Source organism: Scomber scombrus, chromosome 10, assembly GCF_963691925.1.
Source record: "Scomber scombrus chromosome 10, fScoSco1.1, whole genome shotgun sequence".
Classification (NCBI taxonomy): Eukaryota; Metazoa; Chordata; class Actinopteri; order Scombriformes; family Scombridae; genus Scomber; species Scomber scombrus.
Genome location: NC_084979.1, coordinates 29,425,896 through 29,497,984, shown reverse-complemented (window position 1 = coordinate 29,497,984; position 72,089 = coordinate 29,425,896). Strand labels below are relative to the sequence as shown.

Sequence of the window (72,089 nt, the reverse complement as noted above, 5' to 3'; positions counted from 1 at the left end):
TATTGTAAATTTATGGTGAAGTGTAAAGTACTTAAAATGCCCAAGGTTGAAACTGTTTGGTAAACTTGTGTGTCAATCATGCAGCAGAAAGTAATTAATGTCTCCTACCCAGCTGTAGAATAATTAAGTTAAGCTGTTATTTGAAAGCTGTTCAATTATTTGTCAAATATTTTGATTATCGATGAATGATTTAGTAATTTTTTAAGAAAAAAATGTCCAAATTATCTGATTGCAGCTTCTTAAATGTTAATTTTTTTTAGTTTTCTTTAGTCTTTTATGACATTAAACTGAAAAGGTTTGGGTTGTGGACAAAATAAGATATTTGAAAACGTCATCCTGAGCATTGGGAAATTGATCGATAATTTACCATTTTCTGATATTTCATTGACCAAACAACTTAAAGATTAATTAGGAAAATATATTTTAAGTTGCTGTACTTATGAAAAGTGTATTCATAATTAATCCCTTAAAGGAAATCAGTAACAAAACTAGGTAAGTTAAATGTTATTTAATTAAAATGAACTCTTCATTCGGCTCACACTTTTGATAAGGTGTTGGAAGCATCCATCAGTCCAAACTGACTTTTTTCAAAGTCAAACACTGCATAGATGTGCAGAAATCTCTCTCCATCACCTTTATAGGAGTTAAAGTGCTGATTAATCTTTGCCCAAACTGTAAAGACATAAGGTTCTGCTGCTACACAGGTACTGAACCTGGGGGGGAGACAAACTGATAAAACAAACCACAGATACTTGTGGCAGGGACTGCACACTCAACCATAAAGATATGTGATCAACAAGCTTTCATATTCTGCTTTTTACATGGTGACATGCTTAATGAAGGATCCATTACATGTCATTTTGCTGTCTTAGTTAGAGCTGCAACTGATAATTATTTTCGTTTTCAATAAATCTGTTAATTATTTTCTCAATTAATCAATTAGATCCTTAAAATGTCAGAATATGGTGTAAAAACATCATCACTGTTTCCCATGGGGGCGTGTGTATGTTCCCACAGCTCTATGTTCCCACGGCACCTATGTTCCCACAGCCCTATGTTCCCACAGCTCTATGTTCCCACAGCCCTATGTTCCCACAGCTCTATGTTCCCACAGCACCTATGTTCCCACAGCCCTATGTTCCCACAGCACCTATGTTTCCACAGCTCTATGTTCCCACATTTCTAAGAGATTTTTCAAATTTAGACCCTATGTTCCCACAGCCCTCCGTCTCACAGACATGTGGGGTGTCCTGGTACCTCTGTGAGGCTACGAGTGCGAGTCCCTCTTGAAACTGATTTCCCTCAAGCTAGAATTGGTGGTCGTTACTTTCATTTCAACCAATCCTAGAGCCCTTGATATTCTCAGAGTTTTGACAGTCCCATTAACTGCCGTGTACAAAAAAATGGCAGTGCACTTCTGGGGTTTAGAGAGGACAAGAGGGGACAGACAGGACGACAGACAGAATCCGGCCTAATTTTGAAAAAAAAGTTAGAAATGTGGGAACATCGGGCTGTGGGAACATAGGGCCTAATTTTGGAAGAAAGAAAAAAAAAAAGTCTAAGTCATGTGGGAACATAGAGCTGTGGGAACATAGAGCTGACCCCATTTCGCAGAGTCCAAGGAGACATCTTCAAATGTTTTGTCCACAACACAAGATGTTCAGTTTACTGTGTTTAATGTGTTTATGTTTTAACAGAAAAATAAGTCAAAGAATCAAGACCAGACAAAAACATGCTTTCAATGAAAGATAAGTTTTATGTACTGATTGGTTAGTTGATTACATGAAGTTAAAATGATTCAAACAAGAAAGAAAATAGAGCTGTGTGGGACATTTTGGAAGAGAAACAATCCAGTCAGTTGTTACACAAAGCACACATTTCAAATACATACATGTAATCTACCATGTACAGGAAGGCTACTGTAATATTACATTTGTGTTCAAACTCATGTCATCTGTTCTTTTTTTCTCTTTTTTTTTTGAGTTGTGATTTTTAATGAATACTGAACTTTATGGTCCATCTCCTTTAGTTTCTCTCTGCTGATGGAAACTTTAACCCCTCATGTCCGCTTGCTGTTTTTTTAATATTAACTTGAGTAAAATGAGAAAGATTTTGACAGTTTTATTTTATTTTTTGCAATATTAGTTTGTATGACAGGCGCAAATGGTTACAGAGTAGAAATATTTAAACCATTGCAGCAGTTTTTCTAAATTCATTAATTCAAAGTTACCAGATAATCAAAAATCAGAATTAATAATCATAAGAGTTCTACCATTATAGAGGAAGTGGCGTTCTCATTGTGGCATGCATGGTGAAGTATGATGGGCTGCATCCTTGCCACAAACAAAAAATCTTCCATGGTGACAAGGGATATCATTCCAGTACAATCCTGCAGGGAGAGATTGACAAACAAGCAAAGCCACAATAAATGTTTTAGAGGAGGTTTTATTTATTTATACAACTAAATTAATGGATAAGATGTATTTAAATGTCTGTAATAGTACATTTTGTAAAGCTTCAAGAATAATGTGAATATACCTGCTGATGTACCTACAGAGAGGCAACACATAACCATACAGCAAACTGTACTGGTACAAAAACTGATTTTAAGGCAGTAGTATTTCTACAAATCAACATCAGGAAGCCAAGAAATGATATTTGTACCTCCAAGGTTCATCTCTATGCAGTGTTCTTTTCCTCCACCGTTGTCAGGCTGCCTGATGGACCAGCGGAAGTAGCTAAACTTTGAGCCATCACTCCACAACCATGTCCCCTCCTGGAATAGTGAATGTAATGTAATATAATGTAACACACACAACACAAAAGTAATAAGAGCGCTTGACAATAATGCAACAGATTACAACAAAGCAGCAACCTGCAACCAGATTTGAAGCATTAGTTCTCTGATCAAAGGTTAAAAACAACCAAAAAGATACAAAATAGAACCTAAACTATCTTGTAGGGCTGCAACTTATGATTATTTTCCATTATCAATCTGTTTGTTATTTTCTGGATTCACTGACTAATTGTTTGGTTGATGAAAATATCGGTGGTGTCCTGTTTTGTGCAGACCAAGAGTGCGAGGTAGGCTTGTGCTGATTCACGATCAGATTGACTATCGATTAATTAAAGAGACAATTGTTGATTTTTTCCTGCAGATATCAACAAATGAAATCTAAAATTTGCTACGCAACAACCAGTCAATTAATCAATTAGAGAATCAGTATCAGAGTAGTCTTTATTGTCATTGTACATGTACAACCAAATTGAAATTAAAAAAATAATAAACTGCTTGTAAAGGAATAAAATAAATGAGTAATTAGTACTAAAACTAACTAAATACTAAACTAACTAAACTAACCCTGACCCTAGGCCTTATTGATACTATTAAATTAATATAAAAATGTGATAATTGTAATTTGAGTAATTGAATTAACTTCGTTTTGTGTCATTTTTTAAAGAGAAAAAAGTCCAAATTCCAGCTTCTTAAATGTGGATATTTTCTGGTTTCTTTAGTCCTCTTTTGACAGTAAACTGAATGTCTTTGGGCTTTGAAAAAAAGGGGGTGACACTTTTCTGACGTTTTATAAAACAAATAAATCAATAATGAGATATATTATTGTATTAATAAATGAATCAATAATGAGAATAATCGTTAGTTGCAGCTCTAATGGCAGAGAAAGCTGCATCAGATCCTGTGTTTGTATGTCTCACCTTCACTGCATCATAGCCACCAATCCAGGTACGGTGGTGAACACCAGACACTCTTAAAATCAGGTCACTGAGGAAGGTGTTTTCATCAGCACTGTGGATGGAGGCCAGATTCCCACCAATAGAGACGCAGAAATGCTAGAGAAACAGAGCGAGACACAGTGACACAAAAATAAAATTTTGGGTTGGGAGTACAGAGAAAAAGAGTAAGAAAGAGAGTGGAATACAAAAGGGTCTTTTTGCAAACATCATATATGATGATATAGTCAAAACACTAATTACAACATGGTTCCAATATATTAAAAGACAAAGAAACATAAAGATACACAAAACATTCAACATAAAAGTAAATCCTGCAATGCAATAACATCCACCCACATCAAATTACCTCAGTTAAGCAACAACAGTTTGGTGGTTAAAGTAAAATTGTCATTTGAAGATTTAATTTTGAATCTGTGACCATGTTCCATAAACAAGTCCTGGCCAGACTGTTGTAAGCACTTTTCATTTTTTAACAACTGGATATTTAGTGGAAAGCTGTTCCTTAACATAGCACCAGTGTTAATAAAGGAATAATAGTTTTTGTTGAATCAAATACCTCTGCATCGGCCCATGCCCTTACTGTGTGGTAGAAAATGAAGCAGCGAGAGCCAAACTGAGTCCAACCAGCGGGACAACCAGACACTGCAAAACACTTATCATGTTAGAAATAAGCTGCACATGTGGACATTACAGTCATTAGTGATTATTGAACATTAATCCAATGCCAATTAAAATGTACAGGTCAAGTGAGGTTGCATCTTATACTTTAGGAAAGTGAATAACATTCATCACCATTATCTGACATCGTATGGACCAAACAATCAATTCAGCAAGAAAATCATCAACAGACAGTCAGCGGTGGTTAGTGGAATAGTCTCATATTTTTTCATATACCAGTGCATGCCTTCACTCACAACACTTTCATATGATTAAATGGAATTAGTCCTGGGCGATATGACCAAAATGTAATGTCCTGATAACGATACCTATCCCGATATAGCATATCTTAAATAGTTGGTACTCTCAGACTAAGAGTAACTTTCACTCATTTTAACTTATTTCAGCCATGCATATGTTTATGCAGCTATTGTAGTTTGGTAACTTGCAGCATGGTGAACAATATGCATGCGCAGTTAAGTCATCAAAGCAATGATTTTATTAGTGTTGATGGCTTATAGAACATTTCATTTCAGACAAGCGGCAGTGAATGCATAGATGCTCAAGGTGAGGGACATACATGATAAAGTCAGCCTGCACATCATTAAAACAACAATTACGATATCATAGACGAGATATATCGCACACCTTTAATTGGAATTATAACAACCAAATAAAGCCAAACACAGTTACCAACCTTGCTCGTCTGAGTTATCTGTGGCCGACTGTGTGATCTGTGAACATGAACACATCGTTTAATAAGCTGGTAATAATTTCAGTGTTTAACTAAGCAGCTCCACAGAATTTTATGTAGAAAATATAGTGATAAAACAAACATGTATAGACCATGGTGTATGTGGAATATGAACATGTGAACTTTGGTCTCTGGTGACAGTCTCTCAGTTTTCAGACCCACCTCCCCATGGTTTCAATAGGCTATGAAGATGTGGTGCCTCATTCATTTGAAAATTTGCTTGTGATTGTAATTATGGTGATGATCACTTGTAATGGGAAAACAATGTAATTGTGTATGACAGTAATTAATAAGATTTTTTTTCTCCTACAACAAAAAAGAGAGACAAGGACACTTTGGAAGTTTAACTTACAGTTCCTGCAATGAACAGTCCACTGGTCAAACACAGGAAGAAAACGAAGTGACAACCTGATGCCATCTGTGTTAAACATAACAAATTAAACTTTAAACAAATGTGCTCGTTTTATCCAAAACATCAAAACATATTTGAATTAACCTTTTACTATCAAAATTTGATCCATTCAGGGAATGTCAAAGCCGACACCAGATTAAAAAGCTTCAGTATTGGTGAAATATAGAGATTTATCTGACAGTGACAGGTTTAATCAGCATTGTGTGAACTTGATTTGCAGAGCGTTGATTTATATGTCCTGCACTATAGCTTTAAACCAATTGCCAACTATTTGGACAATCAATCATTTATTTATTTTTTTAAACCTCTTTTTATTGAGAAATATAGGTTACAAACAGAGACACATCAGTACAGTTACATGAGTTTTTATTTTTTTCTTACACACAAAAAACACCCCCCTCCCATCCCACCCCGACTGGACTAAAAAAAAAAAGAAAACAACCCAAACAATACAGACAGTTATAATGGAAAAACATACTTGAAATTGCAACATGAATGCACAAGTATGATTTCTGTGAAGGATGGCACACTTTCAAAACATGACAACCATTATGGATTACTGTAGTCAGGTTTTTATAGTGTAGCTTGAATATAGAGGGGGGCAGTAATTACTCTAGAGTCAGCCAGGATGTCCACTTACTACATTGGTAGGGCTTGGAGGTTACTAAAATATGACATTAGTGATCCCCACACTGAGAGGAATTTGTTAGAACCTCTAATTGTGAATTTAATCTTCTCTAGATGTAAAAACATCATTACATCTTTAAGCCACTGTGCTGCAGTGGGTGGTGCGCTTGATTTCCAAAGCAGTAAGATTTGCCTACGCGCCAATAAAGATACAAATGCTATGATGTTGAGTTGTTTTCGTGTCAAGTTTGTTTCTTCATCTGGTACACCAAATATGGCAATCATAGCGCATGGTTCTAAAGTCATCCCAAGAACTTCAGATAATACATCAAATATAGTTGACCAGTATCCTACTAGTGTGTGGCATGACCAAAACATATGTGTCAAGTCAGCTACATTAACATGACATCTTACACATTTGCTATCTACATTAGGATAGAATGAGGATATCTTAGCTCTACACCAGTGTAGACGATGTACAACCTTGAACTGGATCAAACCCAGTCTTGCAAAGGAAGTGCTGTTGTTCACTCTTGTTAGAGCATTAGTCCATACCTCTTCTGAAATGTCAGTTCCAAGTTCCTTTTCCCATGCATTTTTGATCTTGCCTATCTTAACATGATCAAGTAACATAATCAATGAATAAGAATGTGCTGTAAAACCTTTCAACCAGGAAGGAACTTCCAAAAGTGAGTCCACTAGGGACTTTGTTGGGAGAGCCGGGAAGTTTGAGCTGTGGCTTTTAGCAAATTGGCGAGCTTGAAAGTAACGAAATAAGTCAGTTTGTGGAAGGTCATACTTGGAAATCAAATCATTAAAGCTAGAAAATATCCCATTCCCATAAAGATCACTAAATCTTTGGATCCCTTGCCTATGTCATCTTGCAAAGGCCTGGTCTAATTTGGCTGGTAGAAATGTGTGATTGTTACACAGCGGGCTCTGAATCAAAAGTGTTCCCCTTGTGTTAGTATGCAATCTAAACTGAGTCCATATTCTAAGAGTGGAGATGACCACTGGGTTAGATGTAAACTGTAAAATCTTGATAGGAAGGCTAGATGAAGCTAGAGCATGTAGAGAGGTCGACATGCATGACCTGCACTCCAACTCGCACCAATCTGTATCTGGAGATTGCACCCAATATGTTATTTTGTGGATGTTTGCTGCCCAATAATAGTTCCTAAAATTAGGGAGTGCCAACCCACCTACTGCTCTTGGTCGCTGGAGTAAGTCTTTACCTATCCTAGGAATCTTACCATTCCATATGAATTTTAAAATAAATTTATCTATCTGATGGAAAAAAGATTTTGATAAGAAAATAGGGAGACATTGAAACAGAAACAGAAACCTTGGTAATACATTCATTTTGACACAATTCACTCTGCCGGCTAAGGTCAAATGTAAGCTATCCCACCTGAGGTCTGATTTCAGTTTAACAATAAGTGGGGCAAAATTCTCATCAAAAAGATCTTTGAAGGCAGGAGTTATTTTAATGCCCAAATATTTAAAACCTGACCTTGATATATGAAATGGTAGAGCCTGATTTGGGATTTTCATCGCTGATTTATTAACAGGTAAGCATTCGCTTTTTGATAAATTAAGTTTGTAGCCAGAAATCTGCCCAAAAGTGTGCAGTAGTTAAAGTATGTAATTGATACCTGACAGTGGGTCTGAGATGTAAAGCAGCATGTCATCTGCATAGAGGGACAGCTTATTTTCCACTCCCCATCTGGGAATACCCTTTATTGAGGGTGTAGATTTTAGGGCAAGGGATAGTGGTTCTATTGCTATTGTAAATAAAAGTGGACTAAGTGGGCAACCTTGTCTAGTACCTCTAGATAAAGTAAAACTTTGTGAGCCCTGCTGGTTTGTGACCACTGATGCTTGTGGAGAGAAATAAACAAGTTGGATCCACTGGCTAAACGTTTTACCAAAACCAAATTGCTTCAAAGTAAAAAAAAAAGAAAATCCCATTCCACGCGGTCGAATGCTTTTTCCGCATCTAAGGAAACCACAACTTCTGGTACGTTGTCAGGTGAAGGGCTGTAAAGTATATTTAAAAGACGTCGCACATTAGAAAACAAATACCGCCCTCTAATAAAGCCCGTCTGGTCAGTTGAAATCAGGTATGGCAAGGGTGCCTCCAATCTCCTAGCTAACAGTTTAGAGAGTATTTTAACATCAGAATTTAACAGCGACACTGGTCTGTATGATCCGCATTTAGATGCATCCCTACCAGGTTTCAGCAAAAGTGTAATTGATGCTTCAGTAAGGGATCCTGGTAATTTACCTTGGGACAAGGAGTGGTTAAACATATCTAACAGCAGGGGGGCTAGCTGACCAGAAAATTTCTTGTAAAAATCAATGGGGAAGCCATCAGGCCCTGGGGCCTTCCCATTTTGCATGGCAGAATGCAAAGGTAACCTCTTCATGGCTCAGTGGCTGGTCTAATTGCTCTTTGTGGCCATCAGAGAGGGTGGGAACTTGTATTTTCTCAAAAAACTTGTAAAAAAGTGACGTGTCTTTAAATGACTCTGAATTATATAAATCAAAATAGTAGTTTTTAAAGATGGAATTTATTTCTAAAGGGTCTGTGGTCAGCTGTCCTGTAGTATCTTCAATTTGAGAAATGTGTTGTGATGCAGATTTAGATTTTAGTTGATGAGCCACAAGCCGGCCTGCTTTTTCACCGTGTTCATAAAACATCCCACGTGATCGCATAAGAAGTTGTTCTGTTTCTGAAGTAGAGAGTAAATTATACTGAGTCTGAAGATCTATTCTCCCTTTGTAGAGCAATGGACTTGGAGATGTGGAACATTGCCTATCTAGCTCAAATATTGAATCCATTAACTGCTGTTTTTTCCTCTTTCTCTCTCTATTCTGACAGGCTGAATATGCTATTATCTCCCCTCTAACAACAACTTTAAGTGTTTCCCAAAGTAATGATGGAGAAACTGAGTCTGTTCTATTTGTTTCTAAAAAGCTATTGATGGCTATAGAGATTAAACTGCAGAACTTCTCATCTGATAATAATGTAGTATTAAAGCGCCACTGAGGACGACTAGTGCAAATGTGGTTTAAAGAAAGATCCATAAGTACGGGGGCGTGGTCTGATTCTACGATGGCACCATATTCAACCTTCTCTAAGGAGCTCATACATTTTTGATCAATGAAAAAGTAATCAATTCTCGAGTATGAATGATGGACATTAGAAAAAAATGAAAAAGTTTTTCCCTGAGGATTCAAAATACGCCAAGGATCTACACATGCTGCATGCCCAAACAATTCTAAAAATTTACTGGCCATTTTCGATAGGGTATGTACTTTAGGGTTGGATCTGTCTAAGTTTGGGTCCATGACACAGTTAAAGTCACCCCCTAAAATCAAAAAATGAGAATTTAGATCTGGCAGTTTACAGACAAGTTGTTGCACAAACCCTGCATCATCCCAGTTAGGAGCGTACAGGTTCACTAGTACAACAGGGGTATGGAAAAGCCGTCCAGAGACAATAACATAGCGGCCTTGTGAATCAGACACAACACCAGAACAGGTGAACTGAATTTTCTTGTGTAGTATTATTGCTGTTCCCCTTGCTTTAGAATTAAAACCAGAGTGAAAGATTTGTCCTACCCATTGTTTTTTTAAACGTAGTTGGTCAGAATTACGTAGGTGAGTTTCTTGAAGAAAAATAATATCAGCTTTTAAATTCTTAAGGTGAGTAAATATTTTAGATCTCTTTACTGGACTGTTGAGCCCTTTAACGTTCCATGATGCGAAACTGATAGTTGACCCCCCACCCTGGGTGCCCTGTAAACTGTTAGTCATAGCCACACAATAAAGTTATAAATGTAGTGTACATGACTCCTTTTGTCCATATATAACCATGTAGACGTCATGTCTCCCTCCCTCAACAGAAACAAACATAATACAATCCCAAATATGTACAGTATATATAAAAGAAAAAAAAGGTCCAGTCATTAGCCCCAGATCCCCTAGAACATTCCCTTTCTCTGCCAAACTGGCAGCGCGCAGGATTCGTCCCCCTTCTGAACACTTCCAACAAAACACCTTGAGTATCTAAACTTTGCTTTGGAGAGCTCCTGAATATTAATGAAACAAATAAACTCCAACCATAAATCGAAGTTCAGTTTTCAGTTATATGAAATAACACTTAAACATGCCGTAATAAAACAACAGTTAAACGGTTAAAATATATAGCGTGGCTAAGAATTATGCTACACTGAGTTAGCCGTGGCTGTTACTTTACCCGACGTCATTGATAGCCAGTGTTCAATTAATCCTCTTGTTCCGGACCATCAGAAATGTCGGCCTTCCTCTCAATCCTCCGAGCGTAAAACGCCTCCGCATCCAATGGTGTCTCGAACATCAGCGTCTCCCCTCCATAAGACACTCGTAGGCGCGCCAGGTAGAGAAGCCTGAATTGAATCCCTTTCTTATACAGAGCTGATTTGACGGTCTTGTAAGCTGCACGTTTCCTAGAGAGGTTAGCACTCAGATCAGGATACAGCCTCAATGCATGCCCCTTATACAGCATCTCGTTCTGCCTAGCCCAGCGTAATGCCCTCTCCCGGTTTCGATATCTGTGGAAAGCAACAATGATTGCTCGAGGTGGCTGGCCATCTTTGGGTTTTTGCATAAGAGTACGATGTGCCCGGTCCAGTTCAGGCGGTGTGGCAAACACCTGGTTCACCATCGTGTCTTTCAATAGGGTGGAGATGAAAGTCCCCATATCGCCGTTGGGCTCACTACCCTCCGGCACGTTTATTATGCGGAGGTTTGCTCTTCTAGAACGGTTCTCCAAGTCATCGATGCGTTCCACTAGTGTAGCATTCACAGCCTGTAATTCCGATATGGTTTTCTCCACATTAGAGAGTGCTTCAAAGTTCTCGCCTGCAGTGATCTCTACAGATGTAACTCTTTGTCCCAGGGTATCCACCATTTCTCGAAAACTAGCTATAGATGACTGGATAGGCGCAAGAGAGGCTTGAATGAGTGCAGCCATGTCTTCTTTGAGATTTTCACGCTGCTTTTCCATTTCTGCTGTTAGCATCACCGCAAGTTCATTACTAGCTGTAGCCGTCGCCATATTAGCCACTCTGCTACTAAGCGTTGATTTCTTCGACTCTGTATCCCCTTTGGTTTTCTGAGGACCAGGCATGTTCCAAACTTGTGATTTTGGCAACAAATGAAATAAAATACTGAAAATATTAACTCGACGTCCGTATGTATAACAGGGAGTTTTAAGGTAATTAAATTCAAGGTATCAGGAGACACTCGTTCACACGTCCGACCACTACATGTTCCAAACCGGAAGCCTCTCAATTAAACATTTTGAGTCAACATTTCCAAACCCTCTGATTTCAGCTTCTCAAAATGTAATAGTGTCAGGTTTATTTAGTCCTCTATGATAATAAACACAATATATTTTAGGGGTGGGGGGAAAAAATGATTGCGATTGCGTTACAGACATGGACAATTCTGCATCGATTTTTAGTCAAAAGCTGATTTGATGCATGTGATTCTGATGAAAAGAAAAAGCTGAAATGCGAGGATAGTGCAGCATGCACACACCTGAGTTATCTTGTAATTCATCTTCACAAAAGGCAGAGGTTGCTAGCATCTTTTTATTTAATTACTAAATAATCACCTTTGTGAGATGATCATGAGGTATACTGTGACCTTTGTATGCTGTCACTCAGTTAGCCGAGTGGAGCAGCAAACAGCAGTAACAAACAAGACACACAACACACTGCAGCAGTAAACATGTAATTTAAACTGATTCTGAGGTGAAGAAAATAAGTCAGTCTGTTTCACATCAACAACCCTGCCCATGCTCAGCATGTTGGACAGTGATGGTGCAGCAGAGAGGCTGCTCTCCCCTGCTGGAGACATGACGTTAATAACGCAGTGGGGCACTCTGCCTCCACCTCATTTTCTTATTCTCATCCGGGCAAGAGACTGTAAGATGCTTTTAATTCATTCATTTTAATTAATGCAGTCACCTTTTAAAGTAAAAAGGCTGCAGAATGTTTTATCTGCCTGTTATGAACCGTATTGTATTTTATTGGACGATAAACTGAAATAAAATTACGTATAGCATAAAAAAAATGTATGTATCAATATGCACCAATAATAATCTTATCAGCGCATCACAGCCCACTGAATCAGAATAGAATATAAATTCCCACCCCAAATATCTTTGTGTTGTGGATTGTTGGTCACAAAACAAAACATTTGAAGAATTGGCTTTGGAAAATATTGATAAACATTTTCCACAATTTTTTGACATTTTACAGATCAAACAATTAATCAATTTATAAATTAATACATTTGAATCAAAAAATAATGGACAGATTAATCAATAATGAAAATGATTGTTAGTTTCAGCCGTAATAGGTACGTAGTAAATATCTGAAATATTACCTTTTGCTTCAGAGATGACCGGCAGAGCTGAGGAGAGGACAGATGTGATGGAGAAAGAGCAGTCAGTCATTTATACCTGGTCAGATATCTTTGGCTGTGGAATGTAAAACATTCCTTCTCCGTATCAGATGACAGGGGGGCCTCCCCACATGGGACAACAAGGAAACAGAAAGAGAATGCAGTACATCCGTGAGTTTGATTTAACATATCTGTTCATTATTCCCCGTTCTTGTTTACTAAACTGCTCAAGCTCTATGAAATGTGAATGTGGGTATATGGGTTTAGGAGGATGGCCAAAGGTGCCAATTTAATCTAGTCAGACCCTAAAACATTCTCGTTGTCTATGGAAGATGGAAGTGAAGACTAGAGTGAAACCTCCATGCTTATACGTATGCACACCAAACTTGTTGGTGCGTTACAACACAGATACACATGGAGCATTTATTACTGGATTATTAACAGGATCATGTTTATGTTGGAATATGAAGAACAAATTGTGTTATAGTTTTCCCTTTTTCAGCAGCGGGGGCTAAGCTTTTTGCACCTGGGCGGTGTAGTATGCTCATTCTCAGAGTAAGCAACAATATGTAATTAAAAAATTAGAAATAAAGTGCACTTTATTACAAAACAAAACATATTTATATACATTTATTCATACACAGTAGACCCACAATTTATAGGGGTAAATTGTAAAAGCAAAAATTATCATATTTAATAATACATTAGAAAAGAGAAGAAAAAATGTGTCCAAAAGTGTGGAACAGTGTAATAAATTTTGTTTGCCCTGCAAATGTGGAAAAGTGCAATGAATGTGTCTCGTCCTTCTAAAATTAAGGTATTTTGCAAAGTAGGGTGCATATACCTTGTCAGATATCTTTGGCTGTAGAATGTGAAACATGCCTTCCTCGCGTCAATTGACATGGAGCCTCCCCATATTGGACAACAAGGAAACAAAAAGAGCATACAGTACATCCGTGAGTTTGATTTAACATGTATATCTGTTCATTGTTCCCCATTCTTCTTTGCTAAACATCTCAAGCTCTGTTAAATGTGAATGTGGTTGTGTGAGATTAGGAGGATGGCCAAAGGTGATTTTGCAGGGTTGGGTGAAAGCCTCCTGCAATTCTCTTTCTCCACCAATGAAGTTTATATCTTCATCTGAGATCAGTTCATAAGGGCAACCTTGGCAGCTCAAGAAACAGCTGAATGCTGTAAGGAAACTGTCAAAGTCTATACGAGCCAAGATCTTAAGATAAACACAGTTACGAAGATGCCAAATAAAGGTTACTAAATTGCGTGTGCAGTGCAACAGATTGCCTGTTTGGTTAGCATGCGTTTTGCAGGTGATCTACTAAGATTAACTGCGCAAATGACAACAGGTGGAGACAGCAGTATTTAAATGAGAGTTTTGCATGTCTTAATGGAGAGTTTGGATGAGCAGAAAGCCTGCAAGTGCAAAATGAAATCTGATCCCATGGAATTAAAGGTTCTAGTGGAAGTGGTTAACAAACGTATTGCATAAAAAAAATTACCAAAAAAACCCTATATGGGAGAGTATTTGTGACAAAGTCAATGCTGTTAGTAAAACCAAACGTATTCTACTCTTCAGGTTTGGTAAATCACATGCATGTGCTAAATAACATATTTGCATTTTCTCCTCCCTATATTTTGCACACTGGGGTAAAAACGCCCCATATTGGATATTGATTATGGCAAACGTACTAAATGGACAGCGCGTATTATATTGCACGTTTGAAAGATGCAAGCCTCAGTGCGCAACGTTAGTTGATCAGCTTGCACATTTTTTTGCGGGTGATGTCAAGTTTGCACACGTTTTTACACACGTATGATTTAGTGAATCAGGCCCAGTGAGTGGTCTGCCACCAAGCGGTGAGTTCCAGTCCTCTGAAATGATGCCAACACGGAAGTAAATTAAAACTGCATTCTATCAAAAGGCCACCAGGGGATGACCATTTTGGTGTCAAAAGGACTTCCGTCTCTATACAAGTCAATGGAGAATTCACCAACTTCTCACTTGATTTCTAACCTCAGTAAACGTTTTCAAAATGTGTTTATGGTCTCAATCGCTAGTTTAAAGCCTTCTTCAATGCAGTATGATGTTCATTTGGGACATTTTGGCCTCCCTGATTTTATATTTGACGATAAAGCAGGGTATGCATTAGGGCGTGGCTACGTCGTGATTGACAGGTTGATTGGTTCACAGGTTCAGGAGGGCTCTTCATGCTCTTCCTGATGCCCATATAAGTAGAATCCGTGTTTTTATTTTTCCCAGCATGCACCGGAAATTTTCAAGATGGCACTGCTCAGATCCGATACTATTGGCTTCTGAGCATCAGTCCACAAACCAATGGGTGACGTCACGGATGTTAAGTCCATTTCTTATATAGAGTCTATGTCTGCCACTTAAAGAGGATTCCCCTCTTCTCAGTACAGCAGCCAACTTTGACAGTAAAGGGCCCAGGTGCTGAACCAGGGGGAGAGACAAACTTTGTCATATGTCAGATCAAATAAAACAGATATTTGTGGCAGTGACTGCACACTCAGCAATAAAGGTATGTGATCAACAAGCTTTCATATTCTATTTTTTACATGGTGACATGTTTGCTAAATGACAATACATGCGAGAAGGATCCATTACATGTCATTTTGCTATCTTAGTTAGAGCTGTAACTGATAATTATTTTTATTTTCAATAAATCTGTTAATTGTTTTCTCAATTAATCAATTACATCCTTAAAATGTCAGAATATGGTGTTTTGTCCACAACACAAGATGTTCAGTTTACTGTGTTTACTGTGTTTATGTTTTAACAGAAAAATAAGTCAAAGAATCAAGACCAGACAAAAACATGTTTTCAATGAAAGATAAGTTTTATGTACTGATTGGTTAGTTGATTACATGAAGTTAAAATGATTCAAACAAGAAAGAAAATAGAGCTGTGTGGGACATTTTGGAAGAGAAACAATCCAGTCAGTTGTTATACAAAGCACACAATTCAAAGACATACATGTAATCTACCATGTACAGCAAGGCTACTGTAATATTACATTTGTGTTCAAACTCATGTCATCTGTTCTTTTTTTTCCCATTTTTGAGTTGTGAGTTTTAATGAATACTGAACTTTATGGTCCATCTCCTTTAGTTTCTCTCTGCTGATGGAAGCTTTAACCTCATGTCCGCTTGCTGTTTTTTAAAATATAAAGTTGAGTTTAAAATGAGACAGATTTTGACAGTTTTCTTTTATATTTGCAATATTAGTTTGTATGACAGGCGCAAATGGTTACAGAGTATACATATTTAAACCATCGCAGCAGTTTTTCTAAATTCATTAATTCAACGTTACCAGATAATCAAAAATCAGGATTAATAATCATAAGAGTTCTACCATTACAGAGGAAGTGGCGTTCTCATTGTGGCATGCATGGTGAAGTACGATGGGCTGCATCACAGATCCTTGCCACAAACAAAAGGTTTTCCATGGTGACAAGGGATATCATTCCAGTACAATCCTGCAGGGAAAGATTGACAAACAAGCAAAGCCACAATAAATGTTTTAGAGGAGGTTTTATTTATTTATACAACTAAATTAATGGATAAGATGTATTTAAATGTCTGTAAGTGCACATTTTCTAAAGCTTCAAGAATGATGCGAGTATACCTGCTGATGTACCTACAGAGAGGCAACACATGACCATACAGCAAACTGTACTGGTACAAAAGTATTTCTCCACAATAAAAATCAACATCAGGAAGCCAAGAAATTATATTTGTACCTCCAAAGTTCATCTCTATGCAGTTTTCATTTCCTCCATGGTTGTTAGGCTCCCTGATGTACCAGCGGAAGTAGCGAAAATTTGAGCCATCACTCCACAACCATGTCCCCTCCTGGAATAGTGAATGTAATGTGACACATATAAAACAAAAATAATATTAACGCTTGACACTAATGCAACAGATTACAACAAAGCAGCAACCTGCAACCAGATTTGAAGCATTAGTTCTCTGATCAAAGGTTAAAAACAACCAAAAAGATACAAAATAGAACCTAAACTATCTTGTAGGGCTGCAACTTATGATTATTCTCCATTATCAATCAATCTGTTTGTTATTTTCTGGATTCACTGATTAATTGTTTGGTTGATGAAAATATCGGTGACTTCCTGTTTTGTGCAGACTAAGAGTGCGAGGTAGGCTTGTGCTGATTCACGATCAGATTGACTATCGATTAATGAAGAGACGATTGTTGATTTTTTTCCTGCAGATATCAACAAATGAAATTTAAAATCTGCTACGCAACAACCAGTCAATTAATCAATTAGAGAGTCAGTATCAGAGTAGTCTTTATTGTCATTGTATATGTACAACCAAATTGAAATTAAAAAATAATAAACTGCTTGTAAAGGAATACAATAAATGAGTAATTAGTACTAAAACTAACTAAATACTAAACTAACTAAAACAAAATACACACACAAGGCATTCCTCTTGCTGCCATCAGTATTGCACAATTCTCCTTAATATTAAACTAAGAAATTGCTGTTGCAGTTAATACAGGATCAGATTTTTGGAGCATTTAGAGCATTTACTGCTCTAGGATTAAAAAAACAACGTTTTTTAACCTGCTTGTCCGTGTTTTGTCCTGTAACATCTGCCTCAGTGTGAGCCAGGTGGGATGGGTCTTTAAGGATGGTGTAGGCCTTATTGATACTATTAAATTAATATAAAATGTAATAATTGCAATTTGATTAATTTGAATTAACCTCGTTTTGTGTCATTTTTTAAAGAGAAAAAAGTCCAAATTCCATCTTCTTAAATGTGGATATTTTCTGGTTTCTTTAGTCCTCTTTTGACAGTAAACTGAATGTATTTGGTTTGCTGTTGGTCGGGACAACATTTGTGGATGTAATCTTGGGCTTTGGAAAAAAGTGAGTGACACTTTTCTGACGTTTTATAAAACAAACAATAAATCAATAATGAGATATATTATTGTATTAATAAATTAATCAATAATGAGAATAATGTATTAGTTGCAGCTCTAATGGCAGAGAAAGTTGCATCAGATCCTATGTTTGTATATCTCACCCTCACTGCATCATAGCCACCAATCCAGGTACGGTGGCGAGCACTAGACACTCTTAAAATCAGGTCACTGAGGAAGGTGTTTTCATCAGCACTGTGGATGGAGGCCAGATTCCCACCAATAGAGACGCATATATGCTAGAGAAACAGAGCGAGACACAGTGACATAAAAATAACATTTTAGGTTGTGAGTACAGAGAAAAAGAGTAAGAAAGAGAGTGGAATACAAAAGGGTCTTTTTGCAAACATCATATGTGATGATAAAGTCAAAACACTGATTACAACCAATATATTAAAAGACAAAGAAACATAAATATACACAAAACATTCAACATAAAAGTAAATCCTGCAATGCAATAACATCCACCCACATCAAATTACCTCAGTAAAGCAACGACAGTTTGGTGGTTAAAGTAAAATTGTCATTTGAAAATTTAATTTTGAATCTGTGACCATGTTCCATAAACAAGTCCTGGCCAGACTGCTGTAAGCACTTTTCATTTTTTAACAACTGGATATTTAGTTGAAAGGTGTTCCTCAACATAGCACCAGTGTAAATAAAAGAATAATAGTTTTTGCATTAAATACCTCGGCATCGGCCCATACCCTTGCCTGGCGATAGAAAATGAAGCAGCGAGAGCCAAACTGAGTCCAACCAGCGGGACAACCAGACACTGCAAAACACTTATCATGTTAGAAATAAGCTGCACATGTGGACATTACAGTCATTAGTGATTATTGAACATTAATCCAATGCCAATTAAAATGTACAGGTCAAGGGAGGTTGCATCTTATACTTTAGGAAAGTGAATAACATTCATCACCATTATCTGACATTTTATGGACCAAACAATCAATTCAGCAAGAAAATCATCAACAGACAGTCAGCGGTGGTTAGTGGAATAGTCTCATATTTTTTCATATACCAGTGCATGCCTCTCACTCACAACACTTTCATATGATTAAATGGAATTAGTCCTGGGCGATATGACCAAAATGTAATGTCCTGATAACGATACCTATCCCGATATAGCACATCTTAAATAGTTGGTACTCTCAGACTTAGAGTAACGTTCACTCACTTTAACTATTTTCAGGCATGCATATATTTATGCAGCTATTCTGGTTTGGTAACTTGCAGCATGGTGAACAATATGCATGCGCATTTAAGTCATCAAAGCAATGATTTTATTAGTGTTGATGGCTTATAGAACATTTCATTTCAGACAAGCGGCAGTGAATGCATAGATGCTCAAAGTGAGGGACATACATGATGAAGTCAGCCTGCACATCATTAAAACAACAATTAAGATATCATAGACGAGATAAATCGCACACCTCTAATTGGAATTATTACAACCAAATAAAGCCAAACAGAGTTACCAACCTTGCTCGTCTGAGTTATCTGTGGCCGACTCTGTGATCTGTGAACATAAACACATCGTTTAATAAGCTGGTAATAATTTCAGTGTTTAACTCTCCACAGAATTTTATGTAGCAAATATAGTGACAATATTAACATTATGTATAGACCATGGTGTATGTGGAATATGAACATGTGAATTTTGGTCTCTGGTGACAGTCTCTCAGTTTTCAGACCCACTTCCCCATGGTTTCAATAGGCTATGAATATGTGGTGCCTCATTCATTTGAAAATTTGCTTGTGATTGTAATTATGGTGATGATCACTTGTAAAGCCACAGTGTAATGGGAAAACAATGTAATTGTGTATGAAAGTAATTACTAAGATTTTGTTTCTCCTACAACAAAAAAGAGAGACAAGGACACTTTGGAAGTTTAACTTACAGTTCCTGCAATGAACAGTCCACTGGTCAAACACAGGAAGAAAACGAAGTGACAACCTGATGCCATCTGTGTTAAACATAACAAATTAAAGTAATTAAACTTTAAAAAAATGTGCTCATTTTATCCAAATATCAAAACATATTTTAATTAACCTTTTACTATCAAAATTTGATCCATTCAGGGAATGTCAAAGCCGACACCAGATTAAAAAGCTTCTGTATTGGTGAAATATAGAGATTTATCTGACAGTGACAGGTTTAATCAGCATTGTGTGAACTTGATTTGCAGAGCGTTGATTTATATGTCCTGCACTATAGCTTTAAACCAATTGCCAACTATTTGGACAATCAATTAATCATTTTGAGTCAAAATTTCCAAACCCTCTGATTTCAGCTTCTCAAAATGTAATAGTGTCAGGTTTATTTAGTCCTCTATGATAATAAACACAATATATTTTAGGGGTGGGGGAAAAAATGATTGTGATTGCGTTACAGACATGGACAATTCTGCATCGATTTTTAGTCAAAAGCTGATTTGATGCATGTGATTCTGACGAAAAGAAAAAGTTGGAGCTGAAATGCGAGGATAGTGCAGCATGCACATACCTGAGTTATCTTGTTATTCATCTTCACAAAAGGCAGAGGTTGCTAGCATCTTTTGATTTAATTACTAAATAATCACCTTTGTGAGATGATCATGAGGTATACTGTGAACTTTGTATGCTGTCACTCAGTTAGCCGAGTGGAGCAGCAAACAGCAGTAACAAACAAGACACACAACACACTGCAGCAGTAAACATGTAATTTAAACTGATTCTGAGGTGAAGAAAATAAGTCAGTCTGTTTCACATCAACAACCCTGCCCATGCTCAGCATGTTGGACAGTGATGGTGCAGCAGAGAGGCTGCTCTCCACTGCTGGAGACATGACGTTAATAACGCAGTGGGGCACTCTGCCTCCACCTCATTTTCTTATTCTCATCCGGGCAAGAGACTGTAAGATGCTTTTAATTCATTCATTTTAATTAATGCAGTCACCTTTTAAAGTAAAAAGGCTGCAGAATATATTTATCTGCCTGTTATGAACCGTATTGTATTTTATTGGACGATAAACTGAAATAAAATTACGTATAGCATTAAAAAAAATGTATGTATCAATATGCACCAATAATAATCTTATCAGCGCATCACAGCCCACTGAATCAGAATAGAATATAAATTCCCACCCCAAATATCTTTGTGTTGTGGATTGTTGGTCACAAAACAAAACATTTGAAGAATTGGCTTTGGAAAATATTGATAAACATTTTCCACAATTTTTTGACATTTTACAGATCAAACAATTAATCAATTTATAAATTAATACATTTGAATCAAAAAATAATGGACAGATTAATCAATAATGAAAATGATTGTTAGTTTCAGCCGTAATAGATACGTAGTAAATATCTGAAATATTACCTTTTGCTTCAGAGATGACCGGCAGGGCTGAGGAGAGGACAGATGTGATGGAGAAAGAGCAGTCAGTCATTTATACCTTTTCACCCATCTTCAGCTCCGTATCAGATGACAGGGGGGCCTCCCCACATGGGACAACAAGGAAACAAAAAGAGAATGCAGTACATCCGTGAGTTTGATTTAACATATCTGTTCATTATTCCCCGTTCTTGTTTACTAAACTGCTCAAGCTCTATGAAATGTGAATTTGGGTATATGGGTTTAGGAGGATGGCCAAAGGTGCCAATTTAATCTAGCCAGACCCTAAAACATTCTCGTTGTCTATGGAAGATGGAAGTGAAGACTAGAGTGAAACCTCCATGCTTATACGTATGCACACCAAACTTGTTGGTGCGTTACAACACAGATACACATGGAGCATTTATTACTGGATTATTAACAGGATCATGTTTATGTTGGAATATGAAGAACAAATTGTGTTATAGTTTTCCCTTTTTCAGCAGCGGGGGCTAAGCTTTTTGCACCTGGGCGGTGTAGTATGCTCATTCTCAGAGTAAGCAACAATATGTAATTAAAAAATTAGAAATAAAGTGCACTTTATTACAAAACAAAACATATTTATATACATTTATTCATACATAGTAGACCCACAATTTATAGGGGTAAATTGTAAATGCAAAAATTATCATATTTAATAATACATTAGAAAAGAGAAGAAAAAATGTGTCCAAAAGTGTGGAACAGTGTAATAAATTTTGTTTGCCCTGCAAATGTGGAAAAGTGCAATGAATGTGTCTCGTCCTTCTAAAATTAAGGTATTTTGCAAAGTAAGGTGCATATACCTTGTCAGATATCTTTGGCTGTAGAATGTGAAACATGCCTTCCTTGCGTCAATTGACATGGAGCCTCCCCACATTGGACAACAAGGAAACAAAAAGAGCATACAGTACATCCGTGAGTTTGATTTAACATGTATATCTGTTCATTGTTCCCCATTCTTCTTTGCTAAACATCTCAAGCTCTGTTAAATGTGAATGTGGTTGTGTGAGATTAGGAGGATGGCCAAAGGTGATTTTGCAGGGTTGGGTGAAAGCCTCCTGCAATTCTCTTTCTCCACCAATGAAGTTTATATCTTCATCTGAGATCAGTTCATAAGGGCAACCTTGGCAGCTCAAGAAACAGCTGAATGCTGTAAGGAAACTGTCAAAGTCTATACGGGCCAAGATCTTAAGATAAACACAGTTACGAAGATGCCAAATAAAGGTTACTAAATTGCGTGTGCAGTGCAACAGATTGCCTGTTTGGTTAGCATGCGTTTTGCAGGTGATCTACTAAGAATAACTGCGCAAATGACAACGGGTGGAGACAGCAGTATTTAAATGAGAGTTTTGCATGTCTTAATGGAGAGTTTGGATGAGCAGAAAGCCTGCAAGCGCAAAATGAAATCTGATCCCATGGAATTAAAGGTTCTAGTGGAAGTGGTTAACAAACGTATTGCATAAAAAAAATTACCAAAAAAACCCTATATGGGAGAGTATTTGTGACAAAGTCAATGCTGTTAGTAAAACCAAACGTATTCTACTCTTCAGGTTTGGTAAATCACATGCATGTGCTAAATAACATATTTGCATTTTCTGCTCCCTATGTTTTGCACACTGGGGTAAAAACGCCCCATATTGGATATTCATTATGGCAAACATACTAAATGGACAGCGCGTATTATATTGCACGTTTGAAAGATGCAATCCTCAGTGCGCAACGTTAGTTGATCAGCTTGCACATTTTTTTGCGGGTGATGTCAAGTTTGCACACGTTTTTACACACGCACGATTTAGTGGATCAGGCCCAGTGAGTGGTCTGCCACCAAGCGGGGAGTTCCGGTCCTCTGAAATGATGCCAACGCGGAAGTAACTTAAAACTGCATTCTATCAAATGGCCACCAGGGGGCGACCGTTTTGGTGTCAAAAGGACTTCCGTCTCTATACAAGTCAATGGAGAATTCACCAACTTCTCACTTGATTTATAACCTCAGTAAACGTTTTCAAAATGTGTTTAGGGTCTCAATCGCTAGTTTAAAGCCTTCTTCAATGCAGTATGATGTTCATTTGTGAAATTTTGGCTTCCCTGATTTTATATTTGACGATAAAGCAGGGTATGCATTAGGGCGTGGCTACGTCGTGATTGACAGGTTGATTGGTTCACAGGTTCAGGAGGGCGCCTCATGCACCTCCTGATGCCCATATAAGTAGAATCCGTGTTTTTATTTTTCCCGGCATCCACTGGAAATTTTCAAGATGGCGCTGCCCAGATCCAATACTATTGGCTTCTGAGCAGCAGTCCACAAACCAATGGGTGACGTCACGGATGTTACGTCCATTTCTTATATAGAGTCTATGTCTGCCACTTAAAGAGGATTCCCCACCTCTTCTCAGTACAACAGCCAACTTTGACAGTAAAGGGCCCAGGTGCTGAACCAGGGGGAGAGACAAACTTTGTCATATGTCAGATAAAATAAAACAGATATTTGTGGCAGTGACTGCACACTCAGCAATAAAGGTATGTGATCAACAAGCTTTAATATTCTATTTTTTACATGGTGACATGTTTGCTAAATGACAATACATGCGAGAAGGATCCATTACATGTCATTTTGCTATCTTAGTTAGAGCTGCAACTGATAATTATTTTTATTTTCAATAAATCTGTTAATTGTTTTCTCAATTAATCAATTAGTTCCTTAAAATGTCAGAATATGGTGTTTTGTCCACAACACAAGATGTTCAGTTTACTGTGTTTAATGTGTTTATGTTTTAACAGAAAAATAAGTCAAAGAATCAAGACCAGACAAAAACATGTTTTCCATGAAAGATAAGTTTTATGTACTGATTGGTTAGTTGATTACATGAAGTTAAAATGATTCAAACAAGAAAGAAAATAGAGCTGTGTGGGACATTTTGGAAGAGAAACAATCCAGTCAGTTGTTATACAAAGCACACAATTCAAAGACATACATGTAATCTACCATGTACAGGAAGGCTACTGTAATATTACATTTGTGTTCAAACTCATGTCATCTGTTCTTTTTTCCCCATTTTTTTTTTAGTTGTGACTTTTAATGAATACTGAACTTTATGGTCCATCTCCTTTAGTTTCTCTCTGCTGATGGAAACTTTAACCCCTCATGTCCGCTTACTGTTTTTTAAAATATTAACTTGAGTTTAAAATGAGACAGATTTTGACAGTTTTCTTTTATATTTGCAATATTAGTTTGTATGACAGGCGCAAATGGTTACAGAGTATACATATTTAAACCATCGCAGCAGTTTTTCTAAATTCATTAATTCAACGTTACCAGATAATCAAAAATCAGGATTAATAATCATAAGAGTTCTACCATTACAGAGGAAGTGGCGTTCTCATTGTGGCATGCATGGTGAAGTATGATGGGCTGCATCACAGATCCTTGCCACAAACAAAAGGTCTTCCATGGTGACAAGGGAGATCATTCCAGTACAATCCTGCAGGGAGAGATTGACAAACAAGCAAAGCCACATTAAATGTTTTAGAGGAGGTTTTATTTATTTATACAACTAAATTAATGGTTAGGATGTATTCAAATGTCTGTAAGTGCACATTTTCTAAAGCTTCAAGAATGATGTGAGTATACCCATACTGTATCTACAGAGAGGCAACACATGACCATACAGCAAACTGTACTGGTACAAAAGTATTTCTCCACAATAAAAATCAACATCAGGAAGCCAAGAAATTATATTTGTACCTCCAAAGTTCATCTCTATGCAGTTTTCATTTCCTCCATGGTTGTTAGGCTCCCTGATGTACCAGCGGAAGTAGCGAAAATTTGAGCCATCACTCCACAACCATGTCCCCTCCTGGAATAGTGAATGTAATGTGACACATATAAAACAAAAATAATATTAACGCTTGACACTAATGCAACAGATTACAACAAAGCAGCAACCTGCAACCAGATTTGAAGCATTAGTTCTCTGATCAAAGGTTAAAAACAACCAAAAAGATACAAAATAGAACCTAAACTATCTTGTAGGGCTGCAACTTATGATTATTCTCCATTATCAATCAATCTGTTTGTTATTTTCTGGATTCACTGATTAATTGTTTGGTTGATGAAAATATCGGTGACTTCCTGTTTTGTGCAGACCAAGAGTGCGAGGTAGGCTTGTGCTGATTCACGATCAGATTGACTATCGATTAATTAAAGAGACAATTGTTGATTTTTTCCTGCAGATATCAACAAATGAAATTTAAAATCTGCTACGCAACAACCAGTCAATTAATCAATTAGAGAATCAGTATCAGAGTAGTCTTTATTGTCATTGTACATGTACAACCAAATTGAAATAAAAATAATAATAAACTGCTTGTAAAGGAATAAAATAAATGAGTAATTACTACTAAAACTAACTAAATACTAAACTAACTAAAACAAAATACACACACATGGCATTCCTCTTGCTGCCATCAGTATTGCACAATTCTCCTTAATATTAAACTAAGAAATTGCTGTTGCAGTTAATACAGGATCAGATTTTTGGAGCATTTAGAGCATTTATTGCTCTAGGATAAAAAAAAAAGTTTTTTAACCAGCTTGTCCGTGTTTTGTCCTGTAACATCTGCCTCAGTGTGAGCCAGGTGGGATGGGTCTTTGAGGATGGTGTAGGCCTTATTGATACTATTAAATTAATATAAGATGTAATAATTGCAATTTGATTAAAATTGAATTAACTTCGTTTTGTGTCATTTAAAAAAAAAAAATAAAAAAAAAAAAAGTCAAAATTCCATCTTCTTAAATGTGGATATTTTCTGGTTTCTTTAGTCCTCTTTTGACAGTAAACTGAATGTCTTTGGTTTGCTGTTGGTCGGGACAACATTTGAGGATGTAATCTTGGGCTTTGTAAAAAAGTGAGTGACACTTTTCTGACGTTTTATAAAACAAATAAATCAATAATGAGATATATTATTGTATTAATAAATTAATCAATAATGAGAATAATGTATTAGTTGCAGCTCTAATGGCAGAGAAAGTTGCATCAGATCCTATGTTTGTATGTCTCACCCTCACTGCATCATAGCCACCAATCCAGGTACGGTGGCGAGCACTAGACACTCTTAAAATCAGGTCACTGAGGAAGGTGTTTTCATCAGCACTGTGGATGGAGGCCAGATTCCCACCAATAGAGACGCAGATATGCTAGAGAAACAGAGCGAGACACAGTGACACAAAAATAACATTTTAGGTCGTGAGTACAGAGAAAAAGAGGAATACAAAAGGGTCTTTTTGCAAACATCATATATGATGATATAGTCAAAACACTGATTACAACATGGTTCCAATATATCAAAAGACAAAGAAACATAAAGATACACAAAACATTCAACATAAAAGTAAATCCTGCAATGCAATAACATCCACCCACATCAAAATACCTCAGTAAAGCAACGACAGTTTGGTGGTTAAAGTAAAATTGTCATTTGAAGATTTAATTTTGAATCTGTGACCATGTTTCATAAACAAGTCCTGGCCAGACTGCTGTAAGCACTTTTCATTTTTTAACAACTGGATATTTAGTGGAAAGGTGTTCCTCAACATAGCACCAGTGTTAATAAAAGAATAATAGTTTTTGCATTAAATACCTCGGCATCGGCCCATACCCTTGCCTGGCGATAGAAAATGAAGCAGCGAGAGCCAAACTGAGTCCAACCAGCGGGACAACCAGACACTGCAAAACACTTATCATGTTAGAAATAAGCTGCACATGTGGACATTACAGTCATTAGTGATTATTGAACATTAATCCAATGCCAATTAAAATGTACAGGTCAAGTGAGGTTGCATCTTATACTTTAGGAAAGTGAATAACATTTATCACCATTATCTGACATTTTATGGACCAAACAATCAATTCAGCAAGAAAATCATCAACAGACAGTCAGCGGTGGTGAGTGGAATAGTCTTATATTTTTTCATATACCAGTGCATGCCTTTCACTCACAACACTTTCATATGATTAAATGGAATTAGTCCTGGGCGATATGACCAAAATGTAATGTCCTGATAACGATACCTATCCCGATATAGCACATCTTAAATAGTTGGTACTCTCAGAGTAACGTTCACTCACTTTAACTTATTTCAGCCATGCATATGTTTATGCAGCTATTCTGGTTTGGTAACTTGCAGCATGGTGAACAATATGCATGCGCAGTTAAGTCATCAAAGCAATGATTTTATTAGTGTTGATGGCTTATAGAACATTTCATTTCAGACAAGCGGCAATGAATGTATAGACGCTCAAGGTGAGGGACATACATGATAAAGTCAGCCTGCACATCATTAAAACAACAATTAAAATATCATAGAAGAGATATATCGCACAACTCCAATTGGAATTATTACAACCAAATAAAGCCAAACACAGTTACCAACCTTGCTCGTCTGAGTTATCTGTGGCCGACTGTGTGATCTGTGAACATGAACACATCGTTTAATAAGCTGGTAATAATTTCAGTGTTTAACTCAGCAGCTCCACAGAATTTTATGTAGCAAATATAGTGACAAAACAAATATGTATAGACCATGGTGTATGTGGAATATGAACATGTGAACTTTGGTCTCTGGTGACAGTCTCTCAGTTTTCAGACCCACCTCCCCATGGTTTCAATAGGCTATGAAGATGTGGTGCCTCATGCATTTGAAAATGTGCTTGTGATTGTAATTATGGTGATGATCACTTGTAATTGGAAAACAGTGTAATTGTGTATGAAAGTAATTACTAAGATTTTTTTCTCCTACAACAAAAAATAGAGACAAGGACACTTTGGAAGTTTAACTTACAGTTCCTGCAATGAACAGTCCACTGGTCAAACACAGGAAGAAAACGAAGTGACAACCTGATGCCATCTGTGTTAAACATAACAAATTAAACATTAAACCCAACAAATGTGCTCGTATTATCCAAAACATCAGAATATGATTAAATGAACCTTTCACTATCAGAATTCGATCCAATTGGGGAATGTCAAACCTGACACCAGATTAAAAGCTTCAGTATTGGTGAAACACAGATATTTATGTGGCATAATCAACATTGTGTGAACTAATTTTGCAGGGATTCAATGTAAAAGATGTTCATTTGTATTTAAAAGTCCTGCACTAGCTTTAAATTAATCACCAACCATTTTGATAATCAAATAATAATTTTGAGTACATTTTTAATGATAACATTTCCAAAATGGAATATTGTCAGGCTTATTTAGTACTCTATGATAATAAAAGTTTTTTTTATGGGTGGGTGAAAAATCTATTCTTAGATTGATTCTCTGATTTGATGCTTGTGATGCTGACAGAAAGAAAAAGGCAGAACTCAACCACAAGGAAATTGGCAGGAAATTTTTGAAGAATTGGCTTTGGAAAATATTTATCGATTAAGAAATTCATACATTTGAATCAAAAAATAATGGACAGATTAATCAATAATGAAAATGATTGTTAGTTTCAGCCGTAATAGGTACGTAGTAAATATCTGAAATATTACCTTTTGCTTCAGAGATGATCGGCAGAGCTGAGGAAAGGACAGATGTGATGGAGAAAGAGCAGTCAGTCATTTATACCTTTTCACCCATCTTCAGCTCCGTATCAGATGACAGGGGGACACCAAGGGACAACAAGGAAACAAAAAGCATACAGTACATCCGTGAGTCTGATTTAACATGTCTGTTCATTGTTCTTCATTCTTCTTTGCTAAACTGCTTAAGCTCTATGAAATGTGAATGTGGGTTTAGGAAGATGGCCAAAAGCTCCAATTTCATAAAACATTTTTCTTTTCTGTGGAAGATGTTCAGATGTCACAAGAGTTTTTTTATTATTACTTTTTCTCTGCCGTTCTGGAATTAAGCTGTGATTGTCAACAGTTGTCCTGTATGTTCAGTTTCTATCATCTCAGCCATGGACCCCTGTAGTTCCTCTCCATACTATAACTACTGTACTGTATTGGCTAGATTATAAGAAAACCCCCTCCTCCTTTTCCATCGCATGTTTTTGGGAAAAGACTGAAGATACAACACACTTACATGAAAGGACAGTTTACCTGAGATGCTATTGATCTGAAGAGAAGAGAGTCCTGGAAGCTTTTCTCTCTCAAAAAAGTGAGCACAACAAAGCAGTATTTTGACTTTGATTCACACGCTAAAACTCCTGTCAGACTCTTGGAAGCATCAAAATGATTTACTATGGCAATTTTCACTTTCAGACAGCAGTAAACCTGTTGCTTGACAGACGGTTCAGTTTTCTGTAAGTTTCTGCAGTAAAGATGTTGGAAGTTGCATTAGCCTTTTAAATGGAAGGAAATAAATATAATAGGTGCCCTTAAGGAAACTTGGAAAGAATTTTATTGAAAACATGCCAAGAGAACAACAATGACATGATCTGATGAGGTCCGAGAAAGTACATACTCATGGTAACTTCATACTTTAAAGAAATTCAAATATGCAAACTTTGGCTTAGTGTGGTTGTCTCTGATCCAATTTAATGTGCTCAAAGCAGGTGCATGTTTTTTTTTGCCAGTGGTGGAATGTTATTAAGTATATTTTTATACATTTTATACTTTATACTTCCACTCCAATATATTTCATAGGGAAATAATGCTCTTTTTTTATTTCACAGCTACAGTTACTAGTTAATTTTCCGATTAATAGATAATGCATAAAACATTTACTCTACCTTGATAGCATTGATGATCATGAGAAGCATACACCTTTAAGAAATGACTATTGTGAAAAGATTGTGTTTATTCAAAACCAAATCTTCTAACATGCTAGTACTGCAGATGTCATAGTAACAACTAGCAAAACCTCCTAGTGCGGCCTCCATGGTCAACTGCTTCCTTTTCCCTCACTTCATCAAGGACAAGCACTTCTCAGACAATTTCTTGTGTTGAAACGGTGCAGAGCCAAATGTCTTCTCAGAATTTATTATCTATGTCGGCCAAGATGTTTTCACCGTGTTAATCTGTACAGTGAAGCTCCTCAATATCTCGCAAAGGTCAACATTCAAGAAAAAACTGAGAAAAAAAGCACATTTATACAGTATATTTCACATTACAGGCGGATGGCATAGAGCGCAATTTAAAAATACCAAATCTTGAATGTGGTTCAAAGTAATAAGGGGTCAATAATAAAATCATAAATACTCAGTACATGGATTGGCTAAATTATCACTTGTGTAAGTGAAACTATGCAATAAATTATGACAGCAAGCATTTGTACAGTTATACATTTTCTTCTTCTGGCTTTGTGCTTCAGAAAATTCAATTTTAAATGAAACTACTACTACTATTAAAGCTGCAACAATAAGTTAATGAATTGATTAGTTCTCAACTAATTCCTCTTCATCTTAAATGTGAATATTTTCTGGGTTTTTTTGTCCTGTATGACAGTAAACTGAATATATTTGGGTTGTGGACAAAACAAGACATTTGAGGACGTCGTCTTTGTCTTTAAGGAATGGTCATTTACATTTTTTGCTATTTTTTTTATCCGTTTTCCTTGTAAAATAGCATCACTAAGAAAGCTCTGCTGATTAATGTATAAACACATTTCATTTCTTATAGCCTCTTCATTATGAAAGTCTCTTGTTATTTTGTCCTGTAAAAGCTTTCAGTATGAAGAAGCAAAAGAAGGAAATGTTGGGTTTTTATGTTTGAGGCATGGTTGTCACAGGTTAGAGAATTGTTTTTTTCAGCCTATATCTGATCAGGCACATCAGAAGAGGAAGCAAACACAATTATTGTAGAAAAACAAATATGTAGCTCATGAAAAAACTCAGCTGACAGACAAGCTATGGGGAAAAGGCAGAATGTTGTTCTTTCACAAGGAAATGTTCTTTTAAATTCACTACCATGCCATGAGCCTGTCTTACAACAATAGGCTGTAATGTGAGATGTTAAAGAAGACCTGAAGTTACCTTTTAATGAGAGATGCCATCTAGTTGCCGTAGTAAGTTTATCACATGTTCTCTGATTTACTTAACTTGTTCAGTACATTACAGAATATATTAATACTGTGCTGTGTATATAGAATGACTCTTATGATCTGTCTATCTATGTAATCTGATCTAATTTTATGCCAAATCTTCATCTGAAAAGAAACTAATAACTATTGGTATTGTTTCCCACTGAAATGTAGTAGAGTAGAACTATAAAGTAGCATAAAATGGAAATATTTAAGTGCAATCACGAGGTACTTTTAGTACAGTTTTAAAACAGTAGATCGCTTATTCTCCTGCTCCTCTCACTGTCAGAGTGTCTTCTGTATAAAAAATCTCCTCCCACTTTAACCTGAAAAAACCTCTGGGAACAAGGCAGCTGACTTGCCTCATGTGGATAACTCCTACTTCAGTAGTTTGATCTGTGTAAGTGATATGCAAGCTTACTCTGCTTTATAATGCAGTGATTGCTTTAGTAGATTTATTTGCTGTACTGACTAAATTTCAGTATTGGTTGAGTTATTGTTTCAATAGTTTGTAGTTTCAATAGACAATAACTGTGTTTGAAGCAAAACTATCTTTGTTGTATTGTCAATTTATTGGAATTATGTATGTAATGATGTATACATTCATATTTTATATTATAAACCAGTTTAAACTATTCCTTAATAAAGGAATGAACTGAAACTACTTGGCCTCAACCATTGAGTTGTTTGGCCAAATGAAAATGTCACAGTTCAATTCTCATGTGACTTGGCATCTATGTAAACAACTCTCTTTTCACATTTCACTTTCTGTTCTGCATTTATTTTACTATCCTCGGACTGCCTGTGTCTTTTTTTCAAGTCCTCTGGATGGTTTTGCCGGATCAGGCTACTTACCAGCTGCTAACTGTAAGAACATTACCACAGTAAAACTGCTCTGCCTGGCAGCCTGTTTGTTAACCTTATTTCACTCCCAACCATCTGTGTTACAGCCACAGCAAAGACTTAGTTTGGAGAACACAGTCTTAACATGAAAGCAATTTAGAGAAGTCATGTTTCTCTTGTGTTTAACCACCATTTACGTTGTTTTCTCTCATCTAATTTGGAAGAAATTTATATATATGACCTATGACCCCACTATGTGTGCATCATAATAAAAAAGAACAGAAAATATATTTACGTATATCAGTACTTCAGTACTTCCAGGCATCTTGTGTTAAGAACTGATCCACTATCAAATGCATCTGGACTTTGTATCAGCATATTACAAATTCATGTCAAAATGAGGAAGAACAGAAGGCCGTAATGTGAATAAAAACTACTTTTGCTTATTAGATAAGTAAGAAATATGTTATAAGAAATCAGGGAACAAAGAAACAAAGGTCTATAAAATCTGGTCTGGTCATATAGAAACTTGTAAGTAAAACTGAAAGATAAGCAGCAAGCTCATTACTCTCTACCAGCACTATTTTATCACAGGTCTGTTAATAAAACCTCTGAGGACAGAAATTAGTTTTACTTTAAGCTTTTGGGCTTAAAATCAGCTTTCCCTCAGATCCATGAACACATAAAAAAGAGGTGAGTTGAAGTTACACACGTTTGCTGACATACAGCATCAGGGAAAGAAATACTGACTGAACTTTAATTTTCTTACATTCGTTCTCAAACACATGACATGTCTTTTCTTTGTCATCAGGTGACAGCATGATAAAGAATAATAAAAAATAAGATGGTCTGTACAGTCAGAGGGTTACATTAAGATAATGTGATTTTTCTGCTGTAGATTGAAAGGAACCTGTTCACTTTTACAATTCCTCATTTGGCTTACAATGGAGGTAAGGAAAGACAGTAACTCATAAAGAGCCATGATATAAACTCTCACTGTTGATTCAGTTGTTTGCAATCTACAACCTCACTGCTAGATGCCAATAATTCCTACACACTGTCCTTTAAATCCAGTTTGAAATATATGAAAGTGAGAAAGTGCAAGGAACACATGTGGGATGAAAATGTAAAGTCCAGTTAGATGACAGTAGGGCTACAGTTCAGCTAGATAGTGCAAGCTATTGCTGTGTCTGCTAGAGCAACAGCCTCTGGAAGGAAGCTAGATAAAAAAGCTTAATAGGCTGACAATACGTGGATCAGTTTATTGGTAGACAGCGCCTCTATTAAAAGATACTGGGAGTAGAGGTGCTGCAGTGCCCCCTGCTGGTCGTGTTGCAGAAAATAAGTTTACTAGGTTTACTAAACGAATCAATACAACTAAGATCATTTTAGTTAAATAGTCTATGTAACATGTTTGTTTTTAAATGTTTGAAGTCCACCCTCTGTTATATTTATTATATTTTATTTAATTGTATACTATTGACTGTATTTCCTGTGTATCAGATGCACAGACGCAGCAGCGGTAATGGTGGTTTATGTGTCACCACCGCATGTTAACGTCTCAGCCGAAATGTGTCTTCATCATGTTTCCTTCGGGATCACTACGGTCGAGGTTACCATATTGATAATATCTACAAGTTCACCTTAAGTTTCTGATGCTCTGTGTTCATTGTTTTTGAACGTGGGTGTTGGACTCTCCCTGTTTCCTGTTTCTGCAGTTAAATTATTTATACTGATTATATCATTTAAATCGATCTTGTTTCTGTTCCCTCTGTGAACTATAGTGCTACTCTACTCTGACATGCAGCTCCTTAGTGTTTACGTTTTTTGTGGTGTAGAATGTTGTTATATGGCCATGAATACTACTACTAAAGAAAACACACACACACACACACACTCATTTTGCGGTTGCGCAGTTTGAATCTGCGGGGGACTTTCCTTATAACCGACTTCCTGCATTGACCTCAAGACTGAAAAAACTCATCAGCATGTGATATGTTTTCCACGTTGTTTGTCTTTGGTAAGTGAACAGTAGCTGACCTGGACCTGAGACAGAATCTGCTACTCACTCTTAAGTACAGCTGCGCTATAAAATCTATAGATCAATTACAACTACATGAGACGAGTCAATTCCCAGATGTATACACGCTGAAAATGTCTGTGTTTCTTCTTATTCTTACAATATATATTTATTTTCTTCAGAGATTGTTGCTGTCTTCACGGTACGAACATTGTGCTGCAGAGTTGATGAGTACATCACACGGGACGGGCAATGCTGTCCAATGTGTCATGAAGGTACCAAACACTTAAATCTTTACTGTTGTAACATGTATTGTTCTCACGCCCACGATTCACTTTTGATAACACTCGACGGTCACATCATAGGTGCCTTATTAAGCGCACAGTCCACGATGTACTTCAGCTTTATGTTTGTTTTAAAGAGGACTTGACGTTTCTATGAATAACGTCGCCAAAACATGAAACTAAAAGAAGTGCGTCTAACATCCGTGAGTGTATAACGTTGAGCATATGAAATTTCAAAACGTTTTTGTATGGTTGTTGTGTGTCTTATTTCGTTTGTTTTTCACTTATTGTTATCATCATATTAGTCCATAATGAAACTGGAATTAATAGAGTTGCAGAGTGGGATGTTTTGCATGTTTCGTTTCGCAAATTTCATTAAATGAAGAGTCTCAGGGTATTAAACAGTAACAAGTCTATTTACTGACATAAATGGATGCTGTTTGTTACTAGTGGCAACAGTGGAGAGACTGAGAGGGAGTCAATATTTTGTTGTTTTAGTTTTTACATCTACCACAGTCTGACTTCCTTTTCTTTTTTTTAAATTAAAATTGTAAGCGCCAAGGTTACTGTGTTGGCATATGTAACGTGTGGCCATGTGGGGGCGCTGTTGCATACTGCTTGGGTTGTGGTGTGTGGCCATGTGGGGGCGCTGTTGCATACTGCTTGGGTTGTGGTGTGTGGCCATGTGGGGGCGCTGTTGCACACTGCTTGGGTTGTGGTGTGTGGCCATGTGGGGGCGCTGTTGCATACTGCTTGGGTTGTGGTGTGTGGCCATGTGGGGGCGCTGTTTCATACTGCTTGGGTTGTGGTGTGTGGCCATGTGGGGGCGCTGTTTCATACTGCTTGGGTTGTGGTGTGTGGCCATGTGGGGGCGCTGTTTCATACTGCTTGGGTTGTGGTGTGTATGCCCCTCTCTCTCCCTCCACCTCTATCTATTTTTGTAGTAAGGGAGCACCTGAAAGCAATTTAATCAGAGCATTTGAGGAGGAGTGGGTGAAGACTCACTCTTTTTGAGTGATGAGCTTTTGTTATGTTAGTTTGGGATGGAGATCACTGGTAGTCTAGTTATTGGGTTTTCATTGAGTTAAGTTAGATTTTTTTTTTTTTGTTTTTTTTTTAGGGGGATAAGCTGAGTGTGACAGCCACCTGCATGGCTGGCTCAGTGATGTCCCCATCTTTTCTTTCTTTCAGCTGGGATCTCCATCTTCTTTTGTTTGCTTACTTTGCATTTGAGTATTGTTTTCAAAATAAAGTTATGTTTTTGTGGCGTACTTTTCACATGTTTAGGTCTCTAGCTGAGCCTGTGCTTAGACGGACCTGTCATTGAGACAAACAGGATAATTAATTGACACATTGTTAACACCAACATAAAATCCACTCAGAATAACATTTTTAGCATTCTCATGCAAGACTGGCCTGAAACAACTTCATATTTATCATTTTAACTGCATCTATCATCTGCTCTAACAGTTATTCACCTGTTTTGTTCTCTGGACAGGAACAGTTGTTCGAAGAGACTGCACACTACAGTCAGGCACACGCTGCGTCCCCTGTGAGAGAGGAACTTTTATGAACCAAGCCAATGGTCTGAACAAGTGTTTTACCTGCACTTCCTGTGATCCAGGTATCTAAAACCTCTGTCTTTTGAAAAGGGTTTAGTCAAATACAAATATTTAACCAATTAAAAAGTATAGTCTTGTTTATACAATTATAGTATATTTTAAGAAGAATAATAATAATAATCCATGTCTACTAATAAAACATTGACTATATTCCTGTTTTGTTTTGTTTTTTAGCTCACGGTCTTTCTGCCCTGCAGACCTGCACAGCAGTAAACAATACTGTTTGTGAAGTTATAAATGGGCATTTCTGCAAAAGTTTGACCGATACAGGATGCAGTTTGGCAGAGAAACACACACACTGCATACCTGGTCAGGGGATAAAAGAACCTGGTAAGAAAAGTTAAAGTCAGACTGTTCTGTCAGTGAACAATCAGTGAATGAGAGGAATCTTACGTGTGTCTTTTTCTCCAAAGGAACCAGCAGAAATGATACAGTGTGTGAAGACTGTCAGCCGGGTTATTTTTCACCAGATGGCGTGAACTGCACAGCTTGGACAATGTAAAGCACTTTTTTTCTATTGATTTATTATATTTATTTACTTATTGACTAAAAGCACAAAAAGCAAATCAAAAGAAGTTTTTTCCCTGCTATATATCATACTGTGATTTTTAGTGTGCACAGGGGTTTTTTTTTTTGCACCAGTGGAACAAATCCCCATCATGCATGGGAATTTCAAGACATTGCAAATCCCCCAGTATCATACTTTTTTTCATCTGGTTATCTGGATGCCTGTCAGTTATTCAGCAACTTAATATTGCAACTTAACTTAAAAAAACAATGACCCACTACATCATTGTAAGAGTTGTTTATTTTTTTAAAAATTCATATCGGTTCATTATTGCATCAGTGCGACATTATTTTGTATCTTCTCCTTTATAAGACACTTAAAATGAGTTTCCATTTGAGTCCATTAACAAAGAACTAAAACAGTCGTTTTGCTTTTCTTACCCAACAGCTGCTCAGAAACTCAAGTACAGGTCAAAGAAGGAAGCCAGACGATTGACATCGTCTGCGGTGCACCAGGTGCATTAAGTGCATCAAGACATCATTACTTGTTAATTCCACCTTTTTTATTGTTTTTCTCACTGGTCTGCCTTATGAGTAAACATAAGTGCTTGTTTTGCATTTCTGCCTAATTTGTCTGATGTTCTCCAATTTTGTCCTCCTTGGCTTGACTGGAGTTAACTAAAAGTTACTAACTGTTGTTGCCGGAAATGCCCACCAACATGTCTCAGAACTATCTGGCGACACTGCAAATCTACACACCTCTCACCTTTCCTGCCATAAACTGAAGCCAGAACTGATGCCAGCACACAGGTCCTCTTTTTGAATAAACAACAGACACATTTAAAAGGACACGTTAGTTAGAGGGGGGTTGGGGCGTTGGACCGAAGATGGATGACAGTGAAAGAAACCAGACCCCCCCCCCCCCCTGCAACTAGCCTAGTACCCTGGCCTCCTTGTTCCCGCACACACAACATAAACACACCAGTATATAGCCTCACTACTTAGATTACATATTGTGTATTTTTACTATCTTTAAAGATCGAAGAAGGAAACCAGACGAATGATTGTCATGTGAAAGTGCATTCTGAAATCATTAACCTTTATTTCCACCTTTTTTTAAAAATTGTGGTTGGAAGACTAGAAAGGTGCTACAGATAGTGTACCATTTTACTTTTGTTATGGTTTTTAAATAAATACTTTTGGATATACATGCTGTCTGCTTAATTTTGTACCTGAGTCTGCCAACCTCTGCTCTGCACAGAACTCCAAAATCTTCTACCATGACTACATATTGATGTGGTAATTTTGATCATAGTTAAGTTCCTTATTAATCAGAGCTCCAATTTGATAATCAAGTACATTTTATGACAACTTTTGGCCCTGCTAGTATTAGTTCTTATAAATAATTTCTATTGATTTTAATAATTATTTCTTATGATCATTGTTACTGATAGCCAACCCTATAACCAAGGTCCAATAACCTGTTCTTATGTAAGTTAACATGAGGCTGTGATACCAAAATTTAAGAGAAAGAATAAGACCAAAAATGTGTCCATATGCTTTCAGTGTGGACTGTCTGTAATGTAGAAGAGGGCAACAAATATTTGCATCCATCTAAAATACAATTTTGTGCATCCACGTGCAAACAAGAAAACATGACTAAACATCGTACGACAAAGCTCAATTTTCATACATATGAGGCATCATTTTATTTCCCAGTTAATATTCTTGTATAATTTACAGTCTTGTGATTAGTTATTAATGTGTGTGTGTGTGTGTCTGTGTCTATTTGTGTCTTTGAGGTGGTTGTTTGGTTTGTCAAGGTGTTTTGGAGGATGGGTGGTTGTCAGTGTTCTTTTTTATTGAATATATCCTTTAAAGCACATGCAATTTACCTGTAATGAAATGTGCTTTGTAAATAATTACTGTGCACTCTGTCATTATTTAGACACACAGTCATGTTTCCATCAATTCAGAGGATCAGGGCCGGCCCTAGGATTTTGGTGGCCCTAAACAAAATTCTGTTTGTGGCCCCAAAACACTTCAGACACAAGCACCAAACCACACACGCTGCTCATAACTGAACGAACATGAAAACACACACTAGAGATGGAACATGAATTAACAACAACTCTGACTTTATTTGAAAACCAAAGTTTATTAAAATGTGTGTAATGGATCTATAGGTAGTGCTGGTACTGGATGTTGGGGGGTAACAGAGTATGTAGAAGGCTGTGGTTCAGCAGTTATGAGCTCTGGAGCTGCAGTCACATCAGAGGAGGGAGGAGATGAGCCTGAAGTCTCTGACCATGTTCCTTCAGCAGCAGTCAGCTGAGGTAGATGGTCCTGGTACAGTACAAGTTGCTCCAAAATATACATTAGATTATTATTATTTTCAAAATGTTATCAAAATATTCAAATGATCCAGTTATCTAAATACTATATGTCCAAATATGATCTACGGAAATACAATTTAACATAACTAGAAAACTAATGGTTAGCCTGAAATTATTTGGGAACACGAGGTTAGATAAGTAGGTGAATTAAAATAATAAAATAAATAAAAATAATAAATCAAACCACCACTTTAATGTTGTAAGAAAACATTGGGTGCTAGTTAAGCTAGCTGTTATGAATTATAAATGAGGTTACAGTCCTACCAATTCAGTCGATCAGCAATTTCCTGCCAGCCTTTTGCTTGGATTTTATTTATTGTTTTTTGTGATCATATGTTTAAATTCTACATATGTCTCCAGCAGAAGTGTGTGCTGGAGACTGCTGCTTCTGTGTGGCTCTTTTGTGGTGGATTAATGTCATTGTGAATCCGTTTGATCTGTGTTCGACATCATGGGCTGCTCATGGTTGGCGTGCACACGCAATTAGTCTGAATACTTGAGCCTGTCTTGAATTAGTTTGATTGCGAGAATGTGGATTGGCCTTTATGGAACCGCTTTAGCCTGATCTCATTTGTTAGGCTCATTCAAGTCAGGTGTAAAGGTAACAAAATACACCTACCAGCACCCCTAAAACTGCTGTTTTCCCAAAAACTTTTCAAACAGGCACACCTTAGGAAGTTATGGTGTTTGATTTCCTGTTACCCAGCGAATCTTTATGTTGAAAGCTCAGTGGAACTCACCCCCCTCGAAATCAGACAAAATAATGTTTCATGCAGTTCTTCTTGCTTGCGTTTTGCGGGTGGTCTCCAAAGAATAACTGACAAATGACAACAGGTGGAAACAGCAGTATTTAAATGAAGGTTTTGCGTGTCTTAATGGAGAGTTTAGATGAGCAGAAAGCCTGCAAGCACAAAATGAAATCTGATCTCTAGTGGAAGCAGTCAAGAAACAGATTGAGTTACAGCAAAAAAATGTTACCATTAAAAAAACGCTATATGGGAGAGTATTAGTGACAAAGTCAATGCTGTTAGTAAAACCAATAAAATATTCTACTCCAAAAATATTGGAAACAATCTGTTCTCACGCACGATTTAGTGAATCAGGCCTAGTGAGTGGTCTGCCACTTAAAGAGGATTCCCCTCCTCTTCTCAGTACAGCAGCCAACTTTGACAGTAAAGGGCCCAGGTGCTGAACCAGGGGGAGAGACAAACTTTGTCATGTCAGATAAAATAAAACACAGATATTTGTGGCAGTGACTGCACACTCAGCAATAAAGGTATGTGATCAACAAGCTTTCATATTCAGTTTTTTTACATGGTGACATGTTTGCTAAATGACAATATATGCAAGAGAGATCCATTACATGTCATTTTGCTGTCTTAGTTAGAGCTGCAACTGATAATTATTTTTATTTTCAATAAATCTGTTAATTATTTTCTCAATTAATCAATTAGATCCTTAAAATGTCAGAATATGGTGAAAAAGCATCATCACTGTTTCCCAGAGTCCAAGGAGACATCTTCAAATGTTTTGTCCACAACACAAGATGTTCAGTTTACTGTGTTTATTGTGTTTATGTTTTAACAGAAAAATAAGTCAAAGAATCAAGACCAGACAAAAACATGCTTTCAATGAAAGATAAGTTTTATTTACTGATTGGTTAGTTGATTACATGAAGTTAAAATGATTCAAACAAGAAAGAAAATAGAGCTGTGTGGGACATTTTAGAAGAAAAACAATCCAGTCAGTTGTTATACAAAGCACACAATTCAAAGACATACATGTAATCTACCATGTACAGGAAGGCTACTGTAATATTACATTTGTGTTCAAACTCATGTCATCTGTTCTTTTTTCCCCATTTTTTTTTGAGTTGTGACTTTTAATGAATACTGAACTTTATGGTCCATCTCCTTTAGTTTCTCTCTGCTGATGGAAACTTTAACCCCTCATGTCCGCTTGCTGTTTTTTTAATATTAACTTGAGTAAAATGAGACAGAGTTTGACAGTTTTCTTTTATATTTGCAATATTAGTTTGCATGACAGGCGCAAATGGTTACAGAGTAGAAATATTTAAACGATCGCAGCAGTTTTTCTAAATTCATTAATTCAACGTTACCAGATAATCAAAAATCAGGATTAATAATCATAAGAGCTCTACCATTACAGAGGAAGTGGCGTTCTCATTGTGGCATGCATGGCGAAGTATGATGGGCTGCATCACAGATCCTTGCCACAAACAAAAGATCTTCCATGGTGACAAGGGAGATCATTCCAGTACAATCCTGCAGGGAGAGATTGACAAACAAGCAAAGCCACAATAAATGTTTTAGAGGAGGTTTTATTTATTTATACAACTAAATTAATGAAGAAGATGTATTTAAATGTCTGTAAGTGCACATTTTCTAAAGCTTTAAGAATGATGTGAGTATGCCTGCTGATGTACCTACAGAGAGGCAACACATGACCATACAGCAAACTGTACTGGTACAAAAGTATTTCTCCACAATAAAAATCAACATCAGGAAGCCAAGAAATGATATTTGTACCTCCATAGTTCATCTCTATGCAGTGTTCTTTTCCTCCATGGTTGTCAGGCTGCCTGATGTACCAGCGGAAGTAGCGAAACTTTGAGCCATCACTCCACAACCATGTCCCCTCCTGGAATAGTGAATGTAATGTGACACATATAAAACAAAAATAATATTAACGCTTGACACTAATGCAACAGATTACAACAAAGCAGCAACCTGCAACCAGATTTGAAGCATTAGTTCTCTGATCAAAGGTTAAAAACAACCAAAAAGATACAAAATAGAACCTAAACTATCTTGTAGGGCTGCAACTTATGATTATTCTCCATTATCAATCAATCTGTTTGTTATTTTCTGGATTCACTGATTAATTGTTTGGTTGATGAAAATATCGGTGACTTCCTGTTTTGTGCAGACCAAGAGTGCGAGCTAGGCTTGTGCTGATCTGTTCTGACGATCAGATTGACTATCGATTAATTAAAGAGACAATTGTTGATTTTTTCCTGCAGATATCAACAAATGAAATTTAAAATCTGCTACGCAACAACCAGTCAATTAATCAATTAGAGAGTCAGTATCAGAGTAGTCTTTATTGTCATTGTACATGTACAACCAAATTGAAATTAAAAAATACTAAACTGCTTGTAAAGGAATAAAATAAATGAGTAATTAGTACTAAAACTAACTAAATACTAAACTAACTAAAACAAAATACACACACAAGGCATTCCTCTTGCTGCCATCAGTATTGCACAATTCTCCTTAATATTAAACTAAGAAATTGCTGTTGCAGTTAATACAGGATCAGATTTTTGGAGCATTTAGAGCATTTATTGCTCTAGGATAAAAAAAACAACGTTTTTTAACCTGCATGTCCGTGTTTTGTCCTGTAACATCTGCCTCAGTGTGAGCCAGGTGGGATGGGTCTTTAAGGATGGTGTAGGCCTTATTGATACTATTAAATTAATATAAAATGTAATAATTGCAATTTGATTAATTTGAATTAACTTCGTTTTGTGTCATTTTTTCAGAGAAAAAAGTCCAAATTCCATCTTCCAAATTCTTAAATTCTTTAGTCCTCTTTTGACAGTAAACTGAATGTATTTTGTTTGCTGTTGGTCGGGACAACATTTGAGGATGTAATCTTGGGCTTTGGAAAAAAGTGAGTGACACTTTTCTGACGTTTTATAAAACAAACAATAAATCAATAATCAGATATATTATTGTATTAATAAATTAATCAATAATGAGAATAATTATTAGTTGCAGCTCTAATGGCAGAGAAAGCTGCATCAGATCTTGTGTTTGTATGTCTCACCCTCACTGCATCATAGCCACCAATCCAGGTATGGTGGCGAGCACCAGACACTCTTAAAATCAGGTCACTGAGGAAGGTGTTTTCATCAGCACTGTGGATGGAGGCCAGATTCCCACCAATAGAGATGCAGATATGCTAGAGAAACAGAGCGAGACACAGTGACATAAAAATAACATTTTAGGTTGTGAGTACAGAGAAAAAGAGTAAGAAAGAGAGTGGAATACAAAAGGGTCTTTTTGCAAACATCATATGTGATGATATAGTCAAAACACTGATTACAACATGGTTCCAATATATTAAAAGACAAAGAAACATAAAGATACACAAAACATTCAACATAAAAGTAAATCCTGCAATGCAATAACATCCACCCACATCAAATTACCTCAGTAAAGCAACGACAGTTTGGTGGTTAAAGTAAAATTGTCATTTGAAGATTTAATTTTGAATCTGTGACCATGTTTCATAAACAAGTCCTGGCCAGACTGCTGTAAGCACTTTTCATTTTTTAACAACTGGATATTTAGTTGAAAGGTGTTCCTCAACATAGCACCAGTGTAAATAAAAGAATAATAGTTTTTGCATTAAATACCTCGGCATCGGCCCATACCCTTGCCTGGCGATAGAAAATGAAGCAGCGAGAGCCAAACTGAGTCCAACCAGCGGGACAACCAGACACTGCAAAACACTTATCATGTTAGAAATAAGCTGCACATGTGGACATTACAGTCATTAGTGATTATTGAACATTAATCCAATGCCAATTAAAATGTACAGGTTAAGTGGGGTTGCATCTTATACTTTAGGAAAGTGAATAACATTCATCACCATTATCTGACATTTTATGGACCAAACAATCAATTCAGCAAGAAAATCATCAACAGACAGTCAGCGGTGGTTAGTGGAATAGTCTCATATTTTTTCATATACCAGTGCATGCCTCTCACTCACAACACTTTCATATGATTAAATGGAATTAGTCCTGGGCGATATGACCAAAATGTAATGTCCTGATAACGATACCTATCCCGATAGAGCACATCTTAAATAGTTGGTACTCTCAGACTAAGAGTAACGTTCACTCACTTTAACTTATTTCAGCCATGCATATGTTTATGCAGCTATTCTGGTTTGGTAACTTGCAGCATGGTGAACAATATGCATGCACATTTAAGTCATCAAAGCAATGATTTTATTAGTGTTGATGGCTTATAGAACATTTCATTTCAGACAAGCGGCAGTGAATGTATAGACGCTCAAAGTGAGGGACATACATGATCAGCCTGCACATCATTAAAACAACAATTAAAATATCATAGAAGAGATATATCGCACAACTCCAATTGGAATTATTTCAACCAAATAAAGCCAAACACAGTTACCAACCTTGCTCGTCTGAGTTATCTGTGGCCGACTCTGTGATCTGTGAACATGAACACATCGTTTAATAAGCTGGTAATAATTTCAGTGTTTAACTCAGCAGCTCCACAGAATTTTATGTAGCAAATATAGTGACAAAACTAACATTATGTATAGACCATGGTGTATGTGGAATATGAACATGTGAACTTTGGTCTCTGGTGACAGACTCTCAGTTTTCAGACCCACCTCCCCATGGTTTCAATAGGCTATGAAGATGTGGTGCCTCATGCATTTGAAAATGTGCTTGTGATTGTAATTATGGTGATGATCACTTGTAATGGGAAAACAGTGTAATTGTGTATGACAGTAATTACTAAGATTTTTTTTTCTCCTACAACAAAAAAGAGAGACAAGGACACTTTGGAAGTTTAACTTACAGTTCCTGCAATGAACAGTCCACTGGTCAAACACAGGAAGAAAACGAAGTGACAACCTGATGCCATCTGTGTTAAACATAACAAATTAAACATTAAACCCAACAAATGTGCTCGTATTATCCAAAACATCAAAATATAATTAAATTAAACTTTCACTATCAGAATTTGATCCAATCGGGGAATGTGAAACCCGACACTAGATTAAAAGCTTCAGTATTGGTGAAATACAGATATTTACGTGGCAGTGACAGGCTAATCAACATTGTGTGAACTAATTTTGCAGGGCTTCAATGTAAAAGAATGTTTATTTATATTTAAAAGTCCGGCACTATAGCTTTAAATTAATCACCAGCCATTTTGATAATCAATTAATCATTTTGAGTCAATTTTTAATGAGAACATTTCCAAATTCTTAGATGCATTGCAATACAGACATCGACACTTCTGCATCGATTTGCAGAAGTCTAAAACTGATCTGATGCTTGTGTGGCTGACAGAAATAAAAAGGCAGAACTCAACCACAAGGAAATTGCAGCACCTGGACGGTCTACAGCATGCACACACACTAGAGTTATCTTGTAATTCATCTTCACAAAAGGCAGAGGTTGAAAGCATCTTTTGATTTAATGACTAAATAACTACCTGTGCGAGATGAATGTGAAGTATACTGTAAACTTTCAACACTGAAAGTTATTTGTTAGCAGAGTAGAACAGCAAACAGCAGTAACAAACAAGACATACAACTGCAGCAACACACTCTACAGCATTATATAATACAATTTAAACCGATTCTTTGGTTGTTTCACATCAACAACCCTGCCCATGCTCAATATGTTGGACAGTGATGGTGCAGCAGAGAGGCTGCTCTCCACTGCTGGAGACATGACGTTAATAACGCAGTGGAGCACTCTGCCTCCACCTCATTTTCTTATTCTCACACGGGCAAGAGAATGTAAGATGCTTTTAATTAATTCATTTATTAATGCAGTTAACTTTTTAAAATAAAAAGACTGAAGACCATTTATCTTATCTGTCTGTTATGAATCATATTGTATTTCATTGGACTAAGAACTGATGCATAAATAACAGGGCCGGCCCGTGGCATAAACGGTCTATGCGGTTGTCTAAGGCCACAACCACTAGGGGGGCGACACGATCGACAATATTTTGCCAGCTCTTCACACTGCAGTGCGGGATTTTTGATAAATGATAAACCATTACATTTATGCCCTTCCCAAACGAGTTAACGCAATACCGATTATGCCTATCACTGCCATATAAATCTCTGTAGTTCACATTATCTTCAGTCTGTGGAACTTTCCTCTTTCCTGAACTGGCTGGATGAATGTACGTCTGCCGGTTGAGAAGCTAACTTCCGGTTAGCTATCTGATAACTTCAACGCGGAAGAAATAATTTAATTGTGCGGCTCTTCAAACTGTCCAAATGTTACCGGACATATGGATAAATTCTGCTTATAGCCATACGAGTCGTTTCGTAGGAGTTATATGAAGAGAAACTGGAGATGTAAAACTATCACAGTATAAAGGTTTGTTATTGTTTATTGAATCTGATTAAATGACCTGACAGTCATTTTCTTGCATATTATTATTTTTATAATCTATTTCATAGTTTCTGGTGACACAATGAATAGTGGCTGGAAAAATGTTTGTAATTTTTAATACTTAAAGTAGCCTATTAACATTTTGACCATCAAAATTGTGACAAAGTATTACTTAATAAAAAGTCTGTTTAACAAAAAGTATTTTCCTTACCTTTGCAGTAGTGATGTTGGACACACAGAGGATGAACAAAAAGGAGTTTGGCTTAGATAAGGAAGACCAGTAGATGTATATATACACACACCTTCTCACTTGAGTTGGCCTGGAATCTCAAATTATGAAACATGCGGATATCCCCATATGCAACAACAAGGAAACACATTCCACATTAATGTTAACACAATGTGGTATCAATAGTTTCTTCTGACTTGGATCTGATTCCTGAAAAAATGCCAAGTCTTTTACCTCATCAAACTCTTTAAAAAAATATGCAGTAAACACACACACACACACACACACACACACAGGGCGTATTCAAGTCAGGTGTTTGACAATAAGCTTGCTTTGGAACAGACCACAGGAATGCCATGCCTTGCACACACTGGTTTAGCATTGACACACAAGACACAGCAATGGGTGATCACTCCTAACTTAGTGATCTGTTACCCGATCAGATCTGATCTTTGAAAAATAAACAGAAAGTCACGTTCTCTAACCTGTGACAAAATGAAAAAAAGAGTTTATAAAGGAATTAACTGAGCTTCATCGGTCGTGCTATCCTACAATTAAAACTGTTCTACACACCAAGATCTGGGGAAACTTGAAGCTTTTTTCAGTGAATTAGTTTGAAATAATGCAGAGTGCAAGCAAAAAACAGCAACAGTAAGATGAAGAGCTGTAACCAACAGGCTCTTACTGCATCTTCAACTTCTTTTACCTTGCCATGCAATAGAAAAACACTGGCGACACACCAGCTCAATTCAAGTGTTTCGGCACCACCACCCAAAACAAAAAGAAACTTTAAATGTTAAACGTTAAATAAGTCCTACTTTCTCTCATTGTCTGCCCGATACCTCAGATCCTAAATATGTACAGAAATGTGTGGCCAATAAAGAATCTTTGGTGAAGTTTTTGACTCTTGCTTTTAAAGTGATGTAGGCAAAAATCCACAGTGTGTCCACACAGGCCTTTGTGCAAAAATGCATTTAAAAGTTGATGTGAAGCTTATATGAGATATTTTAAAGCTGGAATGTGGGACTTTTGTCTCCGACTTCTTGGCAGTGAGAGTAATAATAATAATAATAATAATAATAATGCATTTTATTTAAAGGCGCCTTTCAAAGCACTCAAGGACACCTTACAAGGCACAAAAACACGACAACAGTACATCAAACAATAAAAATCAGGTACATTTTAGTGCAAAGATAAAGAAATAAATATGAATGTGACTATAAAGTGCATCAGTGCAACAAATAAGCAAGAACATGATTGCATAGTTAGTGTGAGACAGAGTATGCCACTCTGAATAAGTGCGTTTTCAGGCGGGATTTAAAGGTGGAAACAGAGTCCGAAGTGCAAATGTCTGGTGGGAGAGAGTTCCAAAGGCGGGGGGCAGATCGGCTGAAAGCTCTTGACCCCATGGTAGTTAAGTTGGCAGATGGGGCAAAGAGCTGGTTGGCGGAGGAGGATCGGAGAGTTCGGGAGGGTATGTAGATGTGAATAAGTTCAGAGAGATATGATGGTGCCAGGTTGTGAAGGATCTTGTAAGTGAGGAGTAGAATCTTAAAGTCAATGCGGGATTTGATAGGGAGCCAATGAAGTTGCTGCAGGGCAGGAGTGATGTGTTCAATAGAGGGGGTTCTGGTAATGATACGGGCGGCTGCGTTCTGGACCAGCTGGAGTTTGTGAAGAGATTTCCGTGGAAGACCAAAGAGGAGAGCGTTACAGTAGTCCAGACGGGATGTGATCAGGGTGTTTACCAGGATAGCGGTGCAGGTTGGTGAAAGTGAGGGACGGAGGCGGTTGATCATCCGTAGATGGAAGTATGCAGTCCGAGTAACGTTATTGATGTGGGCTTCGAAAGATAATGTGCTGTCCAGGATAACACCCAGGCTCTTTACCTGATGCGATGTAGGAACAGTGGAATTGTCGATGGACATGGAGAAAGTGTTGAGTGTTGCTAGGGTAGATCTGGTACCAATGAGGAGGACCTCAGTTATTTCGCCGTTGAGTTTAAGAAAGTTGAGTGAGAGCCATGATTTAATTTCCAGTAAGCAATCCGATAGGGCGATGGGTGGCAGAGTGGAAGAAGGCTTAGTGGAAAGATAGAGTTGGGTATCATCAGCGTAACAATGGAATTGAATGTAAAATTTCCTGAGAATATGACCAAGAGGCAGAAGATAAATAATGAACAGGAGGGGGCCAAGGACAGAGCCCTGGGGAACACCACTAGAGACTGGGGAGGAGCCGGATCTCAGGTTCTTAAGTTGAACAAACTGTGTGCGGCCAAAGAGATATGATTGGAACCAGGCCAGAGGGATGTCAGTGATTCCAATGGAGGATAACCTGTCCAGGAGGATTTCGTGGGAGACAGTGTCAAAAGCTGCGCTCAGGTCGAGGAGAACCAGAATGGAGAGAAGTCCAGAGTCAGATGCCATCAGGAGGTCATTGGTGATTTTCACTAGTGCTGTCTCGGTGCTGTGAAGGGGACGGAAGCCAGACTGAAATTGTTCATAGAGTTTATTGTCGGATAGGTGGGTGTGGAGCTGGGCTGCAACAGTTCTTTCCAGAATTTTGGAGAGAAATGGCAGGTTTGAGATCGGTAGGAAGTTGTTCAAATCATTCGGATCAGCGCCAGGTTTCTTGAGTGTTGGTGTTATTGTAGCAGTCTTTAGTGATGCTGGGGCAACACCAGAAGTCAGTGAGGAATGAATGATGTCGGTTATTAACGCGGATAGGGCAGGTAGGCAGATTTTTACCAGGTGGGTAGGTAGGGGGTCTAACTGGCAGGTAGATGGCTTGGATTTATGAATAAGACCAGTTATTTCAGAGACAGTTGGCAGTGTGAAGCTGGCGAGCGGAGAGCTAAAGGACGATGTAGGCCAAGAGTGCGGAGAGGAGTTATTTGAAGCAGTCAGTGTCTGGTGGATATTTTCAATTTTGGCATTGAAGAAGGTCATTGTTGTGTCAAAACCTGGTTCACTGAGAAAGGAGCCACAGTCTCAGATCCCAGACACTCCAAACCTGCAGGGGGCAACCACATCAGTGGTGGAACCCCAGGTAAGAGGAAGGAAGTGCCTGAGGAAGCACATTCACCTGCGCACCCATACAGGAAGCATGGTTAAATGTTTGGAGCTGGCTCAGTCAGCTCTCTTGCCTGCTCCTGGAGACACCTCACAGCCACATCTCCTGATCGACCATTGAAGACACCACTGGTACAGAACAGTAGATGTTTAAGTTTGGAGGCCATGCTTCCCAAATGCTTTGATTGTGTGTTTGTGGTTGCAATGGTTATTTTTGTTGAGTAAATTGGAAACTTTATTTTGATTTTATAGAAGTACTTTGGTACTCGTGCTTTGCTTCTAGTACTCTAATAGTGACCTTTGGTGTAGCTTGTTACTTTAATTGTTAACCTTTTTGAAATGATTTGAGTTGAATTAATCTGAATAAGTTTAATTTCATTTCATTTATCAAGTAACATTAACATTTATTAATTCATTTATTCTTTATATTAAGAAGTGTGAACTGAAATTATTTGCTATTAATGCCTTTGTCTTTCTGTTTATCCTAGGTTATTAACCTATTCTGTTACACCCCATTCATCCACTTCTGACCCAAAATAAAAAACTCAAGATTGAACAGAATTGAGTTGTCCATCGTGTCCTTCAGCAGTTGATCAGCCGTTTTCAAGTTTGGGCAGAGCTGTGGTCAACAAATACACACTTCAACAGCACATAACTTGACAGTTAATAACCACTGTGGATAGTGAGGACAAGGATTAAAGGCCTGAAGTCAAGCTGTCGACGCGAAGGACTTGAAATTCTCCACCATGGCGGAGGAGGCTCTTGGCAAGTCAGTCAAGCAACTGAAGCAAGAGAGGACCTCAGCTAAAAGTGCCTTCACCAAACAGGCAAACTACCTGAGCAAAGCTGCAGATGGCCTGGTCAAACATGAACTACAAGAGGAGTTCTACAAGCTCAGCTCCCTGGCAAGATGTGTCAGCGATGCAAATGATGACTACAGGGCTGGTCTACTGGCAGATGCTGAAGCAGGAACTGAGAAGGATGAAGAGGTCAAGCTCGACATGCACCAGCAGGCTGAGCTTGAAAGGACAATAGAAGAGTGCGACGCGAGGCTGGGGGACATCCGTGAAGCGATCCAATCCAACCTCTGGCCAAGATACGGTAAGGAGGAGGTTCACTCTGCAATTGGAGAAGCGGAAAGAGCCTGTGACAGAGCCCAAGCAAACCCCATCGCTGCTATCAATAGAGACGGCTACGAAATGCAGCTGAGAGAAGCAGAGAGGCTAATCCATGAGGCAATAGCAAGCCTGAAAGACTGGGAAAAATGGATTCCACATGATCAGACAGCAGACCTGAAAGGCAGATTGAAAGACCTGAGAACATTCCGCAGCAACCTTGAGGCCAGGAGAGCAGAATTCCTCACCGCACAAAGAATTGCAGAAGAGGGAAGAAGAGGATCAGAGCCCCAACTGATGGCAGTTCCACAGCCGGTTCCACAAGCAGTGGTGAGAATAAAGCCAACCAGTCTACCGAAATTCACTGGGTTCAAGAGGAATTTCCACAGATGGAGGAAAGACTGGGAAAGCCTGCAAAAGCAGGGAGAACCGACTGGCTCAGTGGAGGTAAAGAAGTTCCAACTCCTTGACAGTGTGGACGAGAGGATATGCAGAGACCTGCGGCTGTCTACATACAACACTGCGGAAGACATATTCAGAGTGCTTCAAAACAGGTACGGAAACAAGTCAGCAATTGCCTTGGAAATAATCGAGGACCTGGAGAGGATCCCTCCCTTGAAGTCGTACCAGCCGAGGAAGGTAATTGACCTAATTCAAGCTGTGGAAAAGGCCCTGAATGACCTCACCGAGCTTGAAAGTGCTGGAGCCATCAAGAATCCCCTGGTGATCAGATCCATAGAGAGCAAACTACCTGACAATATGAAGAGGGACTGGCTGACATTCATGGTCAATCCAAGAAACGGAGTCACACCTGACAATCACTTCGATAGCCTCCTCACATTCTTAAAGACTCAGGAGGACATTCTAGAGAAACTAGACCAACTGGGTGTAGGTGAGAGACCGGAGAAGAAACCTACCTACCCGGAGAAGAGGTTTGCCTCCACAAAGTCCACAAGAAGAGGAGGATGTGTTGTCTGTGGAGACGAAAGGCACAGAGAGAAGATTTTCTTTTGCAAGCGGTTCAAAGAATTAAAGCCTGGTGAAAAGCTAAACGCCGTTGAAAAGCTAGGAGCATGTAGAAGATGCCTCATGTGTCATGAAGAGGACGAGGAATGTACAGACACTTACCTGTGCAGGAACAGAGACTGCAAGAGAGACCACCATTTCTTTCTCTGCCTGAAAGGAGGATTCAAGGGGAAAGAATCTGAGAAAGTGGGAAAACCCAGCACCAGAAGGCAAACCCTCACAGAGGAACAAGAGAAATTAATATCTGAGCTCCGCCCAGACATGGCAGAAAAGTTCAGGAAAGCTTTCACCAACATGGCTGCAAAATCACACTGCACTGGAAAAAACTTACCTGGAGTGATGGACTCAAACACATGTGAGTTACCAGTTATTCTTATGCTCCTTGAGGTAACCACCAATGCGGGGCAGAAGATTGGAACACTCATTGACTTAGCATCAGACACCAACTACATCACTCACAGAGCTGCCAGAAGACTGAAACTACGAAGTGAAAGAATCACACTGGTTGTCCATGGAGTCGGAGGCATGGCCATGAAGGTAAAGACCAAAAGATACTTACTCAAGGTAAGAGTCAAGACACCCAGAGGCACGGAGAGAGCTCATGAGCTGATCTGTTATGGCTTGGATGAAATTGCAGCTGGCAGAGAGTTCTTAGACTGGTGGAAATGGGACAGCATTGGAGCAGCCTGTGAACCCATGTGTGGAGGATGCAGATGTGGTAACTGTCAACCGGGAGGTAAAGACATGACTCTGAGTGAGGAGAAAGAACTGGAGATCATCAGACGAGGCCTTACCTACGTGGAAAAAGATGCACACAGTCAGGAGGCTCACTGGGACACAAAATACCCCTGGATTGAGGATCCAAGTTCCCTGCCCAATAACAGGAATGGAGTGGAGGCCACCTTTCTACGGACAGAGAGACAGCTCAAGAAAGAACCAGAGTGGCGGGTGGCATACACAACTCAAGTCCATGAGATGGTGGAGAGGAGAGCAGCAAAGAAACTCACCAAGGAAACCATCGCTGACTGGAAAGGCCCAGTATGGTATGTCAGCCACTTGGTGGCGCCAAACCCACACTCCATTACAACACCTGTGAGACTGGTATGGAACAGCAGCCAGAAGTTTAGAGGGCTCCGCATGAACGACCTCCTCCTGAAAGGGCCTGATGTTCTCAATCCCATCCGAGCAGTGTTATTAAGGTTCAGAAGAGGAGTCCATGCTGCTCTAGGTGACATCAAGAAAATGTACAATTCTGTGTGGCTTGAAGATCTGGAGATGCACCTCCACAGATTTCTCTGGAGAGACAGTGAAGATGGAGAAATTGAGGAATATGCCATCACCAGAGTCAACATTGGTGATCGACCAGCAGGGTGCATCGCAAAACTGGCCATGAGAGAGACGGCAAAACTGCCTATGTTCACTCACCTGGAGGAGGAGCGTAGGATCATTGAAGAGGATGCCTATGTGGATGACATCCTGACATCTCATAATGACCTGGACAAGCTAGACAAAACCACCAAAACAGTCGAAGAAGTCCTGAAAGCAGGTGGATTCTTCCTCAAGCCGTGGGTCCGGTCAGGCCAAAGTGGGAGGCAGATACAAGCATCACAACATCCAGAAACGTCGGATCAAGTCTTCATTCTTCCCAACCAAATGAAAGAAGGAGACAACAAAGCCCTTGGAGTTGGGTACCTGGTCGAATCTGACAAACTGTATCTCATGACTTCAATCAACTTCTCAAAGAGAAATAAGAAGATGAGAATCAGCCAAAATCTTCCTGGGAAAGAGGTAAGAGGAAAAACTCCAAACCCACTGACTCGAAGACAACTTCTTAGCCAAGTGGCTAGCCTGTATGACCCCATAGGCCTTGCAACACCTACCAAACAAAAGGGAGCCATTCTAGTCAGAAGAGCTTTTCAGGAAGCTGGAGGCAAAACTCTAACACGAGACACATGGGACAAACCTCTGTCTGAAAGACTTAGAGAAGAAGCTATCCACCTGTTTGAGGAATACACACGGCTCAACCAAATCACCTTCCACAGAAGCCTCACACCAGTCAAAAGAATTGGAGGACCCTGGAGAATAACATTCTCTGATGGAAGTGACCAGAGCTATGGAGCTGTTGTGTACTTCAGATGGGAGACCGAACAAGGCGTCCAGGTCCGGCTTGTTGAGTCCAAAGCAAAGCTCACACCACTTGACCAAAAAGGAGAACCAGTGAAAGCTGAGGTATGTGGTGCTGTCTCTGCTGCAAGGCTCAGAAGATACATCGAAAAGCACAGTCGGATGCAAGTGGAACGTTGGCTCCATCTGCTGGACAGCCAAACCATGCTAGGAGCAATACAGAGAGACAGTTATGGGTACCAGACCTTTTTCGCAAACAGAGTGGGAGAGATCCAGAAGTCCACATCAGTTGAGGACTGGAGGTGGATTCCAGGTGAGCAAAACATTGCAGACATCATAACAAGAGGAGGAAGCCCAGAAGACCTCAAAGAGGACTCTGTGTGGCAGAATGGACCAGAGTTTCTGACACGACCTGTGGATGAGTGGCCGACAAAGTCAGCCAAAGATGTCGCTGTGCATGCCAAAGAAGGTATAAACAAGCTCCAAAGGAAATGTTTTACAGCAGCACTGACCCGAGCACAGGTGAGGAGAAACCAAAATGCCCCATCTGCCACTGCAATTCCACCGTCTCCAAATTCTGCTCAAGGTAAAACTGACCAAACCAGGGACCTGCAAAGCAGCCCCATTGGAGATAAACACCAAATCCAAGTCCGGAGACCACCTGCTGGTTTTGCAGTGGGAAAAATCCTTGACATCAGCAAATTCAGCAGTTTAACGAAACTAACCAGAGTCATCGCCTGGGTGTGGAGAGCTGCCACAGAGTGGAAGGAAGTGCTGGCCAGAACTTCAGGCACAGATGAACCAAAGAGGGTGAGAACGTCTTCAGCTCAAATCAAGTCCAGAGCCAAAGAAGCAACACTTACCGTCAGGGAGTGTGAAGATGCACTCAGGGATCTCTTCCTGGCAGCTCAAGAGGAGGTAACTTTTCCAGACACCACTCTCAGCAGACTTGCTGTTGTCAAAGATGAAAACACTGGACTTTTACTCTGTGGAGGAAGATTCCAAATCTTTAATGATGAAAAACTGCAGTACCAATCTTACCTTGCACATCATGGGTATCCACTCTTCTAGCTCAAGAAGCTCACAAAGCAAACCATGAAGAAATCGCAGGCACACTCCTCCGGATGAGAAGGAAAGCCTGGGTGGTAAGAGGCCGGAAACTAGCTCAAAAGATTGTTGACAACTGTGTGGCATGCAGAAAAGCCAAGGCCAGAAGATGCCAGCAGATCATGAGCGACCTTCCGTCAGAGCGAATAACACCGGCCAATCCATTTGAGTACACAACATTAGACTTATTTGGACCTTATGAAGTGAAGGGGAAGGTGAGAAATCCATCAACCAAAATACCTGCAACAGTTCTTCACAGAGATGTCAGACGGATAGTCGTCCTGCTTCCAGTTGAAGAGCAGCAATAATGGAGCAACTGAATCCATCACAGAGCTGGTGTGACCTCCTTGGGTTGAGCAACCAGGAGGTCAAGTGGGAGGTGTTGTGTCAAAACCTGGTTCACTGAGAAAGGAGCCACAGTCTCAGATCCCAGACACTCCAAACCTGCAGGGGGCAACCACATCAGTGGTGGAACCCCAGGTAAGAGGAAGGAAGTGCCTGAGGAAGCACATTCACCTGCGCACCCATACAGGAAGCATGGTTAAATGTTTGGAGCTGGCTCAGTCAGCTCTCTTGCCTGCTCCTGGAGACTCACTACACATATACTCACATAACTTGACAGTCATGAAGGCATCACACTGTGCGACTGTGAGTAAGTGAGATGGCAGAGCATCAGGAGGTTTCAGAATATTGTTGAGAGTTGAAAATAAGGCTCTAGTGTTCCCATCAGCTGTCCTGATTAAGGTTGAGTAGTATGTGGTCTTGGCTGAAGAAAGAGCATCCTTGTATTGAAGTATGTGATTATAATACATTTCTTTGTGAACTGCAAGGCCGGTTTTTGCATAGAGGCGCTCCAAACGACGGCCTTTGGTTTTGAGCTGGCGTAGTGCTGGTGTGAACCAAGGAGCGGAGTGGGTAAAAGAAACAGATCTGATTTTCAGAGGTGCAAGAGTATTTAGCAGTCCATGAAGTCCATCATTGTAGTGAGATACTAGTTCATCTGTGGTGGCTCCATTTTCTCTGCTAGGGAAGTCATCAATTCCATTGGAGAGGGCCGGCAAGTCAATATTCTTAATATTTCGGAATGTGATAACACAAACGCTGTCGATACATGCTTACGTCATAGGCTCCTGTAGCCTACACAGGAGTGGATCTTCACTCCTGTCCCATCCCACTCCCAAAGAAACTGCCTTCCCTACCTGTTCCTGTGTTCTGTTAACACTGACAGACCTCTCAGGCAAGTCTTGAGTTTTAAACAAGTTCCTGACAGTCAAGAGTGATGTTGTTAAATGTCTTTATGTTGTTTGTAAGACATGTAAAGTAGTTAAGAAATAGAAAAGACAGCAGAATAACTAGCATTATGTTCATAATAGAGTTCCGCCCTCGTTGCCAGCCTCCTGAAGTGCTCCACCTTGGCTACCAGCCTCCTGCTTGACTATGAGGGGGGGCAAGTATTATCCCTCCTCCAGACCCCTTCCACACGCCCGGCTCAGTTTTTGTTTTTTGTTGGTTTGTGTTTTTTGTTGGGACGTTATATATGAATATATAGTACGACCCGTATGTGTGACCTTACTTTGAAAGCATTACTTATTTTAAATGGGAGGAACACATACTGTAGTCTTGCAATAGACATGGACAAGTAAGCATTCAACATCAGAGGAGGAAGCAAACACAATTATTTGAGAAAACAATTATTGTAGTTCATTTTAAAAAAAACTTGAAAGGCAAGTTGCAGGGCAGAGACAGAACAAGGAAATGTTCTTTTAAATGAACTGTCACGCACTATCATTACTGTAACTGCTGTGGAATCCAGGGTGTACAAAGTGAATTAAAGAACAAGTATGCACTACTTAAAAGGCAATTATAAAACAGAGCCATCAAACTGTCACTTTGAATTCATTTACTAACAAAGACCACGCCAACTTAGATGTAAGTTTAAGTATTTATTATGTGGAAGAAAAAGGCAGCTTTAAATGAGCAGTACAATTTCTGTCTGCACAAACTTTAGGGTTTCAACTTTTTAGCAGAGTTTAACACACTTCTCCAGCTCACTACCCTTTTAATGCCTTTACAAAATAACTTCCTACACAGTGTTACACATAGAAAACTTATATAGATGAAAATAAATAGTATAAAAATGAAATGTGTAACAAAACATCAATAATGACATAAATAATAGTTATGGCAGTTAAAATGATTATTGCTAGTTTGCATGTGAGTTTGTATAATTCACACTGTGTGGACAAAAATGTGTTAAGACACGCATTATGGGAAATCACAGCTCATTGGGAAATTTAAAATACGGGGTCATCCCTATGTTCCCACAGTCCTACGTTCCTTCTGTAGTAGAACTTTTTCACTAGAAGTTTCTCTGAAGAATCACAGAATCACGTTCTACTGAACAACAAACAGTTTCAGCTTTTATACTGTAAGTCCTGGTGGAAATTTGCATAAGAGAGAGTAATAAAGTAATAAAGCAACAGAAACCAAACAATGAACACTTGCTGAGCCCCTACCAAGTAGTAGTATCAATTCTACTACCAGGTGTTTTGTCTGATTTAACAAAATGCCTGAGCCTTAGGTGTTTACAGAAATTACGGCACATACTGTATAACCCTGAGGCTTAGGCGCTTACAGAAATTACGGCACATACTGACATACCTCTCAGGCAAGTCTTGAGTTTTAAACAAGTTCCTGACAGTCAAAAGTGATGTTGTTAAATTTCTTTATGTTGTTTGTAAGACATGTAAAGTAGTTAAGAAATAGAAAAGACAGCAGAATAACTAGCATTATGTTCATAATAAAGAAAACAGGGTTTATTCATTTGAGAACTAAACTGACATCCCAAAAAATGTCACACACATACCTTTCTGTCATGTACCAGGGAATCGTGCAAGTGTCGAAATTCAAAATCTTTGGCTTTATTCTTTAACTCTGTATGTATCAATGGATTCTGACTGTTTCTGGGCTTGTGTGAGGAACATGTGCCTCATTATAATGTGTTTCTAAACTCACAATATTCCAAAAGCCTCCTCTTCGGCATATCTATTTGTCTCTCTGGCTGTTCTCGTTCTTTGATTGCCTCTTCTTCCATTACATGAAGGAATGTGGTACACCACAGCTTCTCTGACTTTTCTTTTTCTTGAGTCTCACGATCAATGCATGACAATTGGGTAACCCTGGCTATCGATATTACAATGAATATATGGTACGACCCGTATGTGTGACCTTTTACTTTGAAAGCATTACTTATTTTAAATGGGAGGAACACATACTGTAGTCTTGCTATATACATGGACAGATAAGGACCAAAGTAGGCATTTGGTCCTTATCTGATCAATATCATCGACATCAGAGGAGGAAGCAAACACAATTATTTGAGACAACAATTATTGTAATTCATTTTTTAAAAATTTGAAAGGCAAGTTGCAGGGCAGAGACAGAACAAAGAAATGTTCTTTTAAATGAACTGTCACGCACTATCATTACTGTAACTGCTGTGGAATCCAAGGTGTACAAAGTGAATTAAAGAACAAGTATGCACTACTTAAAAGGCATTTATAAAACAGAGCCATCAATATGTCACTTTGAATTCATTTACTAACAAAGACCACCACGCCAACTTAGATGTAAGTTTAAGTATTTATTATGTGGAAGAAAAAGGCAGCTTTAAATGAGCAGTACAATTTCTGTCTGCACAAACTTTAGGGTTTCAACTTTTTAGCAGAGCTTAACACACTTTTCAAGCTCACTACCCTTTTAATGCCTTTACAAAATAACTTCCTACACAGTGTTACATATAGAAAACGTATATAGATGAAAATAAATAGTATAAAAATGAAATGTGTAACAAAACATCAATAATGTCATAAATAATAGTTATGGCAGTTAAAATGATTATTGCTAGTTTGCATGTGAGTTTGTATTATTCACACTGTGTGGACAAAAATGTGTTAAGACACGCATTATGGGAAATCACAGCTCATTGGGAAATTTAAAATATGGGGTCATCCCTATGTTCCCACAGTCCTACGTTCCTTCTGTAGTAGAACTTTTTCACTAGAAGTTTCTCTGAAGAATCACAGAATCACGTTCTACTGAACAACAAACAGTTTCAGCTTTTATGCTGTAAGTCCTGGTGGAAATGTGCATAAGAGAGGGTAATAAAGTAATAAAGCAACAGAAACCAAACAATGAACACTTGCTGAGCCCCTACCAAGTAGTAGTAATCAATTCTACTACCAGGTGTTTTGTCTGATTTAACAAAATGCCTGAGGCATAGGTGTTTACAGAAATCACGGCACATAAAACCCTGAGGCTTAGGTGTTTACAGAAATTACGGCACATAAAACCCTGAGGCTTAGGCGTTTACAGAAATTACGGCACACACACGACACAAAAAATCCCTCACACCTCATTTCTAATACGTTTTCCTCCTATCAAAATTAGGCTATCTTCCCACAGCCTTATGTTCCCTCAAGGGATTTCCACCAAATTAAGCCAGATACAGGCTCTGCAAGTCCTGGTACAGGTGCACATTCTACCCTCAAGCCCAATTTCCACTGGGTCCGTCAGCGGCACGTTACAGCTGCGCCGCGGTTACCGGAGCTGATAGGTAACACTATAATCAATGAGAGTATTTCCACAGGGAGCGTGTCAGCAACGTCTCAGCAACCTCCCAGCAGCGGCTCTCCGCGCCGCAGCGCTATCAATCCGCAGCATTTCTATTTTTCACGGACACGTTTCTAACTCGCGACAAGCTCAACAGAGCAGATTGCACCAGACAGGAAGTCAGACACAGAATCGGCATAATAAAACTTCCGTCCCCTTTCAAAATAAAACACAATGCGCAGATCACAACCTCACATCCACATTACGTCATAACCGGTGGCCCCAGGTGAGCAGTCAATAGATCAGAGGGTCTCGTTTCACGTCCGAGAAGCAAAGAAACCAGTTGTTTCTTGTTGTTGACTTTATATACCCAGTTCGCGTGATCTTGCGGGAATACTGCTGGCTCCCGGTGTGAGTTGACGCTGGGCAGAGGACGGAGCTAAACTGTGGCGCAGCTGTAAGGTGCCGCTGACGGACCCTGTGGAAATCCAGGGTCAGAGTAGTTGAAGCGTGTTACAGAAAGCACAATAACATTTTACAGCAATGTATGATTTGATTTGTTTTTTGTTTGAGGGACAGTGCATACTAATGAACATCTATATGAGATGTAAGCACGCCAGATACTAGCTACTAGCAGATGGTAGTGATGTCACAGAGACATTGACCTTTGACCTTTGACCATCAAATTGTAATCAGTTCATTGTTGAGTCCCAGTGGACGTTGGTACCAAATTTGAAGCAATTCTGTCAAGGTGTTCCTGAGATATCACGCTAACGAGAATGGGCGGGAGGAGGATCATTTTTCTAAGCTATTTTTTCTATAAAAAATCTATGAAAATGCTTGAAAGACAGATGTTATTCTTTATTTTATTATTAAACTGAGAGACCATAAGGCTGTGGAAACATCAACACCCTCACTAAAATACAGGTTGACACAATGTAAACCATTTACAGTAGGGTTTAGACCTGATCTTCTTTAAATCAAATTCCTTATTAGTGACGTGTTATTATGTCTCTTGAATCTTTTTTATTAGGTGCGTTCCAGCCAGGCGGGGAGTTCCGGCCCTTTGAAATGATGCCAACGCGGAAGTAACTTAAAACTGCATTCTATCAAAAGGCCACCAGGGGGCGACTGTTTTGGTGTCAAAAGGACTTCCGTCTCTATACAAGTCAATGGAGAATTCACCAACTTCTCACTTGATTTCTAACCTCAGTAAATGTTTTCAAAATGTGTTTATGGTCTCAATCACTAGTTTAAAGCCTTCTTCAATGCAGTATGATGTTCATTTGTGAAATTTTGGTCTTCCTGATTTTATATTTGACGATAAAGCAGGTTTTGAATTAGGGCGTGGCTACATCGTGATTGACAGGTTGATTGGTTCACAGGTTCAGGAGGGCGCCTCATGCCCCTCCTGATGCCCATATAAGTAGAATCCGTATTTTTATTTTTCCCAGCATGCACCTGAAATGTTCAAGATGGTGCTGCTCAGATCCGATACTATTGGCTTCCGAGCAGCAGTCCACAAACCAATGGGTGACGTCACGGATGTTACGTCCATTTCTTATATACAGTCTATGGTTCCAACAGAAGAAAATGTTTAGGACTGTATTCCCAAACAACCCACTCAAACAGTCCAGTTCACACTACCTCAATATAACAATATTGTAACTTAATAATATGCAGTACATGATTATCAAAATAAGTGAGGTACATTGTCCTATGATATACATGGGAAACTGGAAAGCACTTCTCTAATGCTACACCATTGTCTAAATTTGTTTGAAAAAAACTAGATTAGGATATCCTGATAACAAACAGGACTGAATGCATGACCTTCACCTAGATGAAACTGCACTATGTGTCCTGTTTGGTTGATACCATATTGAACACACATAGTCTGTGAGGTTTGATCAGGAGATTGTGGACATTATCCTGGAAATCAGAATTAGACATTAGTATCAGCTTTTCTCACACATGTTGCTTTCTATCTGTTGGAAAACTCTCACATTTTGAGCAGTCCAAAAAATATGAGTGTCATTTCTTATTAATCCACAGTAGTCTCATGTGAGCTTCATGAAAAAGGTCATTTTCACTGTAAGCAAAACACTTTGTGTGAAACTGTTACCTAAAGTGTAATTTTAATTGTACTGTTTTTATGTATTTTGGGCTGTTAAACCTGTGGAAACATTGTTTAATTGAGATATTTCGTCTTGCTTTTATGAATGGGATTGGCTAGTGATTGAGGGTAATCAAAAGTTATGCAGTGAGAAGAAAACCTTTTGATTTGAAATATCTAGAAAGAAATGTTACAATCATCCCTGATGAAATGTACTAACTAAACTGAACTGAATAGTGGCATTTTTGGCCACTTCAAAATCTGCAGGTGAGGCAAATAACCATGAACAAATTTAAGGCGAGGCGTATGTTGTTTTAATGTTCTTTAAATCCTGTGCTCATGGTTACATCCTTGACTACATAAATGAAATCAAGTATATGCAGTCATAACAAGTATAGTATAAGAACAAACATAATCCAGAAAAACAAGTAGTGTGTGTGTGTGTGTGTGTGTGTGTGTGTGTGTGTGTGTGTGTGTGTGTGTGTGTGTGTGTGTGTGCGTGTGGTGTATATGGTAATTTAATTTTATAGACCGCATGTCTGTATGTCTGGATTATTTGACGACTTTTAAAGCAATCATTAACTCAAGTCATTTTCTAATACCCAAATTCTCTGGTTCCAGCCTTCAAATGTGACCATTGTCTGGTTGATGTAGTCCTCCATGACAGTAAACTGAATATCTAATATATTTGAGACTGTTAGTCAGGATAAAGCAAGACATTTTAGGATATACATGGGCTTTGGGAAACAGTGATCGAGATTTTTCACCATTTTCTGACATTTTTAGGACCAAACAACTAATCATCTAATCAAAAAAAGTATGGGAAGCGTGGTCCAGAGAGTAATGTTTACATTTGTTTTACTGGTATGTTATCAAGTTGTATAACATATGTTCCTTGTGTTTAGAGTGCATAGAGAAATTAAAACTGATCTAGAATAAAACATGAATGCTTTTAGTCCAATTTCGAACATTGGGTAGTGGTGCACTTCAGCCTCTTGTGGCCAACATGAGTATTACAATAACAAACAGAAAAATGATTATGAAAAAAACAAAAACAAAAAAAATCACCTGCCAATTCTTTTCACCCTTTTTTCACATATAATTCAAAAACTTTTTTTTTTTACCTGTTCTTAAATTGTTTTCTCTTTTGGAAACACGGAAGAGAAAACTGTTTAAATTAGACATAGAAAATGGATCACCAGACGTTTTTTTCTTACTTGCCTCTCAGGGCTTCTCTACTGTATGTATTTGTATTTGGAAAAATAAATTAAAAAACCAATAACACAGGGGTGAAGTAGGGGTTTTCTTTTACAGTTTCCCACTTTGCCCTGTAGTAGAAAGGTTCCTACGCCATAATGCTGTTCTGGCACTTTACTTAATGTTGATTTTTTTCCCCCCTTTAATTTGTCACAGCTCTCCAGTTGAGTTTACATTAGGCTTAACAAGACTGCAAGAGTCATTTTCAGTTTGCTCAATGCTCTATGTTTGCTGTGAACATGTATTGTGTGTGTCCGTAATGTTTTGAAGACAGCAGTGTTCCTTTTCGTCTGTCCCGAGATACACTAGTGCATTTAGTATTACACTCCTATAACTCTGAGTACCTGCACACTGACTCAGAGCCCCCTGTAGTACATTTGTGACATTTCGATCAACTACAGGTCTTCCTCAGGCAAACACCCACAAGAAGGAAAAGAGTCATATATAATCAAATGACCCGAGACATCGCAATCATATACATGTGAATCATCACGTGTCAAGACACCATCATTATAAGAGACATAAAAACATTAATATGAAAGGTTGTGCAAACATGATAGAAAGCACATTTTAAAAAGAAGGTCACAAAAAACCCAGTGAAAATAAAGTTGTATCTGCTATAATTTATAATCTATGAATATCGCATCTGATAATGGACTATTGTTGATACTCTTAACAACACATTGTTAAAATTATCTAAATATTATTTTATCATGTTAGAATTTTACCTCACATTTGTCTCATAGAAATTACACCAATAAACAACTATGATGTGATCAAAGCTGAGAGACACTAATTCTTGCCCCTGTTGACGAGCAGTTACCCCCGGCCTCAACCGCTGCCCCTGCTGACGAGTGGCTACCATCACTTTCAGCCCCTGCTGACAAGCTGGTGGTCCAACTCCCTCATCCTCTTTGGCCTAGTGTGTGGACAAGTGGTCTGGGTCACCGGCTTCCAGTGGGGGCCCGTCTCCGTCTCTGCCTTCGCTGACTGCCTCCGGAGAGGTCCGGCCTCAAGTTATGTCTCCATCGTCGACTCCAAAGGGGTCTGCCTTCTCTGACGGCCTCCGGCCTCCTTCCCAGCGTCCCTACTGCGTTTTGTCCTCCTCCTCCCCCCGTCTTGTGCCGGCCGTCCTTCCTTTTGTGTTCTGTTGGACGTCTGGGATCCGTCCATTAAGGGGGGGGGGGGGGACACCTGTCACATCCTGTGTTAGTTCGGGGTTTTTTTTGGAAAGTTGTTCTCTCTTTGTGTATTTTGTTAGTTTTACTTCCTGTGTTTCCCCTTCCTTGGTTGATTGCCTCATGTGTTTCACCTGTCTTGTTTCTCTCACCTGTGTCCTGTTAGTTATTTCCCCATGTCTATATAGGTTTTGGTTTCCTGTTCAGTTTTGTCCTGTGTAGATTTGTACTGTGTAGATTTGCAGAGTTCATTCAGCCTGCATTTTTCTGTTGAGTTGTTTATTCCTGGTTTGGCCAATAAAGTGCCCTTTTTGTCCCGAGACTGTCTGCCTTTTTGGGTCCATCTGCGCTACTCACCGTGACAAATGATTCCTCTTTGTTAATATGAGTAATGATGCAGATTAAAAGGAAAAATAACAGTTCATCAGAAGAGAACATCTGATGAACGATGTACACGTTACAGCTATTTTGCTTTTTTCAAAGTCTAGATGGTGACTCAAAAAACATTAAATATAAAACTACAGCAGATTGTGTCGTTCCAGTTAAAGACTTCTGTGAAGGATGGTCTTGTGTATCTACAGTCGAGCTTCCTCTGAACAGAAATAAGGAAGGTGGAACGACCCTCATTATGGTGGACGGGGTCAAACAAGAACAATCAAATAATGGAACTGACATTTACTCCTCAACAACACATTAAAATATTGTTAACATGAGGGTCACATTTAGATTTATATCAGGGCTGCCAATTTAGCTTGGAGTGAGATTTACTCCATCACCAGTTTCTTTTTTCACTGCCTGAAAAATTGGGAGGCTGTGTTGCATGAGAGCATGTGAAAAGTGTCACTCATTTTCTTGAGTCTCACGATCGATGCATGACACTTGGGTAACCATGGCTATCGATATTACAATGAATATATGGTACGACACACCCCGTATGTGTGACTTAAGCTTTACAGTTTCAACTTACTGGGCGTTAACATCATTGTTTTTGTTTCTAAGGCTTAATGCAAAAATATTACCAGGATGCACCTTTTCTTTTTTAACCTTGTTTAAGGAACACTTAAGCACTTTACTCAAGGGTGTGGTCATATGTAATTCAATGAGTTCAAAACCTTGGTGGTGTCCTTTGATCAGTGGAGGCACGGATGTTTAAAGAAGCAAAGCGCCCAAAGGTTTAAAAAGACAGTGTTTACTTCTGCAAGTCATCCTGCAACTGCAGCTGCATTCATCTGGCGATCACAGCAAGGTAATATCTTAATTCTTGCCTCTCATCATAGCAGCAGCTTTACAGATAAGGTTACAGATCTACTCAATTTTATCTAGGGTTAGATTTATTGCTCAGTGATTGATTGCAATCACCCAGTCAAACGCGTCATTTTACAGGTCCTATATTTTTATGAAGAAATCTTTGTCTGAACCCAAATAGCCTCCAATGAGAGAGTACTTACCAGTGAAAGCAATAGTAACACTTTTCACTTAACACTTTCAAAATGAAAGGTTAAATACCTGCAAATTACTCAAAATATTTGATAATATAAATATAAAATGAAGGAACCTGTAAAATAAAGTGATACCAAAATAAATTAAAACAAATTCATTGTGTTGATATCTTTTCTAGGATTTTATTCTTTACAGTGACAGATTTCTTTAAAACTTGCATTTGTTGGGATTGTTCATTTGAATATTGTGAAATTCACGTAGTGTTTGGCAGGTAAGACATTCATATCCATCTGAATAATGCATGTACTTCTTTAATGTATCTTTACATAGATGGCATCGGGTATTCATTTGATTGTGCTCCTCTGTTTGACTGGACTGTGGATTGAAACAAATGTGAGTAGAGTGGTGCAATTTTGTTTTTAAATATTTGTTTTTTTACAACCCCTAAAGTTAGGCAGGACGACTTTGACACAAAGAGACACAAGAATTGAAAAGTACCCCCCTTTTATTAAAAAGCACAAATACAATTTTTATATAGGAAAATGAAACATTTGAGTTGAACAATATGTCATTTATCATGTTTTTTACATCAACAGGCGCAATGTGGGAAAGATCCAGGTTGGTGCCTCCCATATTGTAACAGGGTGAATGTTCAACCGTGTGACTGCTGACAATATATTAATACTGTGCTAATATTTTAAGATTGTGTCTCACTGGACAGCTTCTGTCTTTTGGGCAGTCCATAAAAACTGTGTTGGCTGTGTTTACAGACGGTAACTCTAGACTTCTACTAGTTTCATTAATGAGCTTCATTCATTTAGAGAAGACACTGCTATTTTTTTGACATTTCACAGGCGGTTAATAGAGAAAATAATCAGCATATTAATTGATAGTGAAAATAATCAGAAGCAATAGCAACAACCATTATAGGAAGCCCTATTGCATCATTTGTGTCCTTCTAAGTTAATTTGTTTCGTAGGTTTCTGTGAGGTCTGCCCTTCTGGTTGGACTCAGTTTGAGCGACACTGTTACATATTCTACAACGTTGAAAAGGACTGGGCGGATGCAGAGGTACTATAACAACAATGGCTATTTCTGTTTGCAAGAAACATATATTTATGGTATATACTCTGAAACAGTTTGCTGCTTATTTATTCCTACGGTAACTGTTTTACAATTAGCTGTCAGTCTAAAGTGAATTGATCCTGAAAGTAAAGTTGTAAGATTCTCTCTTACTCCTCATCAAATATACTGTGTCCCTGGGGCTGTATTCATTATTTCCTCACTCTATTCATCATTTTTTGTTTGCACCTTGTCCTCTTCATCAGCGTATCTGCAGTTCTCTCAGTGGAAATCTGGTTTCCATCCACACTAAAGACGAGTACAAATTCCTCAGAGAGATGATTTACAGAGCGACTAACTCACATAAAACAACTTGGGTTGGAGGCTATGATGCAGTAAAGGTGAGTGTTTTATCAATAAACCTGATCTGTTCCAGCCATTTCTTGATGCCTGCTGTTGAATGTACTTCTTTTAAAATGTATGTTTAGTTGTTGCAATACAACTATATGAGCCTCTCATAAGAGACAGACAGGTGACAGGTTGACTAGATTGCATTAGTCCACTTATTTCTAAACTTGATTTGATCAGGTAATCTAATTGATATCAATATGTCTCTTTCAAGAGAACATGACATGAGATATAAGTAGAGATATTGTATATGCATTTAGAGTAGAGTTACAAATAGTAACAAAAACCATCAAAATATCTTAAAATATCTCTAAAATCTTATTTTTCCCAAGTCAATAACAGTATGTTGTCCCCTTCTTGTTGCTAGTATGGACTTTTTTTATGAAGTACTGATAGAAACCGCTCACATTAAAGCTCTTTTTCAAATGACTTTTTCCTTTTTTTTCTCTTTCCATGTCAAACAAAATTCACCCTCACTGTGTTGACTGAATCCCTGCAGTGGGTGTGTTTGCACTGTCTTCATGACTATAAAAACACTACTAATAAAAACTGTGTTTGTATAATACTTTTCAATACAAGTAACAAAGTGCTTCACAGCATTCAATGTAAACAGTCAATATAAAACAAACAATATGAAAGGCAATATATATACACAAGCAATGAAAACTTAAATGAAGAATTAGAAATCACATCATAAAAGCTTTCCTATAAAATGTATCTTAAGAAGAGACAATATAGGGGGAACTAACTCTGCAAGTCTGCTCTCTTCAGGCAAGTTGTTCCACAGTCTGATAGCAAAGCCTAGACCTTGGAATCGCTAGCAAGCCCTTACCAATGGATCTCAGACTACATGCTGGCTTGTATAGGGATAAAAAGTCAGAGATATAGGTAGGGTCCAACCCATGTCAGGCTTTAAAAGCAAATAAAATAATTCTAGAATAAAAAATAGTGAACTGACCCTTAAAACTTTTTCCTTTTTCCTCAGGAGGGTGTGTGGCTTTGGAGTGATGGTTCAAAGTTTGACTTCACTGACTGGGGCAAAGGGGAGCCAAACAATCGTGGAGGAGAAGGTTGCATGGAGATCAATTTGCGAGGTACAGACTAACTGTTTGCACCATCAAAAAAACAGTCATGCTTAAACAATTGTGTTCAAATTGAACATGTTATGGGAAAACATAACATTAACTGCGTATGTGCAATAAAACAGGTTGCATTATATGTAGATAATTAATTATTCATTTAAGAACATAAATTACTAAATCATGTGCATGAATTCGTTTTTTTCTCAATGACACCTGAGGCCTGTAGTACAAAACAGGATTTGGGGTTAGCGAGGTAACTTTAGGTTTAACTCTGGGTTTTCAGTTTTATGATGGTGGTTCATGTCTAACTGGGTACATCGTCATGGTAACTTATGCTGAACAGTTTACCTGCTTCAGAGGATAGGACCACAACCCATACCCTGAAATTCAAAAATACACCAAAAACATGAAACATTTAACAAAGGTTGGAAAAAAAAACACAGCCCCATGCATGCCTGCCCAGGTGCACACGCGGATGCAGACACACAACACAGAGACAGAGACAGAGAGACACACACACACACACACACACACACACACACACACACTCTAACCCTAACCCAATCATTAATCCTTTGTTGTTAAATAGAGGGGACAGAGTATGCCATTTACAGGATATCTTGCATTTTGATTCAACTATACGCCAAGTCCGAATAACATTGGAAACTTTGGGGCGAAAGCGCATCAGGCTCTGTTTATCCGAGACATTGCCAAAAAAGGACATGTTCCAAACTCCACGGTCGTACCATACTTTCTTCTAGATCACGCCAAGACACTGGAGTGTGGGGGTTACACCACGCAAAGAGAGGGCGAAGCACAAATGACCAAAAATAATCACTTTTACTATTCCCGAAACAAATAACAAATTACACAATCTTCACGGAAAGGGAAAGTACCAAATACCGAATGTGATGTGGAAGTGATAAAGTGGGCAGTGACAGTCCACCAGTATGTTTCCTCAGCTGCTAAATAAACCAAAGACATATGTATATATGTCTATGAAAGAAACAATCTGCTACTCTCATGCTGTGTACATCACTGGAAAAAGTTTTCTTCTACAGCACCACCTAGTGGTGGAATTTATACAAAGTTTAACTGAATAATTTCTTCATTATCCAGTTAAATAGTAATATTTAATATACCACTCTTAAAATTAAGTCATAATAATACCAACATGTATTTTAAGCCTAAAGGGAAGTTCAGACCAAACGCGATGAATGCGAATTTGTCGCGTGACAAACGAGAATCCGTTGCGCTATCGCTCGAGTTTGGACGTGTGACCATAATGTAAAATTCACATCATCGCGCCAGTAGCGAGCCGGCCCATTTTCACTAGATAACAACAACATTTCTTCTTCAATCATCAACCATGGCTTACTCTTTTCTCTCATATATGTGTCCCTGAGGCTCTTCCACTTCCTGCAACAAACATCAACTGAGAAAAACACACGTAAATTAACTGTTGAATCTAGTAAACCAGTAACTTTATGCCGCGGAAGCCAGCTATATATATTTTTTTCTTCAAAACTTTATAAGGTAAAGCCAGCTATGCTAACCGGGGCTATACGTCAGTGACATCAGTGATGTCGGGAGATTGTCACCGCTGATAGGCTGTCGCGTCACACGAATTCACCGCAAAAGTTTAAAATGTTCAACTTGCGCGTTGACGCGATGGACACTAATTTTGCAGCATCGCATCGCCCGGCGCGAATTCGCGTCTTTGCATTGACTTTATATGTAATCTCGACGCGCGATTGAGCGACATTGTGCTTGGTGTGAACGCCCCTTTAGCTTAATTTTAATACGTGGAAATTAAGTCGAGTGTTCTACATCTTCTTATTCTGTTGTATGATTTCAGGCTGTCATTCGCATTTTATTTAGTTGAAAATGTTTTTTTGCTGTCCATAAAACAGGTGTTTCGCAGGTACTTGGTATCACTGTTTTATCTAATATCATAGATGTACTTCATTCATGCCTGTGATGATGTCATTAACAACCTGCACTGTTTCAAATGAACGCGCTTGTAGCTGGCAAACCCAGAGTTGACTGGTGGTGATGGATAACCAGCTTCATAGAACTTGTAATCTGGATGGCCAATGTTAGGTTCAACAAAAATATGTGTATGTTCAATTTGTTTTGTAGTACAGGCCCCTACAGGCTTCTGTAGAAATCAATTTTTGGTTTTAAAATAGAATAAAAAAATATTTTTTAACTGATTAAGTGACATACCCGTAAATGTTATTTGTACTGTGTTTAAACAAGCTCTGGCCAAACCATTTGTAGAAGAAGCCTCTAAAGTACTTTTATCATTTTTTCATTTTGAAACCTCTGTCCACAGGAGAAGATTATGTCAATGATGGAAAGTGCCAATTGAAGAGATCTTTCATTTGTGCCAGAGAGCCATGACAATCTCGCCATGTGCAGACAGATCTACTATGAAGATGTCACTTCACCACTCATGATGCATGTCGCTTGGACCAGGAAGTCAAACCTTAATGACTTCACTGGTGCAAGATACATGTGATTTAAATTTCAATTGATTCAATAAACACATATCCTGCAATGCAATCTGTGCTGCCTCTTTATATAATCATCTCATACCAAAGCTCAATATTTATGTATCTTGTGGGTCAAGATGAGGGGGAAAAAATTAAAAATGTGTTATGTCTCGTCAAATTTGTTAATGTCTTGTCTTGTGTCATATGTTGGTCCTTTATGTTTTCATTTAGTCAAGTCACTCATGTCCCGTCCTGTCATGCACTTCCTGTTTTATTTTGTACTCACCTTTTCCCTCTTGTTTCAGATCTTGACTTCCTCCCTTTGTGTGCCTTCCCTCCGCTGTGATTGTCAACCCCGCCCATGATTGGTTCCACCTGTGTCCCCTTACCTCATGTTCAAATAGTCCTTGTCTCCCTTGTCTTGTGTCAGTTCGTTTTGTCTTGTCAGCGTCACCGTCATGCAGCCCGAGAAGCCTTGTTTCATTCTGTCCTCCAAGTGAGCGTTTTTTGTTCCCCTTTATCATCCTCCTTGAGAGCGTTTTTTGTTTAATAAATTCCCTTCGAGTTAAGCGTTTGAGTCCTCCTTCCTGTCTGAGGTCGTTACAGAACGAACTGATTATACTTCCACTCCACTACATTTCAGAGTGAAATATTCTATTCTACTCCACAACAGCTTTAGTTCCTTTTCAGATGAAGATTTGACACAATGGATAATATAACAAGCTTTTAAAATACAACACATTGTTAAAGATGAAACCGCCGTTGTTGTGGTTTCTGAGTTGTTAACAACTCCACCAAATAGTGATTTTCCCCTCTAAACTTCTCACATGGTTTCATTTCATTAAATGTTCAAATGATCCTCTCTATGATGTAACATCATACAGCTCTACTCAGCTTTGAAGAGCTTTATAGTGAGTTTCAGCTCATTGTTTAGCTGTCCGGCTGCAACTTTACTGTTTTGGTTCACTCTCAGCGCCCTTAGATCGTTTTGGGCTGCAGCAGGCAGATGTTATTAGAGAAAAAGCTGTAAAAAGCCACTGTACACTATCTGCTCAGCACCAAATGGCAAACAGACACAATTTGATGCTATAAAGACTGATATCCACTTGATAATACTAACTAGACTGCTGAAACCTCTTTTAAGCCATCAGAAAGAGATCACAAAAGCTACCGAAAACACTCCTTTAAACTTTACCCTTTAAAAGGGAAGTATTTACACATGTGACTGTGTAAACAGACTTATGTTCCCACAACATGAGGAATACCTGCTACACACATGCACACAGGTCAAATGAAGAGAATAACAGAAACCGACTATGCTCATCAAATCATATTTATTCATGTTCCCGATTAGTTTTTTTCACCCATAGTGCAGAAATATGAGAGTAAATGATATAATCAAAAAGAGGATATTAATGATCAGGACAGTGATATTGCTATGCATGCATTAAATTGGAAGTAAATCATCAAGTTCATTATTATTAAAGTATGAAAGAGGAAGTATAATCATCGTGGAAGTGATGTTGTAATGGAGCGTCTGACAGCTCATGCTGGGTGGCACTACAGTTTCCTGGCACAAACAAAGGGTTTCCGAAGTTGACAGGGGGCATCATCCCAGGTGGCTCCTGTAAGAAGAAAAGAGTACAACAGCATAAACATCTGAGTTTGACTGTCCTACTGATCAAAGTGTATTTATGTTTCTCTAATGCAGGGATTGAACTGGGAGACATGCTCCTATATAAAAGACACAGTCAAAAATGAAGGGGCACAGTTATTTTTGGAGAAAATTAATTCTTTTAACGTTTAACCCTCCTGTCGTCCTCC

General features: G+C 38.3%; 4 protein-coding genes across 4 annotated transcripts; 1 reads left to right on the top strand and 3 right to left on the bottom strand.

Annotated features, from left to right (window-relative positions):
• Positions 1–16,109: 16,109 nt before the first annotated feature.
• On the bottom strand, positions 16,110–20,176 carry LOC133987753 (galactose-specific lectin nattectin-like). Its single transcript, XM_062427197.1, has 7 exons — positions 20,156–20,176; positions 19,132–19,168; positions 18,333–18,418; positions 17,748–17,882; positions 16,439–16,550; positions 16,324–16,335; positions 16,110–16,174 (listed from the first exon to the last, which is right to left on the bottom strand). Exons 1-7 carry the CDS (start codon positions 20,174–20,176, stop codon positions 16,110–16,112), a joined length of 468 nt encoding a protein of 155 aa, XP_062283181.1.
• A 4,283-nt stretch (positions 20,177–24,459) lies between these two features.
• On the bottom strand, positions 24,460–27,530 carry LOC133987752 (galactose-specific lectin nattectin-like). The gene is made up of 5 exons (XM_062427195.1): positions 27,476–27,530; positions 26,683–26,768; positions 26,105–26,239; positions 24,788–24,899; positions 24,460–24,524 (listed from the first exon to the last, which is right to left on the bottom strand). The coding sequence occupies exons 1-5, from the start codon at positions 27,528–27,530 to the stop codon at positions 24,460–24,462; spliced, it is 453 nt and encodes a 150-aa protein (XP_062283179.1).
• Positions 27,531–33,828: 6,298 nt separating this feature from the next.
• LOC133987996 (tumor necrosis factor receptor superfamily member 14-like) lies at positions 33,829–37,536 on the top strand. Its single transcript, XM_062427507.1, has 6 exons — positions 33,829–33,919; positions 34,102–34,194; positions 35,702–35,827; positions 36,000–36,155; positions 36,239–36,323; positions 36,781–37,536. Exons 1-6 carry the CDS (start codon positions 33,895–33,897, stop codon positions 36,959–36,961), a joined length of 666 nt encoding a protein of 221 aa, XP_062283491.1. The 5' UTR covers positions 33,829–33,894; the 3' UTR covers positions 36,962–37,536.
• Positions 37,537–39,833: 2,297 nt separating this feature from the next.
• On the bottom strand, positions 39,834–44,445 carry LOC133987751 (galactose-specific lectin nattectin-like). The gene is made up of 6 exons (XM_062427194.1): positions 44,380–44,445; positions 43,967–44,003; positions 43,173–43,258; positions 42,581–42,715; positions 41,278–41,389; positions 39,834–39,916 (listed from the first exon to the last, which is right to left on the bottom strand). The coding sequence occupies exons 1-6, from the start codon at positions 44,443–44,445 to the stop codon at positions 39,834–39,836; spliced, it is 519 nt and encodes a 172-aa protein (XP_062283178.1).
• Between the last annotated feature and the right edge of the window lie 27,644 nt (positions 44,446–72,089).

Excerpts from the sequence above, each read along its gene's own strand:
- LOC133987751 (XM_062427194.1), bottom strand. The coding sequence starts at position 44,445 with ATGGCATCAGGTTGTCACTTCGTTTTCTTCCTGTGTTTGACCAGTGGA. Across the intron at positions 42,716-43,172 it reads GGGTATGGGCCGATGCCGAG|CATATCTGCATCTCTATTGG; the intron begins GTATTTAATGCA and ends CTGTTTCTCTAG. Across the intron at positions 39,917-41,277 it reads CATAGAGATGAACTATGGAG|CACCTGGGCCCTTTACTGTC; the intron begins GTACAAATATCA and ends CCCCTGGTTCAG.
- LOC133987752 (XM_062427195.1), bottom strand. The coding sequence starts at position 27,530 with ATGTGTTCATGTTCACAGATCACACAGTCGGCCACAGATAACTCAGAC. Across the intron at positions 26,769-27,475 it reads AGATAACTCAGACGAGCAAG|TGTCTGGTTGTCCCGCTGGT; the intron begins GTTGGTAACTGT and ends AGTGTTTTGCAG. Across the intron at positions 24,900-26,104 it reads GTGGCTATGATGCAGTGAGG|GAGGGGACATGGTTGTGGAG; the intron begins GTGAGACATACA and ends TCACTATTCCAG.
- LOC133987753 (XM_062427197.1), bottom strand. The coding sequence starts at position 20,176 with ATGAATAACAAGATAACTCAG. Across the intron at positions 19,169-20,155 it reads TGAATAACAAGATAACTCAG|ATCACAGAGTCGGCCACAGA; the intron begins GTATGTGCATGC and ends TTATGTTCACAG. Across the intron at positions 16,551-17,747 it reads GTGGCTATGATGCAGTGAGG|GAGGGGACATGGTTGTGGAG; the intron begins GTGAGATATACA and ends TCACTATTCCAG.
- LOC133987996 (XM_062427507.1), top strand. The coding sequence starts at position 33,895 with ATGTTTTCCACGTTGTTTGTCTTTG. Across the intron at positions 36,156-36,238 it reads TCAGGGGATAAAAGAACCTG|GAACCAGCAGAAATGATACA; the intron begins GTAAGAAAAGTT and ends TTTTCTCCAAAG. Across the intron at positions 36,324-36,780 it reads AACTGCACAGCTTGGACAAT|CTGCTCAGAAACTCAAGTAC; the intron begins GTAAAGCACTTT and ends CTTACCCAACAG.